Source organism: Trichoplusia ni, chromosome 9, assembly GCF_003590095.1.
Source record: "Trichoplusia ni isolate ovarian cell line Hi5 chromosome 9, tn1, whole genome shotgun sequence".
Taxonomy (NCBI): domain Eukaryota; kingdom Metazoa; phylum Arthropoda; class Insecta; order Lepidoptera; family Noctuidae; genus Trichoplusia; species Trichoplusia ni.
In genome coordinates this window covers 4,532,402-4,593,349 of record NC_039486.1, presented here as the reverse complement: position 1 = coordinate 4,593,349, position 60,948 = coordinate 4,532,402, and the positions used below count along the sequence as shown (strand labels likewise).

At 37.7% G+C, this 60,948-nt stretch overlaps 3 protein-coding genes and 1 long non-coding RNA gene across 4 annotated transcripts; all 4 read right to left on the bottom strand.

Annotated features, from left to right (window-relative positions):
- Nucleotides 1-1,901: 1,901 nt before the first annotated feature.
- LOC113497403 (spore wall protein 2-like) lies at nucleotides 1,902-6,238 on the bottom strand (the record flags this gene model as incomplete). The annotated part of the gene is made up of 4 exons (XM_026876948.1): nucleotides 1,902-2,374; nucleotides 2,660-2,754; nucleotides 3,015-3,131; nucleotides 3,622-6,238. Coding segments are annotated over 3 exons (2,811 nt in total), but the record flags the coding sequence as incomplete, so codon positions are not given.
- Nucleotides 6,239-6,254: 16 nt separating this feature from the next.
- On the bottom strand, nucleotides 6,255-7,166 carry LOC113497731. Its single transcript, XR_003400919.1, has 3 exons — nucleotides 7,126-7,166; nucleotides 6,903-6,962; nucleotides 6,255-6,387 (listed from the first exon to the last, which is right to left on the bottom strand). It is a non-coding gene; the product is annotated as an uncharacterized LOC113497731 (long non-coding RNA).
- An 80-nt stretch (nucleotides 7,167-7,246) lies between these two features.
- LOC113497402 (collagen alpha-1(III) chain-like) lies at nucleotides 7,247-21,300 on the bottom strand. Its single transcript, XM_026876947.1, has 33 exons — nucleotides 21,116-21,300; nucleotides 20,830-20,871; nucleotides 20,391-20,450; nucleotides 20,105-20,164; nucleotides 19,627-19,686; nucleotides 19,412-19,468; nucleotides 19,039-19,098; nucleotides 18,819-18,878; nucleotides 18,469-18,528; nucleotides 18,248-18,307; nucleotides 17,784-17,843; nucleotides 17,569-17,613; nucleotides 17,263-17,322; nucleotides 16,916-16,948; nucleotides 16,514-16,582; nucleotides 16,334-16,387; nucleotides 15,591-16,007; nucleotides 14,822-14,887; nucleotides 14,171-14,224; nucleotides 13,640-13,816; nucleotides 13,454-13,582; nucleotides 12,674-13,309; nucleotides 11,972-12,490; nucleotides 11,426-11,905; nucleotides 10,646-11,152; nucleotides 10,061-10,462; nucleotides 9,437-9,877; nucleotides 9,125-9,253; nucleotides 8,549-9,007; nucleotides 8,180-8,500; nucleotides 8,033-8,122; nucleotides 7,601-7,876; nucleotides 7,247-7,320 (listed from the first exon to the last, which is right to left on the bottom strand). Exons 1-33 carry the CDS (start codon nucleotides 21,213-21,215, stop codon nucleotides 7,247-7,249), a joined length of 6,117 nt encoding a protein of 2,038 aa, XP_026732748.1. The 5' UTR covers nucleotides 21,216-21,300.
- A 2,363-nt stretch (nucleotides 21,301-23,663) lies between these two features.
- Nucleotides 23,664-26,097, bottom strand: LOC113497544 (odorant receptor 67a-like). The gene is made up of 5 exons (XM_026877129.1): nucleotides 24,962-26,097; nucleotides 24,783-24,879; nucleotides 24,544-24,648; nucleotides 24,005-24,160; nucleotides 23,664-23,744 (listed from the first exon to the last, which is right to left on the bottom strand). The coding sequence occupies exons 1-5, from the start codon at nucleotides 25,774-25,776 to the stop codon at nucleotides 23,691-23,693; spliced, it is 1,227 nt and encodes a 408-aa protein (XP_026732930.1). The 5' UTR covers nucleotides 25,777-26,097; the 3' UTR covers nucleotides 23,664-23,690.
- Nucleotides 26,098-60,948: the final 34,851 nt, after the last annotated feature.

Genomic DNA, 60,948 nt, shown 5'->3' with positions numbered 1-60,948 from the left:
TATTTACTTATTTGATCTCTAAATCACGGATTAGATAAATATGGGCTCAATAGATAGGTGTTTGTTTTATTTATTTATTTTGTTTGTATTGTATGAGGAGCTCGTGGCTAAGCTATAACCGCATAAGTGATACGATCACAGGTTAAGCTATGCTTGACGCGGTTGGTCCGTGGATGGGTGACCATCTTTGTCATAACGAGTTCCTCCGTGTTTCGGAAGGCACGTTAAATTGTGGGTCCCGGCTGTTATTCCTACATCTTTGACAGTCGTTACAGATAGTCAGAAGCTGAAAAAAGTCTGACAGCCAGTCTAACCAAGGGGTATCGTGTTGCCCAGGTAACTGGGCTGAGGAGGTCAGATAGGCAGTTGCTCCTTGTAAAACACTGGTACTTAGCTGAAACCGGTTGGACTGGTAGCCGACCCCAACATAGTTGGGAAAAGGCTAGGTCGATGATGTATTGTAGAGTCGCAAAGTAACTACATTTAATTTATTGGCTTTAGGTTAAAATTTTAATATGCTTGTAAGAGTTCTGAGTAAAAGAAATATGTGTTTTATTTATGCTGTTCTATTTTCGACTTTAAGCTTCAAAATTGGAACTCACTTTACATTTTGACATATATAATAAGACTAGCTTTTGTCCGCGACTTCTTCCGCGTGGTTAGAAGATATAAGTTATGATTTATACCTGCCCCGTTTTTTTCCACATTTTCCATTGTATCGTCGCTCTTATTAGTCGCAGCGTGATGGTATATGGCCTAAAACCTTCTTCGATGAATGGTCTATTCAACACAAAAATATTTTTTCAATTTGAACCAGTAGTTCCTGAGATTAGCGCGTTCAAACAAACAAACAAACTCTTCAGCTTTATATATTAGTATAGATTCTAGCACACTCTTTAACATAGTTAATCCGCAATTTCCGGCCATAGCAAGGGCAAGACTGGGTTGCTTTGTATGTAGCTTTGTGTGTGCGATGTATACTCACCTCAAGGGCTGGGTAAGTTAAAAATTTTCATCTTGCAACAAAAAAGGTAAACTCATTTATGGTACGGAATTTTCTAAAATAATTATTTTTAGCTCTTAAAGTACTTAAAAAATTAGGAAGAAGCTCGAATTCGTTCACAAATAAAACTTGCTAAAAAGATCTTGACACTTATACAGTTTGTTAAATAATAATACATTAAAAACGTATTTAAAGGAAGTGCAAATTAAAAAAAAAAACATAAATCAAATTCGTCGATTTCAATTCCAAAGTCCTATGTCAGTTATGAGGTGTAAAACGTCTTCGATACAATTAATAATAAAATAAGCTAAAAAATACGTGTTTCGTTTCAAAGAACATGATAGGTTGTAGAGATGCCCCGGGTAACACTTTTGCCGAATAACGAGTACCGAGTTATACTCCACTCATTTTTTTCAACCGAGTATTCAGCCGAGTAACTCGGTTCAATCAAATGCCCATTTTAACTGATTAAGGGCTTGGGACCTATAGGTATTTATTTATTTACACTTCTTATACAATTAATTTATAATGGCGTACTTATGCCTGAGGCATTCTCTACCTGTCAACTAAAGGGTGATGAAGAGACATCAAGAAGGAGGTGTATTTATAAAAGTATAAAAGTCAACGTAGACTTTGATAAAATACACTGCATTGTCATAATTATACAAACATACTGTGAATGAATCGATCACAGGTTAAGCCACGCTTGACACGGTTGGTCCTTAGATGGGTGACCATCTTTGTCATAACGAGTTCCTCCGGGTTTCAGAAGTCACGTTAAATTGTGGTTCCCGGCTGTTCTTCAATATCTTTAACAGTCGTTACAGGTTGTCAGAAGCTTGAAAAGTCCTGATAACCAGTCTAACCAAGGGGTATCGTGTTGATCAGGTAACTGGGTTGAGGAGGTCAGATAGGCATTCGATTATTGCAAAACACTTGCTGCATCCAGTTAGACTGGAAGCCGACCCCAAAATAGTTTAGAAAAAGTCTAGGGAGCAAGGCTGAGTGCAGCTCAGTTTGCGCACATGCTTATGTACAATGTCAATTAATATGTAACGGGCTCAATACTCAATACGTTTATTGCTTTCCACAATGTGAAGTTAGGTAGGACATAAGAATTATATATTCGTTTTGGAGCATTGTGCTCCCGGGATTTCGGGCATAACCAAAATAAGAATTTGGAGGAGGGATTATTATGGATAGGAAAGTAGTAAGACAAAAAACCTCATGCTTGCTTCAATATATTGCGATTAAATATGTCCATTACCATAATATGAATATTGTTACGATTAAAATATAAAAGTCGGTATCCATTTTCAGTCCATTGTCGTGGGTGTAATTACGCCTTATCTTAACACTATCTTTGTTTACCTGTGAAAATGAAGCAAATGAATTAGTTACAACCATAAAATGCAGTATTAAAGGAATTTCATTCTTGTCTATGGGTTACGAAGGATTCAGAAAATTTTGCAAGTTCAATAAAAACTGTTTATCTCACCGTTTGAAACAAAAAAAAATAATTTATTTTTATCATTATGGTAGACAACTTTCCTTAGGCAAACTAAACGACTGTCAACCAATGTAAAAAAGGAATCGAATTCAGTCCTTAAATAAAATAGTATAAAATCAACGTTTCTAGTTAAATCAAAACTTTACCTTTAAGTTTATTTTGTATTAACTTCTATCTTTGCAGAGACACGGTTTACGTCCAGGTGGTACATAAACTACTTCCTCTTCTACGACTCGTGGAACTGTTAACAAGAAAATAAAATCTATTATAAACCATTATTATATAACCATACTGCCTCTAGTCAAGTGATGAAAAGCTGTCATTCTCCTTCCGAAAGGTAAGACTTTTTCTTGTTTCCTGATTTAAAGACTTTATAATTGTTCACTATTATACTGTAATGTTGGATTTTATTTGGATTATAACAATTTTAGAGTTGTTGTTTTAATATAGGACTGGCTAATGAATAAAAGTATGCTATAATAAAATGGATGAAAAGATTACCTCTAGGTCTGATGATGTCAAACCAAGACCAATTCTCGTATTCGTTTCCAAAGTCGTATTTATATCTTCTGCCTGGTCTTATGTATACTATATCATCTTCTTCTGATGCTGGTTCATCTTTACAAAATAAACAACAATTTGGTTACAAAATGTTTTACAATTTTTAAGATGTTATATTCACTGAGAGTAAGCTTGGACGACACTGAAGAAATAATAGCATCTACCAGAATTCTGACGAATTCAATGATACCTTCTTTGTCAAAATCCATGCAGTAGTTATAGGGCAAATCAAACAAATAGACATACACACTCGAAACTTAGCCCTTATTATTACCAGAGTAATGACCAGATTATACTCTCAATGCTGCGGGTCAACTTTACTGCAGCGCTTGCGACCGAGTGTTTAGATCCAAACTCGGTCTAGCCAGTCACATCAGGGCTCACGCTAGGAGGTGAATTGCCAATGGTCGCCGTTATCGAAAACGATAAGGAGGACTATATATATATAATGACCAGATTATACTGTCTGTGCGGTTGTTGGTATTATTATTGATTGCCCAGTGTTACAATAAAAATAATTCTGAAAACTCATACCGCTTACACTTACCATTTTGAGCGTCATCTGCGCTATCCGATGTCGTTTTGGAATTAGGTGGCTTCGATTCAGAATCCTGTTCCTCAGAATTGCAAGGAATATTCGACTCATCTTTACCGTTTCCAGCTGACGCTCCGCCAGGTTTACCCTTATCTACTTCTCCGTCTTCCTTCCCGTCGATCCCACCTTCATCTTCATTCTCACTGGTACCTCCGTTATTTCCTTCCTTGCCTGCGCCAGAACCTTCTTTATTTCCTTCCACGCCCTCACCAGGTCCATTTTCTTCTGCTTCGTTATTGTTGCTGCCTCCTGCTCCTTCTTGGCCCTCGCCAGGGCCCTCATTATTTCCTTCCTCGCCCTCACCAGGTCCATTTTCTTCTGCTTCGTTATTGTTGCTGCCTCCTGCTCCTTCTTGGCCCTCCCCAGGGCCCTCATTATTTCCTTCCTCGCCCTCACCAGGTCCATTTTCATCATCGTCTTTGTCCTGGTCACTACCTCCTGCTCCTTCTTGGCCCTCGCCAGGACCCTGATTATTTCCTTCCTCACCTTCGTCCGGTCCAATTCCTTCTTCTTCGTCCTGGTCACTACCTCCTGACCCTCCTTGGCCCTCGCCAGGACCCTGATTATTTCCTTCCTCACCCTCGTCCGGTCCACTTTCTTCTTCTTCGTCCTGGTCGCTACCTCCTGCTCCTTCTGGGCCCTCACTAGGACCCTCATTATTTCCTTCCTCGCCCTCGCCAGGTCCATTTTCATCATCGTCTTCGTCCTGGTCACTACCTCCTGACCCTTCTTGGCCCTCGCCAGGACCCTGATTATTTCCTTCCTCACCCTCGTCCGGTCCACTTCCTTCTTCTTCGTCCTGGTCACTACCTCCTGCTCCTTCTTGGCCCTCACCAGGACCCTCATTATTTCCTTCCTTGCCCTCGCCAGGTCCATTTTCATCATCGTCTTCGTCCTGGTCACTACCTCCTGACCCTTCTTGGCCTTCGCCAGGACCCTGATTATTTCCTTCCTCACCCTCGTCCGGTCCACTTTCTTCTTCTTCGTCCTGGTCGCTACCTCCTGCTCCTTCTGGGCCCTCACCAGGACCCTCATTATTTCCTTCCTCGCCCTCGCCAGGTCCATTTTCATCATCGTCTTCGTCCTGGTCACTACCTCCTGACCCTTCTTGGCCTTCGCCAGGACCCTGATTATTTTCTTCCTCACCCTCGTCCGGTCCACTTTCTTCTTCTTCGTCCTGGTCGCTACCTCCTGCTCCTTCTGGGCCCTCACCAGGACCCTCATTATTTCCTTCCTCGCCCTCGCCAGGTCCATTTTCATCATCGTCTTCGTCCTGGTCACTACCTCCTGACCCTTCTTGGCCTTCGCCAGGACCCTGATTATTTCCTTCCTCACCCTCGTCCGGTCCACTTTCTTCTTCTTCGTCCTGGTCGCTACCTCCTGCTCCTTCTTGGCCCTCGCCAGGACCCTCATTATTTCCTTTCTCGCCCTCGTCCGGTCCACTTTCTTCTTCTTCGTCCTGGTCGCTACCTCCTGCTCCTTCTGGGCCCTCACCAGGACCCTCATTATTTCCTTCCTCGCCCTCGCCAGGTCCATTTTCATCATCGTCTTCGTCCTGGTCACTACCTCCTGACCCTTCTTGGCCTTCGCCAGGACCCTGATTATTTTCTTCCTCACCCTCGTCCGGTCCACTTTCTTCTTCTTCGTCCTGGTCGCTACCTCCTGCTCCTTCTGGGCCCTCACCAGGACCCTCATTATTTCCTTCCTCGCCCTCGCCAGGTCCATTTTCATCATCGTCTTCGTCCTGGTCACTACCTCCTGACCCTTCTTGGCCTTCGCCAGGACCCTGATTATTTCCTTCCTCACCCTCGTCCGGTCCACTTTCTTCTTCTTCGTCCTGGTCGCTACCTCCTGCTCCTTCTTGGCCCTCGCCAGGACCCTCATTATTTCCTTTCTCGCCCTCGTCTGGTCCACTTTCTTCTTCTTCGTTCTGGTCGCTGCCTCCTGCTCCTTCTTGGCCCTCGCCAGGACCTTCCTTATTTCCTTCCTCACCCTCGTCAGGTCCACTTTCTTCTTCTTCGTCCTGGTCACTACCTCCTGACCCTTCTTGGCCCTCGCCAGGATCCTGATTATTTCCTTCCTCACCCTCGTCAGGTCCACTTTCTCCTTCCCCGTCTTGTTCACTACCTTCGTCTTCTTCACCCTCACCAGTTTCATTATCTTCTTCGTCATCGCCTTCTTCGTTGCCTCCTACTTCTCCTTCGCTATCACTTGGACCTCCATTTCCTCCTTCCCCGCCCTCTTCTGTATCTTCGTCTCCTTCACTAGGTACACTTCCACCTTCTTCCTCGCCCTCGCCAGGACCTTTTTCTTCGTTGTCCCCACCAGATCCTTCTTCTTCTTGCTCACCTTCAGCAGGTCCTTCTTCTTTCTCGCCCTCATCAGGAGTTTCTTTTCCTTCTTCCTCACCCTCCTCGGTATCTTCTTCTTCCTCGTCCACGCCAGGACCTTCTTCTTCTTTATCCTCACTCTCATCACTATCTTCTTCTCCTTCTTCGCCCTCACCAGAACCTTCTTCCTCCTCTTCCTCTCCTTCGCCAGGACCTTCTTCTTCCTCTCCTTCTTCTACCTCACCCTCACCGGGTCTTTCTGCTTCTTCCTCTCCCTCTCCAGGCCCTTGTTCTTCATCGCCGTCGTCGCTACTTGCATCTTCCTCATCCTCGCCAGGACCTTCATCTTCTTCGTCATTTTCAGGCTGTCCCTTTGGCTTATCACCACCTTTATAACACCGCAGAATAAAACAATTACATAGTTAATTTTTATAATATTAGTTATAATAGTAGGTCCAGCAAATAGCGGCACGAATTCGATTATTTCGTACTGAAAATAACAACTTTGTCTACTTACGTATAATATCGGCATATAATTATGAACGATTATAATGACTTAAATAACATCAATTATTCCGCTGAAAATGGACCCTGGATAGCCATAAATAGGTATTAATACAAGAAGAGAAGGGGTGAGTTTGCTTTGCACGGGAACATTAAATATATACGAAAAGTGTAGTCCTATTGAACATTAAAAGTGGTGTAATTTCTTATTCTTTTTATAGTTTTTGAGAATAACCATGGAACGCATCCGCATTTATCAATGTCAAATTGAAAAAAAGCAACCATGTATACAGATAAAAGACTGAATTTCACCAGCGGTTTGAAAGAGGCACAACAACGCCTTGCGTGGTTTTTTAGAGTTATCAATTTAATTAGTGTTTTATATAACAAGGATCATACCTTGCTTGCTAGTTCCAGCACTTGATGAAGCCGCTCCAGTACCCGTGCCAGTTGTATTAGCTATAAAAGAGAAGAGTTGTTGAGCACTTAAGTCCCTTAACATTTCTCGTTCTACGCTTAAAATGTATTGGGTTATCCTACGAATATTTTCAAAATACCAAATAAGTCACAAGCAGATGACACAAAAATATTATTAAATTGATTCGGATATCATTTTCCTTACCTTGGGAAGAAACTATTGATTCGCTAACTCCATTCTCATTTGTTTTACCTGCAAAGTGAAATATAGTAAGTCTTTCGATTTTTTCTTTAAATTATGTGAAATATGCGATTAAAAAAAAACATTAAATGCAATGCTGTTCCTTACTTAACGCTATTCCTGAAGAAGATGCTGATCCACCTGGCCCACTATTAGCAGCTACGAAAAAATAATGTCATTAATGAACTTAGAAAACAATTATTTACCATCATCATCATCATAGCCATGAATCGTCTATTGCTTGACATATGGCTCCTCGACTGATTGCCATTAATACGTAACTAGTAAAAGAGATTAATTTTATCCGAATTCACAGTTACTCAGTTTGGGTAATGATAGTAAATGGAAGAAGTTACAAAAGAATTGCCATATTATCTGCCATGCTCAGTATAAATCGGTATTTCCTAAAATTTGTAAAACACAAGTATTCTATAATTACCACTCGAGCTTGTTGCAGCAGTAGCAACGTCCCTAGGATTACTGATTCCACCTCCCGGTGTAGGCTGCTGTCCCGGCTTGCCCGATCCGCTTCCTGGTGTAGGCTGCTCTCCCGGCTTGCCCGATCCTCCTCCAGGTGTAGGTTGTTCGCCTGGCTTGCCTGATCCGCCTCCTGGTGTAGGTTGTTCGCCTGGCTTGCCTGATTCACCTCCTGGTGTAGGCTGTTCGCCTGGCTTGCCTGATCCGTCTCCTGGTGTAGGTTGTTCGCCTGGCTTGCCTGATCCGCCTCCTGGTGTAGGTTGTTCGCCTGGCTTGTCTGATCCACCTCCTGGCGTTGGTTGTTCGCCTGGCTTGCCTGATCCGCCTCCTGGTGTAGGTTGTTCGCCTGGTTTGCCTGATCCACCTCCTGGCGTTGGTTGTTCGCCTGGCTTGCCTGATCCACCTCCTGGAGTAGGCTGTCCTCCCGGCTTGCCTGATCCACCGCCCGGTGAAGGCTGTTCTCCTGGCTTGCCTGATCCGCCTCCTGGTGTAGGTTGTTCACCTGGCTTGCCTGATCCACCTCCTGGCGTTGGTTGTTCGCCTGGCTTGCCTGATCCGCCTCCTGGTGTAGGCTGTTCTCCTGGCTTGCCTGATCCGCCTCCTGGCGTTGGTTGTTCTCCTGGCTTGCCTGTTCCGCCGCCCGGTGAAGGCTGTTCATCCGGCTTGCCTGATCCGCTTCCTGGTGTAGGTTGTTCGCCTGGCTTGCCTGATCCGCCGCCCGGTGAAGGCTGTTCACCCGGCTTGTTTGATCCGCCTCCTGGTGTAGGTTGTTCGCCTGGCTTGCCTGATCCGCCTCCTGGTGAAGGTTGTTCGCCTGGCTTGCCTGATCCACCTCCTGGTGTAGGCTGTTCGCCTGGCTTGCCTGATCCGCCTCCTGGTGTAGGTTGTTCGCCTGGCTTGCCTGATCTGCCTCCTGGCGTTGGTTGTTCGCCTGGCTTGCCTGATCCGCCTCCTGGCGTTGGTTGTTCGCCTGGCTTGCCTGATCCACCTCCTGGAGTAGGCTGTCCTCCCGGCTTGCCTGATCCACTGCCCGGTGAAGGCTGTTCTCCTGGCTTGCCTGATCCGCCTCCCGGCGTTGGTTGTTCTCCTGGCTTGCCTGATCCACCTCCTGGCGTTGGTTGTTCTCCCGGCTTGCCTGATCCGCCTCCTGGAGTTGGTTGTTCGCCTGGCTTGCCTGATCCGCCGCCTGGTGTAGGTTGTTCGCCTGGTTTGCCTGATCCGCCGCCCGGTGAAGGCTGTTCACCCGGCTTGTTTGATCCGCCTCCTGGTGTAGGTTGTTCGCCTGGCTTGCCTGATCCGCCTCCTGGTGAAGGTTGTTCGCCTGGCTTGCCTGATCCACCTCCTGGTGTAGGCTGTTCGCCTGGCTTGCCTGATCCGCCTCCTGGTGTAGGTTGTTCGCCTGGCTTGCCTGATCCGCCTCCTGGCGTTGGTTGTTCGCCTGGCTTGCCTGATCCGCCTCCTGGCGTTGGTTGTTCGCCTGGCTTGCCTGATCCACCTCCTGGAGTAGGCTGTCCTCCCGGCTTGCCTGATCCACTGCCCGGTGAAGGCTGTTCTCCTGGCTTGCCTGATCCACCTCCTGGCGTTGGTTGTTCTCCCGGCTTGCCTGATCCGCCTCCTGGAGTTGGTTGTTCGCCTGGCTTGCCTGATCCGCCGCCTGGTGTAGGTTGTTCGCCTGGCTTGCCTGATCCGCCTCCTGGAGTTGGTTGTTCGCCTGGCTTGCCTGATCCGCCTCCTGGTGTAGGTTGTTCGCCTGGATTGCCTGATCCGCCTCCTGGTGTAGGTTGTTCGCCTGGCTTGCCTGATCCACCTCCTGGTGTAGGCTGTCCTCCCGGCTTGCCTGATCCACCGCCCGGTGAAGGCTGTTCTCCTGGCTTGCCTGATCCGCCTCCCGGCGTTGGTTGTTCTCCTGGCTTGCCTGATCCGCTGCCCGGTGAAGGTTGTTCGCCTGGCTTGCCTGATCCGCCTCCAGGTGTAGGTTGTTCTCCCGGCTTGCCTGATCCACCTCCTGGCGTTGGTTGTCCTCCCGGCTTCCCTGATCCACCGCCCGGTGAAGGCTGTTCTCCTGGCTTGCCTGATCCGCCGCCCGGTGAAGGTTGTTCGCCTGGCTTGCCTGATCCACCTCCTGGCGTTGGTTGTTCTCCCGGCTTGCCTGATCCGCCTCCTGGAGTTGGTTGTTCTCCCGGCTTGCCTGATCCACCTCCTGGTGCCGGTTGTTCTCCCGGCTTGCCTGATCCGCCTCCTGGAGTTGGTTGTTCGCCTGGCTTGCCTGATCCGCCTCCTGGAGTTGGTTGTTCTCCCGGCTTGCCTGATCCACCTCCTGGTGCCGGTTGTTCTCCCGGCTTGCCTGATCCGCCTCCTGGAGTTGGTTGTTCGCCTGGCTTGCCTGATCCGCCTCCTGGTGTAGGTTGTTCGCCTGGCTTGCCTGATCCGCCTCCTGGTGTAGGTTGTTCGCCTGGTTTGCCTGATCCGCCGCCCGGTGAAGGCTGTTCTCCTGGCTTGCCTGATCCGCCTCCCGGCGTTGGTTGTTCTCCTGGCTTGCCTGATCCGCTGCCCCGTGAAGGCTGTTCTCCTGGCTTGCCTGATCCGCCTCCCGGCGTTGGTTGTTCTCCTGGCTTGCCTGATCCGCTGCCCGGTGATGGTTGTTCGCCTGGCTTGCCTGATCCGCCTCCAGGTGTAGGTTGTTCTCCCGGTTTGCCTGATCCACCTCCTGGCGTTGGTTGTTCTCCCGGCTTGCCTGATCCGCCTCCTGGAGTTGGTTGTTCTCCCGGCTTGCCTGATCCACCTCCTGGTGCCGGTTGTTCTCCCGGCTTGCCTGATCCGCCTCCTGGAGTTGGTTGTTCGCCTGGCTTGCCTGATCCGCCTCCTGGAGTTGGTTGTTCTCCCGGCTTGCCTGATCCACCTCCTGGTGCCGGTTGTTCTCCCGGCTTGCCTGATCCGCCTCCTGGAGTTGGTTGTTCGCCTGGCTTGCCTGATCCGCCTCCTGGTGTAGGTTGTTCGCCTGGCTTGCCTGATCCGCCTCCTGGTGTAGGTTGTTCGCCTGGTTTGCCTGATCCGCCGCCCGGTGAAGGCTGTTCTCCTGGCTTGCCTGATCCGCCTCCCGGCGTTGGTTGTTCTCCTGGCTTGCCTGATCCGCTGCCCGGTGAAGGCTGTTCTCCTGGCTTGCCTGATCCGCCTCCCGGCGTTGGTTGTTCTCCTGGCTTGCCTGATCCGCTGCCCGGTGATGGTTGTTCGCCTGGCTTGCCTGATCCGCCTCCAGGTGTAGGTTGTTCTCCCGGTTTGCCTGATCCACCTCCTGGCGTTGGTTGTCCTCCCGGCTTCCCTGATCCACCGCCCGGTGAAGGCTGTTCTCCTGGCTTGCCTGATCCGCCGCCCGGTGAAGGTTGTTCGCCTGGCTTGCCTGATCCACCTCCTGGCGTTGGTTGTTCTCCCGGCTTGCCTGATCCGCCTCCTGGAGTTGGTTGTTCTCCCGGCTTGCCTGATCCACCTCCTGGTGCCGGTTGTTCGCCTGGCTTGCCTGATCCGCCTCCTGGTGTAGGTTGTTCGCCTGGTTTGCCTGATCCGCCTCCTGGAGTTGGTTGTTCTCCCGGCTTGCCTGATCCACCTCCTGGTGCCGGTTGTTCTCCCGGCTTGCCTGATCCGCCTCCTGGAGTTGGTTGTTCGCCTGGCTTGCCTGATCCGCCTCCTGGTGTAGGTTGTTCGCCTGGCTTGCCTGATCCGCCGCCCGGTGAAGGTTGTTCGCCTGGCTTGCCTGATCCACCTCCTGGCGTTGGTTGTTCGCCTGGCTTGCCTGATCCACCTCCTGGCGTTGGTTGTCCTCCCGGCTTCCCTGATCCACCGCCCGGTGAAGGCTGTTCTCCTGGCTTGCCTGATCCGCCGCCCGGTGAAGGTTGTTCGCCTGGCTTGCCTGATCCACCTCCTGGCGTTGGTTGTTCTCCCGGCTTGCCTGATCCGCCTCCTGGAGTTGGTTGTTCTCCCGGCTTGCCTGATCCACCTCCTGGTGCCGGTTGTTCTCCCGGCTTGCCTGATCCGCCGCCCGGTGAAGGTTGTTCGCCTGGCTTGCCTGATCCACCTCCTGGCGTTGGTTGTTCTCCCGGCTTGCCTGATCCGCCGCCCGGTGAAGGTTGTTCGCCTGGCTTGCCTGATCCACCTCCTGGCGTTGGTTGTTCTCCCGGCTTGCCTGATCCGCCTCCTGGAGTTGGTTGTTCTCCCGGCTTGCCTGATCCACCTCCTGGTGCCGGTTGTTCTCCCGGCTTGCCTGATCCGCCTCCTGGAGTTGGTTGTTCGCCTGGCTTGCCTGATCCGCCTCCTGGTGTAGGTTGTTCGCCTGGCTTGCCTGATCCGCCTCCTGGTGTAGGTTGTTCGCCTGGTTTGCCTGATCCGCCGCCCGGTGAAGGCTGTTCTCCTGGCTTGCCTGATCCGCCTCCCGGCGTTGGTTGTTCTCCTGGCTTGCCTGATCCGCTGCCCGGTGAAGGTTGTTCGCCTGGCTTGCCTGATCCGCCTCCAGGTGTAGGTTGTTCTCCCGGTTTGCCTGATCCACCTCCTGACGTTGGTTGTCCTCCCGGCTTCCCTGATCCACCGCCCGGTGAAGGCTGTTCTCCTGGCTTGCCTGATCCGCCGCCCGGTGAAGGTTGTTCGCCTGGCTTGCCTGATCCACCTCCTGGCGTTGGTTGTTCTCCCGGCTTGCCTGATCCGCCTCCTGGAGTTGGTTGTTCTCCCGGCTTGCCTGATCCACCTCCTGGTGCCGGTTGTTCTCCCGGCTTGCCTGATCCGCCGCCCGGTGAAGGTTGTTCGCCTGGCTTGCCTGATCCACCTCCTGGCGTTGGTTGTTCTCCCGGCTTGCCTGATCCGCCTCCTGGAGTTGGTTGTTCGCCTGGCTTGCCTGATCCGCCTCCTGGTGTAGGTTGTTCGCCTGGCTTGCCTGATCCACCTCCTGGCGTTGGTTGTTCGCCTGGCTTGCCTGATCCACCTCCTGGCGTTGGTTGTTCGCCTGGCTTGCCTGATCCGCCTCCTGGTGTAGGTTGTTCGCCTGGCTTGCCTGATCCACCTCCTGGAGTAGGTTGTCCTCCCGGCTTGCCTGATCCGCCTCCTGGCGTTGGTTGTTCTCCTGGCTTGCCTGATCCATCTCCTGGCGTTGGTTGTTCGCCTGGCTTGCCTGATCCACCTCCTGGAGTAGGTTGTCCTCCCGGCTTGCCTGATCCGCCTCCTGGTGTAGGTTGTTCGCCTGGTTTGCCTGATCCGCCGCCCGGTGAAGGCTGTTCTCCTGGCTTGCCTGATCCGCCTCCCGGCGTTGGTTGTTCTCCTGGCTTGCTTGATCCGCCGCCCGGTGAAGGTTGTTCGCCTGGCTTGCCTGATCCGCCTCCAGGTGTAGGTTGTTCTCCCGGCTTGCCTGATCCACCTCCTGGCGTTGGTTGTCCTCCCGGCTTGCCTGATCCACCGCCCGGTGAAGGCTGTTCTCCTGGCTTGCCTGATCCGCCGCCCGGTGAAGGTTGTTCTCCCGGCTTGCCTGATCCGCCTCCTGGAGTTGGTTGTTCTCCCGGCTTGCCTGATCCACCTCCTGGTGCCGGTTGTTCTCCCGGCTTGCCTGATCCACCGCCCGGTGAAGGTTGTTCGCCTGGCTTGCCTGATCCACCTCCTGGCGTTGGTTGTTCTCTCGGCTTGCCTGATCCGCCTCCTGGAGTTGGTTGTTCGCCTGGCTTGCCTGATCCGCCTCCTGGTGTAGGTTGTTCGCCTGGCTTGCCTGATCCACCTCCTGGCGTTGGTTGTTCGCCTGGCTTGCCTGATCCACCTCCTGGCGTTGGTTGTTCGCCTGGCTTGCCTGATCCACCTCCTGGCGTAGGTTGTCCCCCCGGCTTGCCTGATCCGCCTCCTGGAGTTGGTTGTTCACCTGGCTTGCCTGATCCACCTCCTGGAGTAGGTTGTCCTTCCGGCTTGCCTGATCCGCCTCCTGGTGTAGGTTGTTCGCCTGGCTTGCCTGATCCGCCTCCTGGTGTAGGTTGTTCACCCGGCTTGCCTGATTCGCCTCCTGGCGTTGGTTGTTCGCCTGGCTTGCCTGATCCGCCTCCAGGGGTAGGCTGCTCTCCTGGTTTTCCCGAACCATCTCCCGGTTGGGATGGGTTAGTTTCTTGGTTTCCTCCGCCTGGCTGCCCGGGGTTTGCAGGTTGACCGGGCTCATTGGTCACTGAATGAAACAGAATATGATTATAATTTTACCGAACAGAACAATGATAACCGCAATTTCGTCACTCAGATAATGTAGGTTAATGATTTTTTTGGCAATGTGTTTTAATTATGTCTGTCGTTTCAGTCAAATAATTTAATATTTTTTTCGAAAAGACGGGCTTGATATGCATTTTTCATCAGGTTTTTTTTTTGTGTTTGTGTGTTGTTCATTTTTATATTCGCTTAAATATTTTCAGATTCATCATTGATCATTTTGAAGTTTTAAGCCTTCAAATATCGTATCATGTATTGCTGTTTTATCGTAAATTGAGATTAACAGACAGATTAACAGATTTAATAACCTGTTGCATACCTGTGTTCGTAGCTCCAGCACCGGATGAGGCTGCGCCATTGCCTGTTGTGATAGCTGTGAAATGAATAAAGACGATGTTCAATCAATCGACTTAATACCATAGATAGCGTCGGGTTATTGTACATAAAATGTAAATGATAATGTAAATGTACATAAAATCGTTACAATTCTGCAAGAGCATTAATTTAATGTACTAACCTACCTAGTCACGTCACTTGTCGATGAGGAATGTTATTATCAATTCGTTAAAAGTATTGCATCCGTTTTTTTCACTTCCTAGACATGTCTTTTTTTAGGTTGAAAGTCCATTAAAGGAAAATTTCTACCGATAGCTTAATAAAATAATGGTTCAACCACAATACAGGACTTTGTTCTTTGAATATTCTATGAAGCGGAAAGTAATGGCTTCAGTTGAACTGGGGAAACAGGCAAACTGCACAATTTTGATCACGTTCTGATATAATTCAGGAATAATTAATCTGATTCGTTACCTGTGGTTTGAGTTGAGGATTCACTGCCTGTAAATAAAAAATATCAGAATAAATAATTTAAGTCCGACAGTCCATCAACAAAATTAAAAACTGTAGACTCTGAAAACTGTAATAATTTGTTCATAATTAAGTTTAGTATTTTTAAACTATTTTTTCTTACCATTCGGTCCGATCGTTGATGTTGAAGATCCTGTCGACTGTGCGGTTCCACCTTGGCTGCTTGAAGCTGAAAACATTGTAATAAAGTCATATAACTGTTCCAAAGTTTTCAAGTTCTGAGGGCCGTCCACTGTCACCTAAATTTGTATGGGCATCCTGCCAAGTGCTTAATAAGGACAGACGTATGTAAGTTGCAGGTCTGTGAGTTCCAATATAATTTTAGTAACGAATAAATTGTGTTTAAGTTCGCCATCTAAGACCGTATAGATGATGATGATGAGAGATAAGTTCTAAAAACAGTTGCAAAGTAGACTATAATAGTTTATTCAAAATATATGAAATTCTACCAATAATCCTTAAACATTTACACCTGGTCAATAACAATAGCAGTCGAGATAGGTACTCAATAGAATCTATTGGGTAAACTGCCAGACTGATGACAGCAGGTAAAGATGTGTGTAATTATTATAGTGCCTGAACCTTGAGAAAACGCATTCAATATTTTCTGAATACTTTGCCTGTTGCCATCGGATAAGAAGATAGGAAATTAAAATTTTCAAGTCGGCTAAATAAATATTTATTGGGTGCTATATAAAATGTAGGTATTGTGTATACGATATTGTGTTTTGAATATTGTAATTGATAATCAATGGTACCTAATACTTAGACTGTGTAACCGGTTTGTGGTGCTATGAATTTAGTTTTTAAGACATTTTAAGAACATAAAACATTCATTAATTTGTTGAATTTGATAGTATCTTAATAATTACCACTTGAACTTGAAGCAGAAGCGGTAACCGTTGTAGTGCCACTACCAGGATTATTAGTGCTACCGCCAGGTGAAGGTCTGTCTCCTGGCTTGCCTGATCCTCCTCCAGTAGTAGGTTTGCCTCCTGGTTTGCCCGATCCTCCGCCAGGTGAAGGGTTGTCACCTGGTTTGCCCGATCCTCCGCCAGGTTTATTTTTGTCTCCTGGTTTCCCCGATCCTCCGCCAGGTTTATTTTTGTCTCCTGGTTTTATTGATCCTCCGCCAGGTTTAGGCTTGTCTCCTTTTTTGCCCGATCCTTCATCCGGTGTTGGCTGATCTCGAGCTTTGCTGGATCTACGGCTTCGCTTACTTTTTGACTGTCTAGGACGACGTTTTGGCCGTCTTCTTCGTGATCTGCCGCCAGTGAAGGAATTGGAGCCTGAAAGGGTCGCGAAATATGTATATTACTTATGTATACACAAGTAAGAGATTACTTTTTTTTTTCATTTAAACAACAAATTAAATGAAGACTTTTTTGTTTTTTATTTACGGCTGAAATAAAAGTTGTTTTGCCCCAAAATGGATTTAGGAAATTTCTGGTGTAGTAAAAACAATACGTACGAATAAAAAAAGTCAGGGTCACTCATATTAAAAGTAGCAAGTAGTGGATTCTAAAGTTGTTTGATGGTCATGCTGTTTCAAAAGGGTACGGTACCTAACTCGAGAATTTAACATAGAAAATTATTTGAATCTGTTCTTACTTACTCGCATAGGCTTGCGATACTGCTGACCCACCATTTCCGCTTGTACCTGATGATGCTAAAAGAAATAATGCACTTACAGATATCAAACACTAAGCAACTCAGATATATTTAAATCATGAAAAAGAAGAAGAAATTTCAATTTTTATAGTAGTAATAATTCTAAGTAGGAGTCAATATTTACCCGTTGCTGAAGAGCCCGAGAATTTAGGACTACCGAAACCAGGATATCCGAGGTTGAAGGGAAGTCTTGCTGTAAAACAAAAGAATTCACCCTAAGAAAATCTCATTAAGTTAGATATATACGTCAAACAATTTGCCTCACATCAGTAAAACCCCATTTGTTTTCTCCGATACTCATCAAATTTTGTGATGCTCTAAGTAACCAGTATTTAACACAAATTTCCCCACGTGCAATGAGTACTTAATTCAATAATATCAAGGTATTTAAAACTAATATTACCCAGAAGTATCACCGTCATTGCAGAGATAAATCACAATTCTTTATTCCCATAAAAACCTCGGATATTTTCAGTCTGAACGACTGTTTTCAAATCGTTTAATGTTGAACTGAAGGTGTACTTACGGCCAAATCCAAAGTTCGGTGCAAATCCCGATCCTTAAACAAATAATTAACATATTATTTATCTGCGTTACGTTCACTAAGTACGTTAAGAAGAAATACGTATGAATGTTCCCGTTGGACGTCAAAATGTGGCTAAAACAAAATCTCGATATCGCAATTTTTACTATCAATAGATAACATTTTCAATCCCATTCTTAACAGAACATTAAATGGTTGTTAACTGATAACGCTATTTTCACATTTATTATGTGATTTGCACTTTATCTTCAAGGATTCAGATGTTTCTGGTTATAAAGGAACTTGCTTCAAGCTGTTTCAAAAGTCACGTATCGTAAAGGATGTCTTACCGAATCCAGAATTAGCACTTGCTGTAGCTTGAGAAAAGCCTTTTCCAAGGCCAGTGTTACCTAAAATATAACATTAAATTTAGTTTGTGAGTAAATACTGTTTGAGAGTTTAAAAAATGAAATATATTATGTAGATGTTTTCAAAATATTCCTCTCTAAGTATCGGAATCCGGAATATAAGTGAATTACTGCAGTGGCAGTGTGATGCGGGTTTGATACCCACGTTGAACAACATTTGTTTGATAAATTCTTAGTGCGGAAATCGTTCAATGTGTTAGTAAAGAAGTATTCTTATGAAACACTTACTGCTGCCGGCGCTTGCAAAAGCTGAATTCTGGCTGGGTGCGCCTTCTGTAATGCAAAGCTCTTTTTAGCCACACGTTTCCAGACAAATATTTTTGAAATATATTCTACGTTTCAATGAATCTAAGTATTTTTTTTTGTGGTTTCAGGAAATTAATGATTGGGAGAGGAAGTATCAAGCACCGACCGATGAATAATTTTGCAAAATGTACACTTACTGCCAAGATTCTGCACTATGCTCTGAGCTTTCGCCAAAACTTGGCTGGCAAAACCACCTTCTGTAATAGGAATAAAGAAAAATTAATAGTAAAGGTTTACATTTGAAAAGTGTCAAATCACTAAATAATTCAAATTTATAATCTATACTCTATACTAATATATAAAGCTGAAGAGTTTGTTTGTTTGAACGCACTAATCTCAGGAAGTACTGGTTTGAAATGAAAAATTCTTTTTGTGTTGAATAGACCATTCATCGAGGAAGGTTTAGGCTATATACCATCACGCTGTTACTAATCGAAGATACAATGGAAAATGTGGAAAAAAACAGGGCGTGTATAAATCATAACTTATATCTCTAACCACGCGGACGAAGTTGCGGGCAACAGCTAGTAATCTATAAAAGACAACGAGACAGACAGAGAATTTAAGACCAAATGAAAGTTAATATGTAGTATGTACTCACTGCCACCATTCTGCCCACCGCTTTGTGCCTGTGCCATGCTTTGGCTAGCTCCACCCCCTTCTGAAAAGGATAATTAAATCAAAATTTCATTCGACAAGTCCTGAGATTTATTTAGTAATTCAACTAATATCATTAAAGCTGAGTTAATAATAAAATTTTAACAATTCGGTACTGATTAATAGAAAAAATGTCTGCGTTGGTCAATATCAGTATGTACTTACGGCCACCATTTTGCATCATGCTTTGTGCTTGTGCCATGCTTTGACTAGCTCCACCCCCATCTGTAATTATATAAATAATCAACATCTATACATGTAGTCTGTTCGTAATTTGTAAATAATTGTTTTAGCTACTTTCATATGAATATAATTTACACCAAAAAACATTTTTTACAATTTGTTTATGTCCGTCTGTTTGTTTGTTGAGGTTAATGACAAAAAGTGTATAAAGTCAAAATGTACATTTTAACAAATGTGAAACGTCTTAATACTTGGAATCTGAATTTCTTCAACGTTTTGGTTTCAACTGTAAATGCAAAAAAGCCTGTATACAATATGCTGTATGTACTTACTGCCAGCATTTTGCATCATGCTTTGAGCCTGCGCCATGCCTTGGCTAGCTCCACCCGCACCTGTAATACGATAAATTAAATCAATATCCTAAAAAAAATTATTGTACTGATCTGTACCAATTTATGACGCTATAGGTATTGGAATTTATTAATTAGTGTTGGTTTTAACTGCCAAACAGGAAAATAAAATGTCTATTGCCAATACGCAGTATGTTCTTACCGCCTCCATTTTGCATCATGCTTTGTGCCTGCGCCATACTTTGGCTAGCTCCACCCCCGCCTGTAATAAATTAAATAAATCAATATTCTTAAGCGTAATATTTAAAACTAAAAATGTACATATAAAATTGGTAAAAAAATGATTTTTTTTAAATGACTTCCACTCTAAGTAATTTAATTCTGGTATCGTGTATGTGTGTTTCAAAAACATTCAAGTCACATGCACAAAGACACCCAGACTTAGGATAAGCATTCGTGGACTACAAACGCTTGTCTTACGCGGGGATTGAACCCGCAACAGTTCGCGCAGTGTTTTTGGCGTGGTGGTCCACTTAAGAGTTGTTACTCAATTGTGTATTAAAATTGTAACTTACCGCCGGCATTCATAAGCGCTTGTGCTTGTGCATCACTTTGGCTCATCCCGCCACCTACTGTATCGTAAAAACGACTTTATAGTATCTTAGATTAAACATTATCAAACTAGGGTACTAAGTATCACTTTTTAAAGCTTTTACACCTGGGACGGAAAATTCTTGGCCTTTTTTAAATATATATGTATGTACCCAAAATGAAGGTGTTAATTACTTACTGCCTGGAATGCCTGCAAGAACTTGCGCCAGTGCTCCTGTCTGGCTAAGCCCACCGCCTCCTAAACAATATGTAGTGAAATAGTAAAATAACAATATATTCTGCAACAACTAATTTGTTTACCGGAGAAAATGTTATAACTCTTGGACGTATTGTTGACACGCATACACCTTGTCATTATTTTCAGGATCCACATTGGAATCTAATTAATCGTACTTCTGTATTTAAAGGGCTTTACGTATGCATGTCATTTTAAGATCAGCCTAAATCAGATGTCCTTGGAAAAAATGATTGCAGATACCTGGATTCTAGACATAATGGTGATGGTTGAGCAAGTTAATCAATGCTCAATCCTTCCATTAAAAGTTTGGGCGTCGTTTACAACCGGGTGATATAACAACTTAAAAGTGAGAAATAGTTCAAAATTTTAGTAGACGCTAACTGACATGTAATTTGAATGTGTTGTGAAGAAAACTTACTGCCATTATGGCTTGCAAGTGATTGTGCCTGTGCCATAGACTGGCTTCCTCCACCGCCATCTGAAATTATAAGAAATGTTTTTTACTGTAAAGGTTTCACATTTTGGATGAGCCGATGATATGTGATAAACTTATCGTGTAAGTGGACTATGTCGACTTTGAATTGGAAAAGACAACTTTGTAAATAGCATAACTGTTAACTATTAGCTTAACAGTTAAATCAGTGACCTCGTTCCTTAAAGTTAAGTCAAAATGTTTATTTTATAAAAAGTATAGATTGACTTACTGCCAGCGTCGCTTATCAGAGATTGTGCCTGTGCTGTATTTTGACTAATGCTGCCATATTCTGTAAATAAATAAATACACGTAAGTAGATACTCTAGTTTCTACTAATTCCGGACAGCAACAAATAATTTCCTGTATCAGGTTTTAGGCTGAATAGCGACAAAGAAAGTTTGATACCTAGTATACTCAAAAAATATTAAACATCAATTCCTAAATGCCACTGAAAGAAATTGCCCTTAGATATCTAGACAAGTGACATTTCTACAATCGTTTAGAGCAGTATAAAACACTGAAACGTATGGATGACATTTCTTGCCGATCAATCACGTGATTTTGACCAAACGTCCCTATACATTTGAGTGATTCCTTGCAATGTTAACGATTGCAGAAATGCCTCTCTGTAAGAGAGGCTGAGAAATTCAAACAAAAATCTAACTTACGGTTTTCCGGCGGGAAGGGTTTTTGTACGGGACCATTTCTTACTGTAAATTGTATAGTTTTTATTTTTACAAAAAATCGGTTTACCTTTCATAAAGTACTAGAACTATACTATTTATAATAATTTATTTTAACAGTACTTTTGGACACTACCTTTAATAAATGCTGAGCTCATTTATAAGAATACGTTTGGGTAAAATTTATTTTGCTTGGGTGTAACACAAGGTACAAAATATCATTAGATCGTGATCACTGTTTTACTATAAGAATAATGGAGAAAAGACTTACTTGTCCTTTGGGCTAAAATACCCAACGGTAGTATTAGTAAAAACAAAGCCCAGTGTTTTGTTCCCATCTTCAAACAATTGGACTGACGATTGACAATCATACCCAAGTATTTAAAGTGAAAAAACAATTAAAATCACATAATCCAATATCAATATTCGTGACAAATTAATTCATTAATAGTTTTATTTTATTACTAATATAATATTTTCTTTATTTCGCATTTTTATTTATTATAATCGTGATCCAAATGTTTTTGATTAGATAAGATTTAATTATTTCGCGCATGGTGTTAGTATAAATACAATGAAAACGTTAAAGGAGGTTTTATTCAGTGAACTGCAATATGTGTGAAGTGTTAGTTTATTGTTTTATTACTGTTTTATATTACTCAATTGGAAGATGATTTAGTTTTCTTGAAGTATAGAGAAAATACTTATCAGTTTTGTGAAATAGAAGGCTGAGGCAGCTCTACCTTGGTCTTAGTAGTTAATAGCTTAATTTCATAGTATTTTCAAAATATTTCGTTTAACTGGCACGGTTTACTTAAATTATAATTGATATTGTATATGTATTCCATTGTATACACGTGTGGAAACAGCGTACAGCTGGTGATTTTCTTAAGCCGTTTCTTCTCTCGTAGCAAAATAAGCATTTAGGAAGCTGTGAATTATGGACAACTCGGGGTGCTGAGATATAACTTTCCAAAACTGCTACTTAGTAGCCTAATCTAATAAAATTATTCTTGATTTTGCTTTTTCTGAAACTTGCTTGAACTCTTACTTGTTTGGTTCCGTTTTTGAATTCCTTTCGATTCTCAATTTGGTCTGAAATGGTACTATGTATTTAACTGAACCTAGCTCGTGTAAGCGATAATAGCCTCGTTAGGTGTTGATAGAGCGTCGTTCCCACTCTTGTGTAGTAGAGTACGAACTCTATATTAATTTGATTGCAACGGTACTTGATTTTGTCGAAGGAAGCCTAGGAAGTTGGAATTCAATAAAAGACTTCCTAGAGACCAACAATCGTTAGTCCAAGTGACTCACTTTATCTCTCTTTAGGACAAGAGAAAAAGACGGAGATCTACAAAATGTACAGTGGTTTGAGTATTTTTTTAAGGTTTAACGTTTGTTCATCTACGTAATATACTTGTTCTTAGGTGTAGAACATATTAAGGCCGATATCAATTCATTTTTATTTCAATAAATTCTGAGCAGCGCATCGTCTGTTTTCAGTAGTACAATCTCGCGTACTCACTTTCTTTGGACACGTGAATTTTGAAACAATTAGTCCAATAAAGAGGTTTCTCTTTCAGATCTAGATAGAGGTCACAAGACCGCGTGGAAGGTCAAACTTATTACCTAGTTTATTTAGAGTTTAACAATATATCAAGTAATAAAAACATTTACTGTAACAGGGCATTGTTAACGTACTATCTTCCGTGATAATATGCAATTGTTTTTTACGCCCATATAGGTTTAACAAATTGGAATGTAACTGTCGTATGCGTGTTAGCAATACTTAATGGACATCTATTTTTTTAATCATTGCTCTATAATCCAAATATTTTTGGATGTAGACATTTTGACTTTGATTTTGAACAAAAGCATTTTCTATTTTTTTGCACAATTACATTATAACTATAATTTCTTATTTATTTAATCTTAAACTTCAATCGTCAATAGTTTTTTTTCACACTGCTTTTATACCTATCAAAAGCTGTGAAGAGAAAAAACTTCTAATATTTATCTCTACATTTTACACTTAAGCCATTGGAGTATAGAGACTTAAATAACTCATCTAAATAAAACCATTAGGCCTCAACACAGATATAAAATAGCTCAATATAGGGTGGAAATTACATGCAGCGAGACAATATCATCTCCATACGCCTATTTTTCACAGACTCTCAATATGAATGTAGACATCTTGCTTTTATGGCGTGAGTCGAGCCGATTTCAATATACGAAACCATTTGCTGTACAGGGGACCTACCATCAACCCTTGCAGTTATAATACGGCAGTGGTGGAAGAGGGACAATGCTCTTTGTTTACTCTTGCTCTCTCGCTTACACAGATACTATTCTATAACTTTAAGTGATGTTGGTAGGTTCTCTGTAGACTTTTCCACGTTATGCTGTCGTGTGCACACCGTTATTGTGATATCTCTACAAAATATTCATATTATGTTTTTTAGTATATGAGAATTGAATTCTAGTAAATGTTACGTTGATATCTGTTGTGTTATTATCGAAAATTGTATGGTTATATCGTTTACATTTTTGTCTTAGATTTTTTTGAAATTATGAAATATTGCGGATTATTTGAAAATATGAAGTATTATTGGTCACAAGTGAAGGAATGTTATGCTGGTTTAGCACAATCGACAATTTACAAATGTTTTTATGAAACTAAAAATGAAACATTTTGATGTTAGATTAAAATTTATTTTAGGGTTTGTATTAAGGGCATTTAAAAGTTTTTTTATACTGCTATACTGTTAAATTTAATGCACGGTGCAACTCGCAATTTTGTGTGATTGCTATGAAGAGAAATTGAATAAATAAAATTAGAGATTTCATTCCGATGCAGTGCGCAGTAGATTGAAGAACTGATAAGACAGACTGCAGATCTGAAACAGACGAATGAAAATATAAAAAAAAACCAAAATACATTAATTAACAACAGACAGAGCTAATAAAATATTGGACAGGTTTTTTAAATATGTAAATATTATTAAATAGACGAAGACAACGGAAATCACCGAGTTGAGGCTAATACCGTGACAATTCCAAACAAAATATTTCGAAATTGTGTCGTCACCCATGAAAAGGAAAAATAAATAAAAAATGTGTCGTATGTTTACTGTCTTAAGATTTCTATGTCACTTACCCCACTAAATGTATCTAGATTCATATTCAGGTAACCTTTAGCAGTAAATGCAAAGGGTTTTTGTGCTCGCATCAGAAATATAAAAAGCATTTTCTTCGTACTCTCATCGGCGTACACCCAGTCCGCAAAATAGATGGCAGTTTCTAATTTCTCGCTCTGAAATGTATAAAGTTTGGTATTTATAAGGCAGTATGTTTGGACCATTAGGGTTTGCACGCTTAATGTTTTCAATAACTTGACATTTTGGGTAACCTAAGGCTGGTCTTATAAGAAAGATTATATTATAATAATCGTTGCCTAAAAATTTAATTTGACACTATCGCTTAGTTTTTTGGTCTACAATTTATACATATCAGCGATGACGATGGTAAAAATATTTCAATGCCATTATTCAATTGATTATTGTTGTTTCGAGTTTTACGAATAGGTAACTCAAGTAACATTAAAAATGGTCTGGATTCAAATACTAGTGTCAGTTATAAGGTGAAAACATTTTTTGTTAGGGGAGACCTGACTTCTTTCAGAATTAATTTACTTACGTGATTAGTTAGAAGCTGTCCCATAATACATTGGAAGAATACTTCAACAAGCAAAGAACAGAAGAATGAAAAATATCTTAATGACTTGTATAGATCATCAACCACCTAAAAAAATTCAGATGTTGTTTTGTTATTAATACCTATAACTTTTAAACATGAAATTCAGCTACTAGCTCTTGCAGTTGAAAAAGAACTAAGTAATTACTCAGCACACTATTTATTAGTAATTGATTGGTTACCGTGGCTGTAAAAGCTGTAAGACAAATGAAAACTGATCCAAATATATAAGTTAAAAGCATTCCATCACCCAAGACTTCATTTAGGTCCGCGGTTATTCTGAAAACGTAAAAAAAAAGAATAAAAATCCAGGTGACTTCTATGAGCGTGTTACAATAATCAAATTATGCTGAGAACTCACTTGGCAAGAAATTGATGTTTTACTATTACAAATCTTAATTTTTGTCTTATTTTGTAATGCACATTTTTGACGTCCCTTCCTTTTTTAATATCCTTCACATCTTTTTTACTTATCAGACCTTCCATGGTATTGCCCAGAATTTTCAACTCCATGCAAATGTATCTTGTATAAGACACATGAAGCATGTTAACAAATACGAAGATGAAAATGACTACGGTAGTCATAAAACTTTCCCATAAGTATGCCGCGTAGAACCATTGGATTTTATCGAAAGGGTACCAGCCATCAAACGGGTATAAATATTGCTTCTCTTTCTTAAGGAAATCATTCTCGTAAAACATGATAATTCTTGGAAACAAATCGACAACAATGGCCAGTCCTATTGTGTAGTAAAACTCAAACCTGATGATCAATTTAGTCATTTGCGTGTATCGGCTCAAAATTCTCTTGTGCTCCAAAGAATCTGAGATAGCTTCCCACAGATCATCGCGAAAATGCTTGAATATTTGGTCATACAACTCTTTGTTGTCATGGATCTTCTTGTATTTGATCAAGATCATAAGGCAGACGCCGAGATTAGGTGCGATGTTGACAATCTCGAACCAGTCACTGAATCCAATCAAGCATAGAGTGACGGACAATTGGGTCACTGTAAGGAGAATTAAGCTGTAGGTAAAGTAGTAATAGAAGACGGTGCGTTTTGATCGACCAATGAAAGGACAGATGAACATTTTGGTGCCAATATTACTGATGTAATCCATTTCGAACAGAAATTCATTTTTTAAAGTGTTATAAGATTTATCGACTGCAGTCATTGTGAAATGTAAACTTCAATAGGTATGGGTGTAATGACTAGACTTGTGCAATTCTTCCAGATGTTAAATCAATTTCTTTAGTTACATTTAAAGACATTTACACCATACGATTTTATTGCAAAGGTTACAAAATTGCAAATTGGTAAGGAAGTTACAAAAGTTTCGTCACGTCTAAAACTGTTACAGTCAATCAAGTTACAAATAAGTAGTCTTTATCTTTGATCAAAGAAAGCATTGAGTGACATGGTCAAAGAAGATTTGTAACCAAGTTATGATTATGTATAATTCGCTTTGATCAAATGAGAAAGCTATGCAATCATATGATCGAATTACGAACGTTACACGGAATCAATTGTTTGCGGTTATCATTTGTTCATACATAGGGTTCACTTTAAAGCCTATTTTTTTCAATGTCTAAATTATTCTTGTTATAAACATTATTTGTTGGAACAAAAATCCGTCGCATATTGGACGTTAATTAACAGAAAAAGACAAAGATTGTGTCCTAAGACCAAATTGCTATAAATATTTGTTTTGTGAATTAGATTCCAATGTTCATGAACTTTTAGATCTTCTATAATTGAGCCGAATTATTAGAAAACTCGGGATTTCGTACTCGTGGCCAAGATGTAAGTGTGTTTCAAAGTGTATCTTTTCCACGTTCTTGCAACATATTTCATTACTGTTCTGCTTCTATTAAGCAAAGCGTGACGGCATTTGGCCTTTTTCAATAAACGAGTTATCTATGTATATTATTTGGCCTTTTTGAATAAATGAGCTATCTTCTTCTGAAAATTTTTGGGATGGGTGCGTTCAAACAAAAAACATCTTCAGCTTTTTAATTTTAGTACAGAAGATGCTTAAGAAGCAAGATAATTAAAAATATTACGACATGCATGTTAACTAAATATAAAATGATTCATTTTACGTAGCTAAAAGCCCGTCAGACAGGGTGGGTCTAGGGAGGGGTTGAGTTATTTTTTTGTTTTAATTTTGCTGTCCCGCTTCCTCCCAACCCCCTAATAGGTACCGTCTGATTGGTGTCCGAAAATATAAATCTGGGTACAAAGTACCATGATCGATCGAGCCGTGTTTCATGGTCTAAGTAATTAAAATTGTACAGTATGTTCAACGTTTGTCGTATGTTATATTTCATGGTGACTCTTTTGTGTGGTTTGTTCTTGAGTAATTGCTTTTGGGTGGAGGACTTTTCAGGGGTCTTCAAATGTTTTGATTGAAAAAAAGTTTTTGATAAAATAATCGTTTAATAACCCTCGGCTGGAAGTAGGATTCTCCCGAGTAACGTCTTTACATTCGATATTCTTTCGTCACTTTCTACAACCAGAAAAAATGACGTTCATTGAAATTTAATAATCTAACGAGTTTTGTATTACTAACATTATCCAGTGAATAGCAATCCATTTTCATTTGCTAATATCTCAAACTACTACAAAAAATCCTGATAGTGTCGTTTCATGTTTCAAACAGTCACTTGTTTTATTCAATACCCGCACAAATGATTACCAAATCCTGATTTCCATTTAATAATCATTCTATAATTCGATGTAAATGGGTCAAGAAGCTTAAGAGTACTCCCATAGTTCCTATTGTTCGAGCCACAGGGGAAAGGGAGTCTTTGATGCGTGCCTAATATGGATTAATCCGAATGTATGTCATCCACTCCATAGTAAATGTTCGAGTATGGCTTTCTACGGCTTTGCAATTCCCTTAGGTTATTTCGCGAACAAAATATTACAATTTGATGAGCACTTAAGTGTTATTGAGGAATTAATTTGCATAGTAAGAGATGATATGGAGATTTTCAGTAGCGTGCTTTTCGACCGCGTTAGGCCGCCTTGTTATTCTCATAAACACCGTATTGAACATAATGTTAAAGACTTATGTGTTAAATATGTAATTTTGACTAAATTATTATTTAAATTAGTAAGAATTGTTTTTTTATAAGCACAGAAGAAATACATAATTTGAGAATATTAGAAAAAAAAACATCTGTTTTACGAGATTTAGCTTCGGATGGACGGGCAGACAGCGGAGCCGGACAGGGTTACGTTTGGCCCCATAAATATCTTTAACAAACAAATGTTAGTTAGTGCATTACATTATATATTATAGTTAAATATTTAAAATTCCGTCATAGACATTATAAGTACACGTAGAATCACTTCAATGAACAAGACTCGATGTTCACTATTCTTCTTTATCTACAAACGATTTATTAACCACCCTTTTGTGTACCCCAAACATAGGGACAAAATATGACGTCATTATGTTTAAATCGAACCCCAAATGTACATTCAAAATAGGGTATCCGAAAACGCATTCGTCTTTAAATTGTGTTCATTTGTGGAATGCGTTCGGAATCTTTATAAATGCGAACTTACACGCTTTGCAATCATCTTTTGAAACAACCGTTATAACTTGACCCGCCCTTCCCCCCTGAGACCTTAAAAATATGGAGGAAAAGGTCACGTTCAGTGGCTTTGCACGGGCCATCGGATACCAGTCGTGTAACACAAGCGGGTTTCATAGAGCCCTTTACGTGTTCTTATTCACACGCAATGGGATACGTTTTCATATCTCCAAAGAATATATAGAAAGAGTAAATAAAACCCCTTTTTTTTTGTTGAATTGCAGCCTGATTTAAATATATCTAAGTCTATCTTTCAATATTTTTCTTAATTTTAGATTTACTTACTCACGTAGGTAATATCACAGCTTTTTTTAATTTACCTTCTTTAAATAATGATAATAATATTACTTAATTACTTAATCGACGACCTCCGTGGTCGAGTGGCGTACGCACCGGTTTCAAGGTGCCGCTAGCTCTGAGGTCCCGGGTTCGATCCCCGGTCGGGTCAATGTAAAAATTCACATTTCTACATTGTCTCGGCTCTGGGTGTTTGTGGTACCTTCGTTGTATCTGAATTCCATAACACAAGTGCTTTAGCAACTTACTTTGGGTTCAGAACAATGTATGTGATGTTGTCGGCATTTATTTATTATTTATTTATACTGATATTCTTTGAAATTTTATAAATCTATCGCAGAAGTTTACGTCTTAAATAAAAAGTTATTTTACAAGAGTACTAATTTATGTCATACTTTCATAAAATTATTAAACAGCACTTGTCATATTACATCATCAGCATTAACCTATATACGTCCACTGCTGGACATATGCCTCTGCAATTGCACGCCATCGAGATCTATATATCATTACAAAGTAAGCTAAAAATTATGTCAATATCCATGATGGTGCGAACTACTTTATATAGATCTCAGAGATCTCCTATTTTTCGCACAAAATGAAGAAATCACAAGGAATAATAAGGCGTTGCGATGGTTATGAGATAAATATGTTCAACCTTTCAACCCAACACAATGGGTTCTTCACCGTACGCTTTATTTGAACGGTAAAGGTCTCACACGTCAAATTTCACATCGTGAATAGTCCCCCCTACCACGGAATCTTTATAAATAGTTTTGTGAAGACGGTGTTTAATTTAATGGAAATCCGGAACTTGGGAAGTCAAAGGATTGCGGAGTTTCTCAATTCATGTTTGATTTAATTGCTTCTCACTTGATCTTAGGGGTTGAGATAAAGGATTTCAATTGAGAGTTAAGTACTCTCAATTGACGGTTTTTACTGGTTTATTCTTAAACCATTTGCTTTAAGGTTGTAAGGGATTTGTAGAGTTTTTTTGAGATTAACCACTTGTGTTACCACTGTTTTTATTTGTGTATTAGTTATTAGCGTAGTTGTATAACTGAGTACAGCCCAATTAGAAATGTTCTTACTTATACATCACCTGAAAGAACAATCTTATATTTATAATACTTAAACGTAGGGACAAGTAATTAAAAAATAATGTACAACAGAATCCTCATATTTTCTCTCAACAAACGTCTGTGTTAACATCAAAGGTATACGAATAGTTTCTCGAGTCGCCAATTAGTTCCCAACAAACGAACGAGTACGTTCTCAACATTTTTCAAGCACAAAATTAAAGATAAACAAAATGTAAACAAAGAACTTAACAACATGAGAGTACGCGAAAGCACTTATTTGAGCTTCACCGAACGATAAGTATTCACATTGTGCTAATTAAAATAGTCTAGTAAAGAAAGAGGAGGAACATTAAAGAGTCCTTTTACAGTAAATAAAGTTGCAAATTAGTTGTATTCCAGAGGGCCTACCACTAAAACTCCTTACAGTATCATTGCAGGTGCGAAAAAGAGACAGCGCACTACACAGCGTAGAGTCAAGTAGAGCGCTTTCTCGCTCCCACAACTCCTTTAATATTACTTTAAGACGTATAGGTAGGTCTCTAGTGAGTACTTGAGTATTTTTGTCGTAAGATTCGTTCATATTTAATGAGCCCGTTATTTCTGAGACTGTCTGCGTCTGATCTTGTCATCTGATGGTAATATAATATCAAGGAGCGGATGTCTGACGGCGGGCTTTATTATTTACCTGTAGCTATAGCTTTGTTGTATGGAGTATGTTTTTGAAGAGGTATTCGAAAGGAAGAGTTTGTTAGGATGCTTATTTTTTAATAAAGCTGGGTATGTTTCTCTAATGCTTTCTCAAAATCGACAGCATATGCAGATACAATTGAGAGGTAGGTAAGAAATAAATCTTTAAAAATTTACTCTATAGGATTATAACTGCCAGATAAATCTAAATTGATACTGAATTAAATTCAGACATACCTTTTTAACGACCCATAATACAGTTACCATTTAAGTAGACAGGTACCAATAAACCCATCGCAACAATATAATTTACAGTCCCGAAACTACCCATATAGTTGGAAACTGCTTAATTCGCGATTCGTACTTGCTATACATCAGTGACTCTACCCCACCTTCTAAAGGAAACTGTTGTCGTTGTAAAAGCAAGATGCTGCTATACGCTATTTAGTACTCCGTCTCGCTTCCTCATGCTGATAGATAGGGCGAACTAAAGGGAAATTGTAAAATTGTAATCGTTCCTCATATAATGTAAGGACCTTATTAAAGATTAAAGATCTCCTATTATTCATGAAGTGGGACGCGATCGAAGTGAATTCTCCACACGTAAGTCTCTATAAATTTTAGGAATTTTATTGGCTATTAAAATAAGTAATGAAACAGTTTCGTATTGCGATGCAAACGCATCGTAAAACACGCGTTAGTGGTTTTACTAGAATATTTATAGCAAACTTAGCGTGGAGACTTAAGGTTGATTTTTGAATGTCATTTGTTGTGGTACCGACTGTGACTATCAGAATTCAATTGATTTAACGTAAAACTTTGAGTGTTTTTAATTATTTATGATGTCACGATTTTTTGTAAAAATAAAAGGTTAAATAATAATCGATATCTAGTACCTATTTTCAACTAAACCACATCATATATTGTTTTTCTATACCAATGATCCAGATGAATTATTTTGACTTATGGAAAATCTGAGAAATTTACACTAGAGTACATGGTATGACCTTCTCGCTACTTGCAAAATTTGCAAACAAATTGACGTAATTTTCTTTTATGTTATTACCATTTTACTAACTCTAACGTAAAGATATTTCACTTATAATAATCCACGCCGTTTTTTACGAGAAGACACAGATCATAACATCCTTTATTTTATTAGTTTTTTCCTTTTTCATCCGACACTACAGCGAGAGATAAACCAGTAAAATTGATGACGTCAATTTATTTTTTCCTGACGATTGTGATAAAAATACTATTTCTGTTGCAATAACAATAAACAAGATAACAAAATTGCCATTATATTGCTTGTAACGCGGTCTGAGTTATGTCCTTGGTTGTACGACAGATTGCTTATATTACGGTTAAGGATTGCACTAGACACTGGCCGGGGAGGTGGTTGAACTTCTAATGTTACTCAACGTTTAAAACGGGTAATATTCTTGTAGGGAAATTATTTATAGAGTCTTGCTGTTTTAGTTTTATGTTGGGTTCGATATTAAAGAAGGCTAAGTGTGGGTAGTCAAAAGAATACTGTAATTTAACTTCTAGATGTTTTAAGTGTAATTGTATGCAACTATTCTTCAAAACAAGCAGTAGCAAAGACGACATTAAAATTAGCAGTGATTTTAAAGTAAACACAATACCGTACATGGTCACTAAAAAAAATATATCGAGAAAAAAACACAGTACTTTAGGGTACGAATAAACTGTAGCAAAGCAAACAAGATCCATTATTGAACGATTTTCTAAAATATTTAACATCAAAAGAATTGCAACTACAGGGCATGAAAATTCCCTCCGAACAACATAATTATGGACCTACAAACCTTATCTCAAACAACACCCGTTTATTACAGAATCAAATCACAAAATACCAACTAAATAACATCGGCGACTCAATAAAGAAACTATTCAGTATATTCGAAACAAAAAGGCAATATAATAATTAATAGCTAACGTCCACTATATCTTGGTAGCGGTCACCGGTAGAATTTATAGAGGAATTATTATTGAAAAGCTCCCTCGCTTTGGGACAAATTGTAGCGTTGCGGAGACCACGGGTCGCGGGGACAACGTCACGCGGTGGTTTAGTGTTTAATATTATACTTATGATTTTGTGGTAACTATGTAAGTGTAGCTTGGTAGGGTGGCTGGTTATTGCCAGGGATAATTTCTGACACAGTGTTAAGCGTTTTATATAAAACTAGCTGTTGCCCGCGACTTCGTTCCCGTGGTTAGAAGATATATGTTATGATTTATACCTGCCCTGTTTTTTCACATTTTCCATTGTACCTATCTTCGCTCCTATTAGTTGCAGCGTGATGGTTTATAGCCTAAAGCCTTTCTCGATGAATGGTCTATTCAACACAAAAATAATTTTTCAATTTGGACTAGTAATTCCTGAGATTAGCGCGTTCAAACAAACAAACAAACAAACTCTTCAGCTTTATATATTAGTATAGAGTATAGATATAGATATGGGAAACTTGTGCGTTGATCTGTTAAGATGATAATATATCGATTCAGCGTTAGAATGATAAAATAAAAAGAAAAGAAAATGTAAGTTAAATACCTGTTCAAGTAAAATAGTAGTGTCTTTGCGCATGTCAATTTTATGTTTTGCGATGCGTCTTTAATGATACTCATTCCGAGTATTTTAACTTACAGTTGCCATTGTTTTGAATTGAATACACTGTTCTTAACTTTCTCATAAAAACGTTCAACTACATACCTTATAACGAATGTATGTATTGAAACGAGAAAATATCTATATAACTACACACTATGTAAATAAGAACAGCGACAGCCCAACATCATTAAATCATACACGAGCATACCTGCCCCACCCTAATCAATGTTCCGAGAGAACAATAACGTGTGGTCACCCTGCAGATGAAATTCAATAAATTCGGACAGTTGGGGTGGCCCCATCTCTGTCAACTGGAAACTTTAGAATCGCCGTCAGCGTCCAATAGGGCAGCCTTTTGTCCGCGAAATTGCCTTATTTTGTGGTCTACCTAATAAGGGGGTTTCTGCAACTATCAATACGAAATTGTAATTGAGTCCGCTCTTTGTAGTCTTTGATGTCGTCTGCATAGTCCTGTTTGATTTCTTTATGCTTTGTTATACATGATAACTGTTGTCGTTTCGTTTTACCTAACTATACAATATGTTTAGGTGAAGTCCGATTATTGTTTGGGATGTTGTGTTTGTGTATGCAACGAAAAGTTTTTTAAAGAATTCGTATTTCATTTTTTTTTAATGAACTTAGCATTGCTATGTTAAAATATCTGTCTGTTTATGAACATTGTATGTAAACGTGTTTATACATAGTATTATAATATTCAAACAACTTTACACAACGCCATTTATCCTCAAACTAGATGTTGCCCGCGACTTCGTCCGCGTGGTTAGAAGATAAAGTTATGATTTATATCTACTTTTTTTCCACATTTTTCATTGTATCTTCGCTACTATTAGTCGCCGCGTGATGGTTTATAGCCTAAAACCTTCCTCGATGAGTGATCTATTGAACACAAAAAGAATTTATCAATTTAAGTCAGTAGTTCCTGAGATTAGCGCGTTCAAACAATCAAACAAACAAACTCTTCAGCTTTATATATTAGTATAGATTACGCAAAGCAAACATATACTACATATTTTTACTGAAATAAACCTCGACAGGGAAACAAAATAGTCGCGCTCATCACAAAAATATCTATCCTTTGTGGGAATCGAAACTACGACCTCCAGTATAGCAGTCAAGCCCACTAACCACCAGACCAACTAGCCCACCCATATTTCCATTCATCTGAATTCGTATCGAAAGTGATGGTTATGCAAATGTTATACAATTGGAATATTTATTGGATACATCGAATTTGTAATTAGATATCTTCATCTTGCTGAGTTGGTCCATGGGGAAATCGTATCGTCTGATAGACGTGACTCGACATGAATTAGCCAAGACAAGTACGGTTGATTTGCTTGTTAACTAACAAAGCTTTGAATATATGATTGGAAGTCATTTTGGAACTTTAGATGATCGCTTTCGGATAAAGCTTCTTAGACTAAATGTGTTGAAAATGTAAAGAAGTTTTTATTTTATTTCAATGTACTTAGTAACAGTTATCTTCATCAATGTAAACACATCCATCGTCTTACATAAGTAATTTCATCTTCGCACTTATTTTATTTTGCTGTTTCCCTTAGTGAATCGAATTATATACATTTTGATCTCATTGTAAAACACACTCCGAACCATAGATTGAGTACTGATTGTAATTATTTAAACTGTTTAGTTTAATCTATTTATCATAATGGCTTCACTTGTTTCAGACAAAATCAGAGTGCGTAATTATGAGCTGAATCGCGAGTCGAACACATTCAATATGAATCCGCCTCACGAAAGTTATTAAAATAAAGTAGGTGCTGATTGAGTATCTAAAAAGAATGAAGACAACATGAAAATGTTTCATAAATTGACGCTTGAAACGAAACCACCACCTAGCTAAATTAATACACGAACAGACACCAGCATACAATACGTCCGCTGGAGTGGTCACTATTGAAAAGAGAAATCCGCCAATTAGTGTAACTATTCAAAATTTGTATTTTAATTGGGTATATTGGGGTAGTCAGGCCTAATTAGGGATTGGTACCGTCTCGTTTTATTGTAACTGACCGGTTTATACACACGGATGAGAAAGTGATCGGATAGTGAAGAGTTTACTATTGGTTACCTATTAAATGTTTGAATTTGTATGAAAGATCTGATGTTGCATTAATCATTAAAATTTGTGGACGGTTATGGACGGATTATAATCTACACAAATAAATTGCTGAAGTTTGTTTATTTTTCATATGGGAGCAATAATTTTGCTGTCAATCTTTTCCTTAAGTAAGGCGGAGTTAGTTTGTTTAGACACTTTCCCTTGTATTTATTAAGTTGAATTTTATACGTTCGAACGGTTGAAATCGTACTCTAGAAAAAAGAAAGTGATTTTAGTAACATACGTCCGTCCATTCACACAAACTTTCGTATTTATAATTTTAGTAGGATGACGCAGGGATAATAATTTTGTACGCAATTTTATATTACGTCAAACTAACGACTATAGAGCTGTCCAAACGTCCCAACAGTGTGTATCCTAGACAAATTGCGAAATGAGCATCAGTGAGGCGGTCCAAGTGGTCACGTCAGGGATTTGAGCTGATAAAATCTGAGATGAGACCCTTCGCGCCACGCCCGTCAAATCCATTGTTAATGAAGAGGGGATCAACGTGTTGTGATGTCGATGGGTGCTGGCTTATTATTCGTGATTATCTGTCGAGTTTTGGAATTTGTATTATTTTTTATTGCAGTATATTTTTTTTTGATTGGACAGTATCGTAAAAAGTTTTCTAGAAAAATCATGACATGACACGAAAGTAGGTGGCCGCAGAAGCATATAAAGCTTAAGCTCAAGGCAACTGAAAAAATGTCTCGAAATTATTTTTAATCCTGCTGATAAATAAGCAATTTTCGTGTATAAAAATAAACGACATTCAAGATTTTCAAGAAACGACTTTATTAAATCATTCTCACCTTTAAAAACAAAGACTAAGCGATAAGATAGCGAAGCGATAAGTCAGTGAAACAAATTCTTACAAAACAACGAGCTTAGAACAAATCGTTGTCGAGTGAAAAATGTTCACGGTCTCTGGCTAATCTTTATTCTGGCACGGTCAATCCGGCACGACAACGGCCATTTTTCACAAGCCACGTCGTTTGTAAGAATATTCGTAAATATTTCAAGCTTTATTGCGAACATCAACATAATGTTATGGGGTGAAATTTTACAAAACGGAAAGGAAAGATATAAAGCAATGACGTGGTGCTGAATCTTTTTACTTATTAATGTTGTTTTGTTGTCGATTTGCTGTTTGCTTTCGTTACGAAATATTGTTCTGAATAATAGTTTTGAAGTAGGTTAATAATAAAATGAACATTTCTCAAAATACAAAAGTTGAAAATGGAATACTTCGTTCGTATTTTGTTTGAAACACTTGACGTTTAGAAGCAAAAGAAACCATTCTTAGGCGATATCAGAAAAAAGATTTCATTCAAAATATACAAGTGTATTCTGTACCTTCTTTAACAATAGCGCTTATCAATACAAAAATTCTATACACAAGAAAAAAAGTACTTAACACGCATTTTGTAGCTCATTATTTACATCACTGAAAAATAAAAATACTTTCGTAATTTCCACATAACCACTCGCCATTTTTATGAAAAAAGAAAAACAGTCAGGCAAATCGTTTTTAAAGTGCTCTAGCGAGGTAAAGGATACCTATGCGATGGTAAAAATGCACGTGAAATCTAAAACAAATTGCTGCGAGGTGTAAATGGAGCGCGGTACATTATTGCGTCGTCGCCGGGATGAACTACGGCAAATTGTTCCGATGGTAGACACCTGCGCGAAATACTGATGTACAGACAAAGAGCTAAAAGGTTAGAGTTTATTTTAGATGTGTAGTCTTAGCTGTAAGAAGATTGTGTTTATATTTATTTTGTTGTTTTTTTTTAATGAAGTATACCAAATAGTTTTAGCATTGTATGAAATTGATTTCAAATCAGAAAAGTTGACATTGTTTTTGGGAATCGCTTTCACTTTCTGGAGACTGAAGTGGTTCAACGAATGTGCTTAATAAACGCATTTCTTTATCAATGTTTTTTTTTAATATATTTAGCAGTTATTTTTCAAGAACGTACTATATTTCTATTTTATTTTTGAAACTGATAATAGGCTCATCAAGACGAGTTCTTTTGTTTACTAATAAGATCATAGAGCTCACAATTTAGTTCTAGCCTAAGAAAGAAAATTTACTTAAAGAAGATTTAAATTGTAAAGAATTTGAAAGAAATTCGTGACGCGAAGATTGCCTATTCTGAAATTCTTAAATATTGACGAAACTTTCACAAAAAGACTTAGAAGTAAATCTTAGCTTATTTTAGTTTTATTATGAGCGAAGTTTATTTTCGTGTCTTTTATAATCACTTCTATGTTACCACTCCTTTTGCATATGCTGTACAAAGCTATTTTGTATTACATGGTATTAAATTAAACTGCTTGAATGAAAATCTCTATGGCATTTAAAAGGAAGCCTTATTTTTTTCTAAAATGGAAACGGTAACGGTATTTACCCCCTATCCCAACATCACATAACTTAAACTCCTACCTAACCTAAACCCGAAACGAATTATGTTTAAAAATAAATACAGACTGAGCGTTTAGCGTAATGAAGATAACCATAAATACAGAACCACAAGCGGACTTCGCAAAACCCTAAAATGCCCATGAATTCTTGCCCTCCACCCCGAGGCGAAGTATTCACGCGGGTCCGTTTATACCAAATTAGACGTTATTGAGTCAGTTATTTAATACCGCGCAGACCACGTGCATTTTTGGGTTATTATTATTGGGGCTTATGTAAGCCCCGTAATCCAGTGAACTCTCATTACCCTGCGTTTCGAGCATAACTTTATTTGCTCCCGCGGCTCGGCCAAGCCTCTTGATACCCTTAACGGCACGCATCCGATAGACATAGCTTCAAACGTTTGTAACGTAATTATTAAAAATTGCCCTTATTTACAGGAAAATGGTTTTATTAGAACATTTTTCAAAGCGTAGTTAATTTTGCGGAAAATGCTCTTGCGTTTGTTTTTATTGCGTTTGAAGCTAATGCTTGTATATCTGCTTTTTTAAATGAAAATAATTTGGTTTAAGCTGCGCGCTACGCTCTGTAATCTAATATCAAATTATTTTGTTCAGTGAGGAGAGCTTTAGTATTACTCTATATGATTTTATTTGAAATTCAATATTATAAAATAATGAAATGAATGAATGAAACATTTTAGAATTAAAAATCGGGAGTTCCGTACGAGGGGGCCTCGTGACAGACGGACAGGCAGCATATCTGCCCTCTCTCTCAGGTCTTTTTAATTCTTTGAGTTCTAAAAAAACATTAAAAATATTTTAATAAAATTAGAAGACGAAGCGGAACTAAACATATATTCGAAAACTCAGATTTAAATTATATCTTCTAAACTAAGAACAAGCCATCGCCAGACTATTTGTTACGAAGCTACTTTAATCTCAACCAACCAAATAGAAAAAAAAATAGAACGGTAACACTCAAAAGCGTTTTTATCAAAGCCTTCCTTTAAAATATAAATTCATCTTAAAAATTAAAACTCTAATTTAAACCGGTTAATGGAAGGGGCGCTCAACATTTTTCTCCGCAAGACAAAAATAAAATTGAAGTTCAGTTGTTACCGGCAGGGGTGTACTGCCCGCTAACCGTTATGACTTCTGTAGGGAAATACGAACCGATGTACGGGGAAAGTTTTATCCAACACATGTACGGAACATTAGGTATGTTTTCATATTTGTAGTCGGTTTTCAGGGTTGCGTGCCGTAATGGTAAAAATGGGGCCTTATTTTTATACTTAGGTTATGCTGTGTGATCGTCTGCCAAAAAGCTATGCCCAAAGAATTGTTAGGGCTAGATAGTTTCACGCAAAAGCCACTGAACGGACCATAGACGAAACTTGGTACACTGATAACACAGGGTAGTTTTTATTACTAGTAAGTAGTAAAGACTGAAGTGGTTCAACGAATGTGCTTAATAAACGCATTTCTTTATCAATGTTTTTTTTTAATATATTTAGCAGTTATTTTTCAAGAACGTACTATATTTCTATTTTATTTTTGAAACTGATAATAGGCTCATCAAGACGAGTTCTTTTGTTTACTAATAAGATCATAGAGCTCACAATTTAGTTCTAGCCTAAGAAAGAAAATTTACTTAAAGAAGATTTAAATTGTAAAGAATTTGAAAGAAATTCGTGACGCGAAGATTGCCTATTCTGAAATTCTTAAATATTGACGAAACTTTCACAAAAAGACTTAGAAGTAAATCTTAGCTTATTTTAGTTTTATTATGAGCGAAGTTTATTTTCGTGTCTTTTATAATCACTTCTATGTTACCACTCCTTTTGCATATGCTGTACAAAGCTATTTTGTATTACATGGTATTAAATTAAACTGCTTGAATGAAAATCTCTATGGCATTTAAAAGGAAGCCTTATTTTTTTCTAAAATGGAAACGGTAACGGTATTTACCCCCTATCCCAACATCACATAACTTAAACTCCTACCTAACCTAAACCCGAAACGAATTATGTTTAAAAATAAATACAGACTGAGCGTTTAGCGTAATGAAGATAACCATAAATACAGAACCACAAGCGGACTTCGCAAAACCCTAAAATGCCCATGAATTCTTGCCCTCCACCCCGAGGCGAAGTATTCACGCGGGTCCGTTTATACCAAATTAGACGTTATTGAGTCAGTTATTTAATACCGCGCAGACCACGTGCATTTTTGGGTTATTATTATTGGGGCTTATGTAAGCCCCGTAATCCAGTGAACTCTCATTACCCTGCGTTTCGAGCATAACTTTATTTGCTCCCGCGGCTCGGCCAAGCCTCTTGATACCCTTAACGGCACGCATCCGATAGACATAGCTTCAAACGTTTGTAACGTAATTATTAAAAATTGCCCTTATTTACAGGAAAATGGTTTTATTAGAACATTTTTCAAAGCGTAGTTAATTTTGCGGAAAATGCTCTTGCGTTTGTTTTTATTGCGTTTGAAGCTAATGCTTGTATATCTGCTTTTTTAAATGAAAATAATTTGGTTTAAGCTGCGCGCTACGCTCTGTAATCTAATATCAAATTATTTTGTTCAGTGAGGAGAGCTTTAGTATTACTCTATATGATTTTATTTGAAATTCAATATTATAAAATAATGAAATGAATGAATGAAACATTTTAGAATTAAAAATCGGGAGTTCCGTACGAGGGGGCCTCGTGACAGACGGACAGGCAGCATATCTGCCCTCTCTCTCAGGTCTTTTTAATTCTTTGAGTTCTAAAAAAACATTAAAAATATTTTAATAAAATTAGAAGACGAAGCGGAACTAAACATATATTCGAAAACTCAGATTTAAATTATATCTTCTAAACTAAGAACAAGCCATCGCCAGACTATTTGTTACGAAGCTACTTTAATCTCAACCAACCAAATAGAAAAAAAAATAGAACGGTAACACTCAAAAGCGTTTTTATCAAAGCCTTCCTTTAAAATATAAATTCATCTTAAAAATTAAAACTCTAATTTAAACCGGTTAATGGAAGGGGCGCTCAACATTTTTCTCCGCAAGACAAAAATAAAATTGAAGTTCAGTTGTTACCGGCAGGGGTGTACTGCCCGCTAACCGTTATGACTTCTGTAGGGAAATACGAACCGATGTACGGGGAAAGTTTTATCCAACACATGTACGGAACATTAGGTATGTTTTCATATTTGTAGTCGGTTTTCAGGGTTGCGTGCCGTAATGGTAAAAATGGGGCCTTATTTTTATACTTAGGTTATGCTGTGTGATCGTCTGCCAAAAAGCTATGCCCAAAGAATTGTTAGGGCTAGATAGTTTCACGCAAAAGCCACTGAACGGACCATAGACGAAACTTGGTACACTGATAACACAGGGTAGTTTTTATTACTAGTAAGTAGTAAATAACGAACCGGTCGCGCGGCGACCGGTTCGGACATCGCGAGCCTATGTCCAGCAGTGACCTGCTATAGGCTGAGATGATGATGATGAAGTAGTAAAAATCGAGTTTTAGCAACAATCTTTATAGTCATGAATTTGACGGGTCCATTATATTTTTGACCATTGCTTTTCTTTGGAACATTTTTACGGGACCTTTGTGTCGCGAGTCTGACTCGCACTTGACCGGTTTTTATATGTTTATGCTGTCGTAAAGTCTCTAGTCGTTTAGTTTGCAACAATGTTCGCTATACGTTTTGTATGAAATTTTCATGGTAGAGGGCGTTCCTGTCGTATTTATTACTGAAGTGTGATACACTGTTGCCAGTCCCCCTAAATATGTTCTCGCCTCTACTTTTATGTAGTTTATGTATCGATAATCTTGTTTTTTGGCTATTTCTATGATAGTTCTCTTATAGATAATAGCCCATATTTGCAACTTGTTCTTGTTTTTTTGACTAAAAAGACTAAAAGAATAAAACTTCTCCCGCACAAAGGAATATAATTTCACGCGAGAGTTTCACAAACATTCAAGTCAAATAAGCATTTGTAGACCACATAAACGCTTGTCCTAAATGGACATCGAAGCCGCGACACCTAGTGCTCAGTGGGTGACTCGACTATCCTTTCTTTCTTTTGTCGCTCATCTGGACTCAACTAGCGTCGTGATCAATGCCGATCAATCCTTTCTTTAATGGGAAGAGATCTGTGCCCAGTAATCAGACATCCATAGTCTGATATTATAATGTAATAATAACATTTGATTTGTCCTCTCGAATATATATGTGACATACAATTCAAAAAAACTTTAGAAATGTATATACATAGTATCATTAAATTTGTCAGTATCTCTCCAAATTAAAACCACAAACAATGCAATAATAATTACTCTCCAAAACTTTGTCGCTGGATTTCGATTTCCCCCAAATAATACTCGTTGAGGCCCCACGGGAGCTCTATTGACACGACCCACCACGATGGCACTTGGCAACAAACACGATTTTAATCAATACATCAAACAAAACTTAGCCACTACCAATAATAATTAAAACCGAATGATTATATGGAATATTTGTACAGGACCAAAGGGATGTTTGGCCGCGGGCGAGACGGCTATTGCATAAGTAAGACATAGTTCGAGCTAGGGCTACCTCACACGGTTTGACCGCTCTTGTACTTAGTAAATTTATAGTAAGTAAAACATGAACTTGAGACAGCGATAATTATTTTTGCCATTACGAATATACTTGATTATTTATTGTAAAGGGAAAAAATTCGGAATGATTTCATAAATAAGCAATTTAAACACTCACGAGTATTTACTTCTTAAAGCTTGATTTAACCTAGTTGTTATTGAATTTGGATGTAAATCAGAGGATTTTTTGTAGTTATGTCATAATAATCAGAGATTAAAATGCATTTATTGCCACTTGGTTTTATAGTCCAAGTTCAATTAAGTTTATTCAGATCAACAAGACAAGTTATGAGTGTTCGACAGCCCTGGTTAATAATCTCATGCCCTCATGTAATCCTGGCCGGCAAGATGATGATTGCGTCCCATTTTAGTTTACAAAAGGTAATCCTTTAAGAGAAACTATTGCGGAATTTTGATAGCAGTTAGTGTTTACGATGTAAATTCAACTGTAATATCATAAACCTCTTTGATTGGTACCTTAGAACTTTGGAAGGGACGAAAGGCTTCCATACTGGAGATTATTAAGGAGTTAGTTGTAAGTATAATGTGAAACTCTGGTATGAGTTGGCCTTATCTACCTTTATGGTGAATATGTTTTGATATCAAAGGGAATCGAATGCGTAGTGAGTTGGAAATGCGTAAAAGGCAAGAACATAGCTATAGGTAGATGAAAGTATTTGGTGAATACGTGGTCTGTACGAACGACATATTCGCGTATTAGTCTGTAGAGTATTCTATGAAAGAGAAAATGCTCAGATTTATTGTTTTCATTGCAAAGTTTTTAAAAGTTTTAAGTTGACTGGAATTGAATTGTTTTGTTTTCTACCGACGTCAAAACGGAGGTATCTTTCTTATTCCAAAAGTTATGGCTGGATGAACCGACTTTGTTTTTTTTTTCATTCCCATCTTTTCACCAAATTCGAAAATCAATGCTCAAAATTCACCATACGTTACTGTCTACGTATCATGACACGAATCTAACTAATCTAAGTTGATTGAATATGTCACTAGATTTAGAAATGAACAACCAACAGCATTAGAGTGTGTCTCTTGTGCTGTTGGTTCATCATACTAAACTAATGAAGTTGTATCATCAATTCTGTCATTGTACACAATAAAACATACAGTATAAAATAAAAGTGTACTTTTAGAATCAAGGGTTCAGTACTCCATCATTTCACAAATCAACTTCACGAGGGTACCCATACCAATACACTTAAAACCATAACCAAAAAAAAGCATCGAAAACCATTCAAAACAGCGTCAATTGTGCAGAACCTCTTGGCTTTTCAAAAACCCTCATCAAAAAGCGTTATATTATCAAAACACGCATTGTTTGTGAGAGTATCTGTATCTGCAAGCCAGTGTTTTCGACGCCATTGTACCTACATCTCTTGACGAATAAAAGAGCATTTCATAGCGAAACGTTGGCATTCTGAAAGGGTTGCTTCCAAAAGGCTTTTTATAATACTTTCGGCAGGCATGTGCGTAATCAACCCCTCTCGCTGTTCTTAATAAATAAGAGTACCTGCTGAGTAATTATTTCGGTCCATGTTTGTGTATATTAGGTTGTTTAAATGCATGCCTTTGTATGGTACATGTTCTTTTGTTTATACGAGTTACGAAGGTAAAATGTTGTAGTATTTGTTGTATTGTAATTAGCTCTTTATTTTTGTAAGATAAGGCTGTTTAAGTTGAAGATACAGACGGATCTTATCCAAGCAAGTTTAAGGGATAAGTATATTACATTTTAACTTTGTTATCGATTGATCATTGTGGATTTAGTACAAGTTCTTGTGATGTCAAATTACGCTTATATAGGGTTTATTGAAATACACATTCGTTATAAGTTGCAAAAATATTTATATTTAGTTTTTAGGTGTCCTATTGGATTATATTAAAGGCTACGTTGTGTATGCGTTCATCTGTCACTAAGCCATATAATGATCGGTGATATAACTATCATGATGGGTTATGTTGCAGGTTTGTTTTTGCACAGTACTCTCAGTATCGCGAGTCTGACTTCCACTTTTTGAGACGTTCTGCAACAAAAAAAAAATAGCTATTTTGTAGTTACTAGCTACTACTTAATAAAGTGAAAATATCTACACCGAAACTCTTTTCGCCTTTTCCCAAACACATTTCCAACAGACCATGTGGAAGCGAAACCGTTCAGATCTTCAATTTAATGCATAATATTCTCGCAAACGTCAAAGCGCGTTATTTTAACAGCGGACCGATATTCAAGATAATATTTAAGATATATTCTCGGTTCCTACGGGAGCGAGGCACTTTGATAATGTAAACAAAACGTAAATACAGTGTAATAGCATCAAGTCCAATATTTCGATAAACAGGAGGATGTTTTACATGTCTAGGAAGAGCCGGTAATATCCCCGGGGAGGGAGTGCAATTTCAGAGCTATGGCAACTATATACCAATATTATTAGGTGAAAAAAATACTTTAGTTTTTTTTTAGGTAGAAAGTGGTGTTTGCATTCGTTGTCTTTATATTTATCGATACACTTGTACTGAGTCAAATCTTTTGTTTATTGGAAAACGGGCCTGAATGGCTGCGATTGCATTCTATTTTCATGTATATTTTATATTGAATTAATGCTACTAGTAACAACATAAAAGTTGTTTTCAATATAAGGTATTTTATCTCATGTTTATTACTTAATATGCGTGCTTAGTCGGGGGTTATTATCAAAAGTCTGAGGTACGAAACTGTTCCTTCTATTATTTGTATTTTATTGCAAACTTAAGGACTTTTGGAGTTACATCATCATCAGTAAATCGTAATACTAATAACGAAAATCTAAGTAGGTACATAAGTAGCAGCAATTTGTATCAGTCTTTTAGACATACATTTGCAAAAACTAATGAAAAATAATTAAAATCTATATTCTCATCACGTAGTATATTTTTGCTATTATAAAAAGCAAAAATCAAAATACGATACTTAAACAAAATATAAGTTTAAATTGGTCAATAAAATTTAAATTTTCACCACGCACTGATTTACTGCTAAAACATCCCTTAATTAAAATGTATAAGAGGATAATAATTAGTGCATTCACCTTGATCACATTAACCTTATTAAGGTCTAGACACAAGTTATAGTTTACTGTAACTACCGTCATGGCAATTGCAGTTTTTTAGATGCATGAATTGAATGCTCTACTAAATATTTGTTTGGGAGAGAGAGGTTGCTCATACCAAATTTTATCAAAATTGTTGCAGCCGTCTTAGCCTGAAAAAAATACTTTTCGTTTATAACATGAACGTGATTGGAAAACAATTAAAGTTAAAGTTAAGTATTCTAAGCGGAATGGCATTATGTCCCACAAACTGAACTAGAAAACTTAAACTATCAAGAGAGTTTTTCTAATCTACATTAGGAGTAGAGTAGAGTTAGGCAATTTTCTTGTGAGTGGACTGTGTCATCATTATCATCATCATCATCATCATCATCAGCCTATGTTCGTCCATCATCTACCTCGCTGCTCGCATCCAGCTCCTGCCATCCATCTTGCGCAGATCATCACTCCACTGTACCTGAAGACGTGGACTATTGTATCATTCTTTCATATTATTATAAACCCATTGCATATCATAACAAACCCAATATATTCCTCTCCCATTACTTCCGCGTCAACACACGGATCCAAAACAATACCACGCCGTATTTGTTCAGCACAGCCAGTGTCATCCGCACCTCATCAAAATATCACATTACAGAATCACAAATTCATTCCGGGAGGCCAATTATCCGTGAGCGCTCATTTTCCGACTCATTCCCTGGTGTAATGATCACGTGGTGATTTTGACAGTTGCCCCGGCTTTGGTGCCCGCTGCCATTTTTGTAAGGGTTCCGGGAGAACGAATGCTCGTTTTGGATTTGTCAATGTCTGAAATACGAACTAGAGAAAGTGTTGTTTTATTAGTGTAGATTGCTCGTTTCGTTTGTATTAGTTGCGTTTAATACTTCGAAATATGTATCCGTTCGAATTATTCCTTAGCATGACTCAATATAATACAAATTTTACTATAATGTTAACGGACGTTTAACACAAAATTAGTAGACAAAAATAAAAAAAAGGTTGATATGCCGACGGACATGTGTTATGTATTGATTTAAAAAATGCAAAAAAAAACATCTAAAAATCTAACCTTAACCTACAATTTCTATTCCAATTTTCCACAAAGTTCGCACAGTGAAACCTCACCTTAAAGCATGAACCGGGAGATCCGAATGCAAATGTCAGTCGTTAACATGCATGGCACGAAGTCGGCCGTCTAATTAGGAGAACTACTTTGACAAGGACTGCAGATATCATTTTACGAAATTGCTATGAAAATTTCTAGATATTACCCGTTTTGAGTGAGTGTTTATGTAAGACCCTTTATATTGAAGATTAGATATAATGTAATGGATACCCTTTACGTAGTGGTAATGCTTGAAAGCTTACGATTTAATAGATCTCATCTTTGAAAGATAATTTCGTTGTTGTGGTTTCTTAACATTTATTTTTTGTTCAAGAATAAGCTTCGTTTCGAAGCATACTTTTGATAAAATACTTTACCTTAAATGAAATCCGTAAAGATCGTCTACTTCCTTTCAAACTAATAGAAACCATGTTTACTTCAGTAATGGTAGTATGATATGCTCTCGAAATTTCCGACTTGACGTTATTCGAAGTCTTCCAATTACACGATTTGAAAGGAAACGTTTTCTATATTTCTGTTTAATAGAAACTAAATAAACTATTTTCAGTCAAAAACCTTGCTTTTCAAACCAATTAAACTAGCAATGTATGTAGCTACAAAAGTTCAGCAAGAGAAGCAATCTTTTGAAATTACCGATCCTAAACATAAATCAAGTTAGACAATGACACAAGTATCGGAGAAAAACTATAAGTCTTGACTTCTAAAACTTCACTTCGAATGAACTTCTATTCCCGTAACACCCTCAGGTCTTGTAAATTTTAAAAGATTGAAACTTAGTAAAAAATATATCTTGTTTAGAATTTATTGAAGTGGCAGTTAGGGGACGCAGTTAAATTAGTTCTTCAGGCTTCTGGAATCGACGGAGCAAGTCTACCCCCTCTGCCCCCCTACTAAAGCATCCCGCATTCAGAAGCGAAACGGGCATACATTAAAAGTTTACCGGCAAAATATAAACATATTTCTAGATATTGTAAGAAAAGGATATTTTAAAGTTTTCTGTTTTAAATGAAACTGTGGAACGTATATCATGAGAAGTTTGTTATTTTTGTTAGTAACTGTTATTGTTCGAGAATTGTGGATACTTATAATGTAAGTGATGTGTTGACTGCCTCGGTTCGTGAGCCTTGGAGCTTGAAGTTTCGGTGTAAAGTTACCGTTACGAGACAGCTGGAGTTAGTGGACACCTGAAGTAGAAACTACTAATGATCGGGGGATGGGATTAAATAAGAGGAACAAAATGTTTTATAGAACCTGTATCAAGTATATGTGATGTATAGAATTCCTTGTGCCACAATGTCAGAAACCAGTCTCCGCTGAATGGCTTGAACGATTCATATGTAGATTTGGTAAGTCTAAGAATCGGCTATCATTTATTTTTAAATACGCCTTATGGATAAGGGTTCTTCAGCCTATTTTTTTTTATCGTGCCTATATTATTTTTTCTATACCACTAAATCTCTGAAAATAATATGTATATGGCGACAGTACGTTTGCCGGATAAACTAGTTTTAGTTAATCTTCTAACGATTCAGAAATTTAGTAATAGGTATTGTTAGCCACGTAAACATTTAAAAGACGATTCGGGTGATTTCATAGCTGAATTGTTCATGATTCAGGCCTACCATTTACATGACAATAACGCATTTTTTTTACATTTCAATAATAATCATTTTTGAACAACTACTCATAGAAGCGAACGATATTTTCTCCTGCTTCTATTACATCTTAAACTAAAACGCTTACCAAATAATCCTCTGATTGCTTTGTAATTGCGAGATTATGTTTCTGTAATATCAATTCACATTTTAATGAGATATGTATTCTATTGTACGAGAGGCTTATCAAATTCTGAGCGTCTTAACCCTTGAAAATTCGATTTCTCGTCAAAGACTCCATCATATTGGCAATTTCGCGAATTTATTAGTTTCCATAACGGCACAATTGCTCTTCAACTAACATGTTCGTATTCCAACTATGTTAAAGTAATTGACTTTCCTCTCCAACGTATTATAAGAGCTAATCTACGTTTTCAAATATACCTACGGAGTAATAGGAATGCGCAATAAACCAACCATTATTAATGACCTCGGCGTGAGTGCAATGTTTTGTTAAACTGTACGTAGGGGGAATGATTGTTCTGTTTACAGGGGTCAAGATATAGTGGGTACATTTTGTAGTGCCGCGCTCGTTTGTCAGTGTGAGTAATTAAGTTACGCAGCATAAATGAAGGGTCTCATGCTATCTGGAACAGGTAAATTAGTTTACGCGTCAACTGAGACCCTCATTGTACTTTCATAGGGAATTAAAATCTAATGAGTCGAACGGTGTAACTCAGGTTTTTTAATTAGCTGTTATAAATTCTTCAACTATAAAAATTTCACTAGAATTCTCTCGAGTAACAACAAATTTTATATTGCCTTAACTATGACAAATGCTTTTAATTTCTCAAAAATAAAAGTTCATGAAATATTACCGTCATTTTGTTTAAATATTTATCTTTATACTATGTAATTAAGAAAACAAATCTCGGCTGCAACTGAACTAATTACTTTAGAAACCGCGCCAAAAACTGAAATAACACGCGATGCCAAACGCATGTGCAGAAACCGTGTTATTACACTACAAACATTTTCTCCCCTAAAAATGAAAGCATTTTTAACATAAACCGTTCTGACGTTCGTTAGTAAACAAAGTGGCTATTCAATACAGCGCACGTGGTGGACCCTTTTACCAATTATTATAATTAACTATAAGAGGAAGTGACCTCTAGGGCTTTCGAGGGACTCAACTTTGTAATGCCGGCCATTTGAGCAGATTGATGGCTACAAGACAACGAACTTAAGTCAATATTGCGTTGTTAAGGAGTTTGCATGGAAACCCAGACGCACAGCTGCGTGAAGATTTGGGGTTGATATTGGTTATTTCGTAAGTAGGTTTGAACATACTGACACAAATAGCTCTTAAAATGAACGAGAGAACAGTTTTTTTTTGGTTATGTTTTCGCTCGCATTGTGCCAGTAACTACACTATACTAATACCAAGCGGTCGTAAAGAATTTTGTTTTCAAATACAAAATTCGTTTTTTTGAAATACGATGTCTAAAGTCACTAATAGGTAATTTAATATCGTGTTACCCAATTATAATTTAAATTAAGAACAAATTACAGTAGAGGCAAAAATATTAATTTTTAACTCAATCACTAACGTAAATTAAGTTTTCGCTGAATAATTTGTCATTTATTTTTAATTGATTCGAAGTAATGAGTTTGTTAAAAATGAGATTGAGTTGCAATTATCTTTGTATAATTATAGTGGGATTTTTAATTCGAGTCAGTAAAATGACATTTTCAGTGTAGCAGGTTTTTAATTCTAAATAAATAGAGATGTGTAAGAATCGACTTTATTACAATCAAAAGTTGGTCGAGCTTACATTTTTTTTGTTCAATATCGAATTGGTTTTATATAAAAATATATTTAATTTACGATAATTAATGAAAAGTCATACACGGTGACTGATTTTAAATGTAAAAAAAATATAATATTAATTTAAATTTATAAAATTATAGCCAAATGCTGTGCTGGTATTAAAAAGCACCGTACCATTCAAGAAAAGTCGAGCTATCCAACTTCAAACTGGATGAAGGCTGACATTATGCAGTGGTTGGATGAAAAACAAATTCAATATCAACTTACAATTATAAAAGCTCAATTAATAGAAATAGTACATTTTTGATACATAATAAAATAAAGCATGACTAAATAGAAAGATTTCCAAACATCACTATTGTAGAGGTATATAAAAGGTGACCACCTTTTTTGTATAAGTGACAGTTGTACTTGTCATTTTACTGACTCGAATTAAAAATCGTACTATAGACGGATATAGAGACTACTATTTTTAAGTTTCATATTAATAGAAACAGCTGTTTTTTATGTAAAGAATATTCTGTTATTTTATTAACTAAATATCAGTCAGCTTTCATAACAATATATATTACTATTTTGTGTACGAGCTCACTAAGGAAACGTTAGATGTTTATTTCATTAAATCTGTTTTCGCCTGTTATCATTTGCCCTTTAGCAAATAAATACAGATATAAAATATCTATGACAAAAACCATTAAAATTCACGAAACCGTAAAAATGTAAATAATAAAATGGTAACATAAAAATTAGCTATAACAGCCAAACCGAATGCAGAGGAAAGTTCACAGTTGTTGGCACAAGTTTCGGTTCATTATTTCGCGTTGCCAGACGAGCAAATATTTGCAAGATGAACTTGCTTCATTACAGTTTTCATTTTCTCTTTTATTATGTTCAATGTGATTGGCTAAACAAGAGGAATGAATGAATGAATGAATGCTGAGTGAACGGAATGAAGTGAACCACAAATAAAACAGTTTTCCGATCAATGCTGGTTTCTTAAGTGGATAACTTGGTATTGCGGAGCTCAAATCGTTTTCTGTAAATGTTTGGGTCTAGACTGGATATTAAAAATTTATTTCCTATACATTTAAGTTATGCACTGTACAGGTTTTATTCTTATTTCATGCATAAACATTGATTTATTCTGTTTTTATACGCTGTGAATGTTGATGGATCGGTTTGAGAGTTGCTTAGATTGTTGCTAAGATATTTTATAACTTATTTTATACTTTGGTTTTATGTTCGGTCTTTGAGGAGTATTTTACTTGTAAATGCAAACATCGAAGGTAGTATCGATAATAAAGCTGCTTGTTTAATAGTTGCTATAAATCGGTGGTTCGTATACTTGGAATGGATATTGTGAAAGTGGCGGATTCGATTTCTAGATAGGTCAATTTGCTTGGGTTTCAAATTATGTCTGGGTTGTTTCGATAGATATGTCTGTAAGATGTTGATGTTATGTAACAAATATTAACTCTTAGTAGTAACAGTATACTGTTACTAATCAGGATGTTGTTATAAGCATAACAAACATATATTTACATACTCCGATCAGACGGACTAACAAAAAACTTTTTTCAACCGAAGTCGAAAATGAGGTTCTGAAATTGTATGTTATTTTTAACCTTTGTTACCTCTTAATTTCGGATTAGCTGAATCAAATTTCTTGATTTTTTCTTCATTTAACGTGAAAAGTCATTTGGTTCAAAATCAAGTAGTTTTCATGTATAATGGGTTGTAGGATTTCTTTGTTCTTAAAAAAGTATAATACTATTACATTTGAAATGGAACTACTTTTACGGATTTTATCGCGGTTCAATTATTGCATTGGTTTATACATATCTATTCGCATTGAAATTGTCTGGACTTTAAAAGAGACTGTGACCCATTGAGTTTGTTTCGACATTTCTTCTCAGGGTAGTCAGATAGGAAATGTCGACTCCAGCGTTCTCAAAAAAATAAGAAGACATGTAAAAGTGATGATATATCCTACTTACAGAATAAATGATTTCATTTCATTTCATTTCATTAATTAAAATCCGTAAAAGTAGTTTCATTTTAATATCTAACATTTGCGTAAACCTAAGAAACCACTATTACATTTATAACAAATCGATTTAGTTAGCCTGAGCGTAGGAATTAAATGATTTCACTCTTCAATTTGGCTCATAAATCTTCTTTTTCTAATGCCAGAATTAAAATATTACAAAACAATTATATGTGAATCATTGAAACTAGATATTAAACCTTAACAACATTAAATATATCACTATAATTACAATAATAAATAAGTTGAAAGCTACAGCAATAAACCATTTGTCGAGTTAAAGTGCTTTATGTAACGAATTAAGTATTTATAGTGCGATTAAATCATCAATTTATGGCAATGCAAAAACATTATATTGTGGAATTAGAATAGTTCTTCAACAAGCATTTTCTACAAACTTGTATTGTGATCTAACTTCTCACATTTATTTGATAAGCCTATTTAATCCTTTATTCGTTTTCATTTAGGCTAAGCATACACGTGTCAATCTAATCCTACATCTTTGACAGTCGTTACAGGTAGTCAGAAGCTTAAAAAGTCTGACAACATGTCTAACCAAGGGGTATCGTGTTGCCCATGTAACTGGGTTGAGGAGTTCAGGTAGCCAGCCGCTCCTTGTAAAACACTGGTACTTAGCTGAAACCGGTTAGACTGGTAGCCGACCCCAAGATAGTTGGGGAAAGGCTAGGCCGATGATGATATACGTGGCAATGCTAGTCTTAGTTATTGACAAAGTTCAGTTTTCAAGCAACATTAATAACGACAATTTTTCGGTAGAAGGAAACCGTACTAAAAAGGGTTAAAAACTACCATTAAGAGTCCACTGTCTGCCTTATGCTTTTCTGATATCGATGTAACAACATATACAAATAAAAATTGTCATTCAACAACGATTGGGCCTAAATCTGATGGATTAAAGTTGGAAAAAAATATTGTTTCAGCTTGTTTTTACGAAACTTTTAGTCCTTCAAGTCCTGGACGGGTAATTTTCCAATGTTCAATCAAAAATTAAATTACAGTGAATTATAGTTACGCGTAACGTTATTTCTATGTATAGATTTTGCTTAATCGTTACGTTACAAGCCCTCTTTCCAAAACTACTAAATAGAAAATATTATGTAGTTTATGTTTGTCAATTGTTTTTAATTATCTTTCTAAAGGGCTAAGAACGTTTGCACCTAACCAGCAGTCATCTCAACTACGCCATACAAAATCATAGAGGTTTCTAAATATCGAATCTTGGAGAATCACAGTTGTCTTGTGTATAAAACTCCTTATAGCAATACTTTTACTTTCACAATACGTTGTATGACTTATGAAATAGCTGTTTTATGACTGAATTATAACATATGACTTGTAATGCCGTAACAAACAGTTCTAGTGGCTCCAAAGTTTAGTACGCCCGCAACGAAATAGATGGCGTTAGTAGTAGGTATCTGAGATTTCATCTTTTTTCGTATCATTTCAGTATCACTCATTTTGGATTTTAGTTATAAATGTGCCTTATGCTAAAAAAGCTGCAAATTTAATATTGTAAATTTCGTACAAATGAGCAGAATATAGTATGGTTTTCCTACATTTTGAATTTGAATCTTCATAAATAATGATTACATTTTTCAGCTTATTTTCTTTATTATATTTACACCATAGCTACTTAAATACAGTAAATAAAAAAGTACAGACTATTGAAATTTCAACAATTAACATTCACTAACATTACTGTGTAAATACATTCAAACAAATCAAATCAAATATTGCATAGCTACCATTAATAAGACAATCAATTAAAACAAAGACAATTATAATCAAAAGCGATTTAATTATTAACGTTCCTACGATCTTAATAACGAATATTAATTATTGTAACGTAGACTCTGAAGAGGTCAGCCCTGTGGTTTTAGCCATTATAATAATGAAATACATTAGTCAAGGATAGGGATGTAACACTGTTCCGGATATTTGTATCAAAACGCCCAGATATTCGAAACTGAAATATCCGAAAGCTAATTTTTAAGTACGTCGAGGTGATGAATATTTTATTACAGGTTACAATATAACTTTTAGTCGCCAGAAAAATCTGAAAATTTCTGACATTATTTGAAATAATTTCGAAACTTATACCTAAAAACTTACATATTATCTACAATTAGATATCCGCTGAACCGAATCTAAGACAACTCATTAAACATTAAGGAAAAATGAAAAATAAAAACATCTTTTGATACTTAAGGAACATTGATTTTTTGTAGAATAAGAAAGTGTTTATGACGAAATCTACAATGAATATCACAGAATTACATGCTTAGGCTATTTATCCATTAATCTTATATCCGCATCCATACCCGAATCGTCATCACCCCATCCCTAGTAAAGAAGAAGGGTTGGTCCTCTTAACGTTATGCCTTCGTCTTGATTCTCACTTAATATGTATTTATGGGGACGTTTCAGGTTATTTATTAAGCTTTTGGCACGATTCGCCGAATGTTAGATTGTTAGAGATAATCGTGTAATTCAAAGAATATGTTGACGGTTTTGTTTGCGAATTACCTACTTATGTGTTTGTAAGTATTAGTTACAAAGCTACTTAGCGTTTTGGGGATACGTCTTTGAAAATTTCGTTATAGTTTATAAGTGATAATAAAAAAAATATAACCTAATGTGATAAAAATTACGAAGATGAATTTAAAATCAAGGAGACAACACAACACTGTTTTTAGAAAATAATAATCTGCAATTTACAACAATGCTATATTATTTAGGGCCGATTTTTCAATTGCCAGATAACTTTTATTCGACGAATATGTTTGACGTTTTGACAGCTTTTGTATAGAAAATATGTCAAACGGCCATCTTTATTCCTCAGATAAAAGTTATCTGACGGTTGAAAAATCGGGCCTTAATCATGCATTTTTAGGGATAGCTGTTACACTGAATGTACATAGTACCTATATAATTATAAGACAGGTTAAAATTCATAACTTTTAAATTTTCATGATTTTTAATTCCCGTAAATTTTATGGAATCTCTCTGTTTTATTTTGAAGTAGTCACTAAAAGATAAAACAGCTTCTTTAATTGAGCGAAATACATGAATGAATACTACGTCGTGACTATTAGGTAGGTACTTCGTAAAAAACATTGACAAAAGGGCAAAAACCGTTATCCGAAACCCGCCACATGAATAAAATAGCACCTACCTATTTATTATTCAATTCCGTATATCGACACGTTGACAAACCCCAAATGAATTCCCTTTTATGTTGTTAAAGCAACAGAAGAGAAATGGGAGATCATATTAGCCTACTTGCGACCCACTTGAAATTCATTAAAACGTGTTCTTAGTCAAATGTAATAATTTATTTAAGCAACAAAAATCCCCAAAAGTAATATCCATTGAAGCGTATTTAACGTTAAAACGGATGATTAGTGATGGGACACATTGTTCCGGGAACATTGTATTAGATCTTAAATTAAGTTACTAATTATCAAAAGTAATATTATAAACTCAAACGTTTTATCTATGATGTTTTTTTTTCCTTTTCTGGACATATAATCTGGACTAATTTTATGAAATTTCGTATAGAGTTAGTAGACACCCGAGCATAACACATTTTAGTACCGTTTATCTGCCGAAGCCACCATGACCCAAACTCCATAATCGGCCTTTGTTCTTACCTATGTTGGGAGCATCCCCGGACAAACTTTCAGCTTTTATAAAATAACGTAGGTCTGGCATCCACGGGCTCTTACTCTATTACATTTTATTTCTAATAATTATCATCGTAGTCAGTGCGTCACAGTCTACTGCTGCAAATAGGCCTCATGCCAACGCTTCTGCGCAAAATCTTACCTGCCCACTTCATCTCTCGAAAAATACTATAATCATTTGAATGTATAATAATATCGATAGACTTGTAATTCAAAGGCGCATCCCTAACGAGCCAAAGCTCACACGCCGTATTATCATATAAATAATTCAGCATATCTTTCTCCGCATTATGTCATTTACTTTACCTTTTAAAAGAGTATTTACAAAAGACGGGAATCAAAAATTCTAATTACATGCAAATCTTGGGATCGTTTTTCTCACTCGGATATTTCTATTTGATGTACAAAGGCTAATAATTACCTTTTAAAGTGCAAGAGGGACACCGCCATATCGTGTAGTGCTCTGTCACACTTCCACAATTGAAACAATCTTATTCTAAGATTTGGTGGTACGCCCTCAAGAAGGAATTTTTTAAGATCCCTAATTCTGTTGAATACCGCGATGCCGTAATGACAAGCCTGAGTGAGTCTGCATAAGCTATGATTAATATTAATGTTTCGTAATGCAGTGCAAATAATCCTTAGCGCATTGTTTTTCTTAGTACTTTAAAGTGAGGTGTATTTTTTGTTTTTTGGCTATAATACTTTTTGGTTATATTATAATATCGATTCTATTTTTGTTTTGATATTCGAATGTCAACTTAAAAAAAACAAACCCATTCTACATTCAAACAGCAACTTACAGAATTTCCATTAAACAAATTCACTATAAAAAAAAAACAAGCTGAAGATTCCTGTTGACATCAATATTCTGCCTCCGAACGGTCTTCGTTAGACCCAACCCATACCTGCACTGCATATGTTACTACAAAGTTTCCAAACTAAAAATCCTATTCGCTTTGTTTATTCGCTACAGGTTGACGAACGGACGACAAATCGAATTCCCTCTGATTCGAAGAAAAAAAACAAAAGAGTAACGTTAAGCACGTACTTCTAAAGGTACTTTTGATGTATGTGGAGATATTTACAAGGTTTTCTTTTGTGAAGTTGTAATACATTGATTCTTAATTCTATATACTACAAAAGAGATATTTTTTTGTGTAAAGAATAGAGTTCAATAATATTGAGGCAAGATAAGTCAAAGCTGACTTTTTTTTGTAACGCCATTGTGTAAATAATAAATGGTTTTTTTTTAACGTGGACGTCATGAAATACGTATTTTCACTTTTACTATTTTCTTTTACAGCGTTCTTAACGATTAGTCTGTGCCATTAAGCTTCTTGTTATTTGCGCTTAACAAGAAAAGAGTCTTAGGAAGGAGTTGAAAACACATAATATTGAAAGTTCGTGTACGTCACAGTTTATTGTGCCAAATGGAAGGTTAGACGTGCAATCGAGCTCGCCAGCCAGACGGTGACGCAAGTAACTAAAACCGGTTCTAAAACAAAGAGATTTCAGTATTTCACGAGCAAATTTTATAGCTTTTAACGTTACTCCCGGTAGAGCAGTAACTAAGTAAAACTTTTTAAATCAAACTACATGATTTACGATTCAATCATAAAACGTTGTAGAAAAAAATACAATTCAAATTTGAAGCAGCGAATTTCGAACTTAAAAAATATGTTCGTAAAATGTTGTTCCAAAAATGAAATTACATTGTAGGCGTAACAATGTAATATCCAAGTGTGATCGTTGCAACTTGACATTTCACTCAACCGTCATTGTTGCCGCCAATATTGTGTTTGACATAAACATTATTCGTTCGGATACGTGCACGAAAACAAGTTAAAATTGACTTGCTTGCGAGTGATGGCTAATAAAAATTGGAAAACCGAACGAAAATCGAGAGTGTTTATGACGGTGAATTGTTAGATATTATGTATATGAAACGTATTTGTAGATTGCTTAAAGAAAATACTTATTTTAGGTGAAATTTAACTTAAATTTTAACTTTGTACTTAAATTGCCCGTCATTTAATAAAAGACATAATTAGTATCGAATTAAAAGAAAAATCTTCATTTCAATCTTTTTCATTGTACATTTCTAATTGGAGAGAGTTTTACCTACAAATTTAAGAAATAATTAAATTAAGCGATCTCCTTCAAACTTAGTTTATAATTTTAAATATAATATTTGACTAATGAGACGAACGTTTGACAAATATTCAAATGAACATAAATTAATTATTAAATTAACCTTTACGATTATTTGCTGTAGCAATATTTAAAATTACGAAATGTACTAATGATTACTCTGTGTCTGCTTGTTTTACAAATTCCATTTAATTGAATTCATTAACAATTATTCAAAGGTCATTCATTAAAAATATTCGAACGCTTAATTTCATTTTAGATTAACTAATTTATCAAGTTCGTTCAAACGTCACTTTTTAGAATCAAAATTCAAAAGAATAATTTTAATTGCGTATAATTAACCAATGCATATTTTTGTTAAAAAGTACTTATTAGTATCTTACTGTATAGGGTAAATTACGTATTGATTTTTCCAATGTTAAAACCAACTACCTTTTCCCACCCATCCGCATGATCAATCATGATTATGTGAATTCGCCGACAACCTGGCCAGTTAGTCTCAAAAAGGCTTATATTTACCATCGACTCTAAAACAAAAAAGCCAATTCTTTTTTCGAAAAATAATCTACAAATTGCATTCAGGTACAAAATAAATATAATAAATGAACTGTGGTAATATTGGAAAGAAATAAGATCCGTCGCTCGGCGGGCGACGCGACGCGAGACGCAGAAAAACTTATTTTACGATTTCCGTTCTTATATTATATTGTCTGTTATAGAACTGTTAGCGCGTAAAATTTATTATTTATTACATTTGTTGCAAGTTTTTTACAGCTTTTTCTATGTGTTATTGCTGAATCGTGTAAAATATGTCTTTAACGGAAGGCTTCTATCATAGAATGGCGTAGGGGTTCTTTGTATATACCAACAAAAGGACCGAGTTAGTTTTAATACGAAAAAGAGATCAATTGGTTCAAAACTTGAAGTACTAATTTTACAATTCAAACAGATGCTATGCAGTTAGCTTGACCTTAAGTTTTGCCTCATTGTTTTTGTCATCAAAAATTACTTTGAACTCCTTAGTCATTTAGATCAGTCAATATTTGATAGTCGCTTCTTTTGCCGCTCTCAGCCTATCAATAAAAAATGGAACATCAATCTCCAAAATCGTCACAATCCCTAACGCATTATGTAAACATAGGCGAGTTTTCAGGAAGCAAATTTTCCACACGATAGCATCCCTTGACACACTACGTGTTACTTTTAACAAAGGGCAAATCCGTATAAAATGACATAGGCCGACAGGATTCGACGTCGAACATTATCGCAAATACCCTTAACTCGATTCGTTCATATAATATTCATGATGGGGAGCAATCTTTCAAAAATTGACACCTTTTTACCGGGGTCGCTTCGGAATGGACAAGTTTTCTGTACTCGCATCGGTGAATAAATTACGGAACACAATGCCCCTTCAGTTTACGACTACGTTTAATTTATAGGTTGAATGATGATATATGTTATTTGATTATTGATGGTATTTTATAACAATACAATTAATGTTACATCGGATGTATAATAAGATATACTCGTAATATGCTGTAAACTAATGATCTTCGTTAAGATAAGACTCGGATTTCGTTCGTGCATATCCAAATACTATTTTATTATTATATCCATAAGATCTAAATTAATAAAGAAACCGTTTATCAATATATTCAACTAGCTGTTGCCCGCGACTTTGTCCCCGTGGGTAGGAGATATAAGTTATGATTTATACCTGCCCTGTTTTTCTTCACATTTTCCATTGTATCTTCGCTCCTATTAGTCGCAGCGTGATGGTTTATAGCCTAAAGCCTTCCTCGATGAGTGGTCTATTCAACGCAAAAAGAATTTTTCAATTTGGATAAGTACTTCCTGAGATTAGCGCGTTCAAACAAACAAACAAACAAAGTCTTCAGCTTTATATATTAGTATAGATAGATAAGTATAGATTTGACTTTCGAAAATTAAATAACACCAATATGTAAATACAGCAACAGTCATAGTAATTTAAATTTAAAACAAAATACGAACGCATTACTGCCATTAAATATATTGGTCAACATCTCGAAAATTTTTAGAGGGTTGACCTATGTACACATTACTTAGTAATAAAGCTTTAAAACAAATAGCTGGTCCCCGGAGAGTGAAGAGGAGACCAAATAAGGTAAGGGCAGCAAGGGTCCAACGTCTGGTCCTCGCTGAGTAACTAAAATTGACTGTTTGTTCAACGGACATAGATTTTTCCACTTGATTGTCTGATTTGATTTTCTTGAGGGCCGCCTCTTAGGTTGCTTGGCAAATAGATTGTCTGAAATAATCCTCTTCGGGAAAGGTTTTCCATTTTTTAAAGTTTGTTTTGGTATTTTTGTTTTCCTTATTATGGTCAAGCTTTTTATTTGTATTGAATTATATTAGAGCACTTTAGTATGACCGTATTAGGTGTTGTCATACTTCGAGACGTCGAAACAAATGAAAATTAACACACGAAAACAATAAGCACAATATTCGAATTTATTCTTATTAAAACTTTTATCTACAAGTGTCATAAGTTTCTTCACAAAAAAAAACTGTCAGACGCGCAGCAATTGTTATGAAAACAATCCTCTTTGTTTTCCTTTTGTTAGAGAAATATTTCTATTAAGGATTATATAAAGTTATCGGGGCCCCTACGCCGCTTCCTGACAATCTCGCGACGACAAGCGTTGCGAATCTCCTTCATTGTCCACTTGTCATTAAGTTTTTGTCTTTTCCCCTTCTTACACTTTCGATGTTAAGCTTAGTGTGATGACAATACGAGCAGAGAATTGGACAAACACGTGCCTTGACGTATTTTGCTATTGCCCTTTCATAAAGGGAATTTTTGTGAAAAGATGAATGTAAGAAGAGATTTTCAAAAAACTTGCATCCATAAGAATTTGCAGTACAAGCATCAACTTTTACAGTAATTCTTGAACTAGCCGTTCAAAATCACAGCTTGCTTCCAAATCAGCTATCCCAAAAACTCTTCCAAAAAAAAGCATCACATTCCTAACAAGAACCCAAACCTTCGTCGCGTCAAACCCAACCAATCGTCAATAAATGTAACACGTCTACCGCCCCTTAGTTGTGAAGAAGGTACTTCTAAGTTAGTTACAGACATTCGCCGAACAGCCGAGCCGTGGGTCACTCAAAGATTTAACAACGACAAATGGTCACGGATTGACGTTACATTTATTCCACTGACGTATAATGTTATAGTACAGATTTATTTGTTTCCGACAGAATCG

Bases quoted from the DNA above. Each gene is read 5' to 3' on its own strand.
- LOC113497402 (XM_026876947.1), bottom strand. From the start codon at position 21,215: ATGATTGTCAATCGTCAGTCCAATTGTTTGAAGATGGGAACAAAACAC. The intron at 17,844-18,247 runs GTGAGTACATAC...TTCCTATTACAG, and splicing joins CGGTGGGCAGAATGGTGGCA to AAGGTGGTTTTGCCAGCCAA. The intron at 14,888-15,590 runs GTAATTATTAAG...CAATGTTTTCAG, and splicing joins TTCTGCTTCAAGTTCAAGTG to CTTCAAGCAGCCAAGGTGGA.
- LOC113497544 (XM_026877129.1), bottom strand. From the start codon at position 25,776: ATGACTGCAGTCGATAAATCTTATAACACTTTAAAAAATGAATTTCTG. The intron at 24,649-24,782 runs GTAACCAATCAA...GAATTTTTTTAG, and splicing joins TTACAGCTTTTACAGCCACG to GTGGTTGATGATCTATACAA. The intron at 24,161-24,543 runs GTAAGTAAATTA...TATACATTTCAG, and splicing joins GACAGCTTCTAACTAATCAC to AGCGAGAAATTAGAAACTGC.